The 71,541-nt window shown below is 53.0% G+C and overlaps 1 protein-coding gene across 1 annotated transcript; it reads left to right on the top strand.

Moving 5' to 3' along the window:
• The first annotated feature begins 20,371 nt into the window (after positions 1-20,371).
• LOC122381126 (transcription factor SOX-5-like) lies at positions 20,372-70,907 on the top strand. Its single transcript, XM_043364959.1, has 8 exons — positions 20,372-20,588; positions 47,305-47,599; positions 47,815-48,004; positions 65,569-65,781; positions 65,963-66,389; positions 66,664-66,906; positions 68,483-68,650; positions 68,826-70,907. Exons 2-8 carry the CDS (start codon positions 47,313-47,315, stop codon positions 69,242-69,244), a joined length of 1,947 nt encoding a protein of 648 aa, XP_043220894.1. The 5' UTR covers positions 20,372-20,588; positions 47,305-47,312; the 3' UTR covers positions 69,245-70,907.
• Positions 70,908-71,541: the final 634 nt, after the last annotated feature.

Here is a 71,541-nt window from a genome sequence, read left to right as displayed (position 1 = left end):
TCTCCCCTGATCGGGCCCGCGGTCCCTCCCACCCTCAGCGCCTGGCGCTACTGCCCTTTGACCGCGACCTGCCCCCTCAAACCTCACCGCCCGGTGAGATCTCTTGTGCCCTGACCGGGACCGCTCCATCCCATTCCGACCGCATTGATTGATCCCTGACCGCGCCCGCTCCGCCCCCTGACTTGTCCCCAGCCCGATCACGCTGTCAGCCCTCAGTACCGACCCAATCCATCCGACTTCCGGACTCCCCACGGCGCTAACTTATCCTGCCTGGGTCCGGACCTCCGTCCATTCACCCAGGTGTAACCACCTGAACTCGCCTTAGGTGCCATGCATAAGCATAGAGATCTTATATACATAGAGATGACACGCCTATGTTAAAGCACTTGATTTCGTGGCGATTCAGTGGGTCTTTTTAAGCAAGGTTTTCTGGGGTGCCATGGCCCGTGACTTGCATTTTGTAAGGATTCGGTCAAGGAGATTGTGTTCACATCCGCTTATTTTTAAGTACAGTTTTTCTTTTTTGTCTAGCTGTGACGCCTTCGAGCGTTATTATTGAAATGAAATTAGGCATGTTTAACCTTATGCTCGTATCAGGTACTGCATGTATCATTAACCCTCGCCGTCCGACGGGGGGGGGGGGCGGGTACCGCCTCCCTATAGGGTTTTTCACGATAGCTCCGAACACGCAGGCGATAGAGAGCTGAAACTTGGCATACCTTTGATCCAAGCCGCATCTTGTGACACCAACCGCATTTTCAGGTCAGGTCAGGTCACTGACCTATCACGTCATAAGTGAACCTCTGCAAGGTCCTCAGATGTCGCAACTTCGCAACGCCGTCAGTGCCAGAGGAACTTTCACAGGGAGATGAAACTTACAGGATGTAGTATCATGCAGAGGTCTCATAACTTGTACATATATCTTGGATTTTCCCTAAAAATCACATGAGGTCAGGTCGGCCACGTGACCTCACCATTAGGTATAAATCAATGGGGAAAAATGAAAACTGCTATGTTAGCGCCGAGAACTATCTCAAACTGTCTCCAGCACATGGAATCGTGATTTCTTGCACGTCTTGCAAGGTCCGATGCTTCACTTTTGCATTGTTGACATTGCGTGGCGTCATTTATGGTCACTTGGGTCATTGATTAACCCGCGCCCGGCTGGGGGTCCTGAAATTCCACGCCCTGCTGGGGGGGGGGGTGTTTGAACACCCCCCCCCCCTTGTAACTCGGCTCCTGGGCCACGTAGCGATACGCGGAAGGCGGCGTTCGAAAGAGCGTCAAAAATAATGACGAAATTACTTCGGTCAATTTTTTGGTCAGGTCAAAGGTTAGGTCACTAGAGGTCATTGAAGGCAAAATTTCGCCGATTTCCAGGTCGAATGTCGAAAATTTCCAAGAAGCCAACGCATAACTCGAGAACCAATAGAGCTACAGCGCCGCGGAAAAGCGCATTCGATAGCCCTATTAAAGCCCTTTCTGAGTAATTCTCTCAGATTTGACCTAACGTCAACGGTTTTGCCTGCAGGGGGCAAAAATTGCAAAAAAAAAACGATTTTTTTCGGAAACAGTTCTTCTGCAATAACTTTTGACCCAAGCCTTGTACGAGCTTATTTTTACCGGCATTGTGTTCCTCTCGTCAAGACGCATCGAATGAACTATAAGTTGACCTTGAAAGGTCAACTTGAAAATTTGACCTCAGGTCAAGGTCATGACCTGACCGGAAAGGGTCATGTTGCAATCAGTCGATCCGTATCGTCGAGCTGAACACATCTAAGGCGTTTTCATCGCTCTAGCATGCCTCTATCAAAAGTTATTTGCAAAAAACTGTTAGATACCATTCGTGACCTAAGATGACCTCAGGGCATAAACAAGGGTCACGGACACCATTTTCATGTTCAGTGTGTCTAAACCACTTGTAATTCGGTGTTTTGGAGTGTTTATAATGTCTTTTGTCCAAAAGAGGCGCATTTCAATTTTCTCCCATTGACTTATATGGGGAGGTCGCAAAATTGACCTGACCTTAGGTCATCGATATCAAAATTCTGAGATAAACATTTTGTACATGCTATTGCTCTTAGCAATCGCTGAAAGTTTCAAAGCGATCGGTCACTCGGTGTAGCTATGACAGACATTGAAACTTTTTATGAGGTGAGGTCACTTCAAGTGACCTGGTGACCTGACCTTGAATGACCTTGGTCTGAAATTTTCACAACATGTGTAGAATTGATGTATGATAAGGTGTACCAAAAACGGCGGCGCGGAGCGCCGCCGTTTTTGAGATATTCGCGAAAATCTACAAGGCCCCCCCCCCCAGCAGGGCGCGGGTTAAAGAAAGCGCGGTTTTGAGGCTCATGATTACATATATAACTGCAATGAAAACCGTAAGACGGTTTGACAAAAGTCAGTTTGTCAGTTTGGCCAACATGTCTTATTTTCTTGGCCCTATTTTGAATATAATTATTAGCATGAGGCTTACGGTTTTCATTGCAGTTATATACTTGGGTCATTAGAGTTTTTCATCAATAACTCTCCATCAAATGGAGTTAGCGAGTCGGGAAAGCCACCAATAAACTCCAGAAGACCTGCCGATTCGAGTAATATGTAACATGACCTCTTTCAACCAGCTTCGTGATCTGGGGGAGCTGACCTGCCCTTGACCCGAGGTCAACACCTCAAGTTGACCTCACCCGAACAAAAAGTATACCATTCGACGCGCCTGAGTGAGGCGAACACGATGATGCCAAAATCGCGGCTCTCCGACCGTTTTTTTTTTGCGAAGTTATGAAAAACTGAACCCTGGCCCTTGGTCAATTGACCTGACCTCATGAGACCTTAAAATCGGGTACCAGTCCCTGCGTCTTGTAACAGCGCACACGCTTGTTTTTTTCCGCGACGCTCTAGCTTCATCAGGGGCGAAACGGCGAGGGAAATCGTACCCCCCCCCCCCCCCCGGCCGGCGCGTATGTACAAAACCAATAGGTCCGGCGAGGGTTAACCCTCGCCGGCCGAGGGGGTTGCCGCCCCATAGGGTTTTTTTTCGCGATAGCTCCGAACACGCTGGCGATAGAGAGCTGAAACTTGGCATACCTGACCTTTGATCCAAGCCGGATCTTTTGACACCAACCGCGTTTTTGGGTCAGGTCAGGTCACTGACCTATGACGTCATAAGTGAACCTCTGCACGGTCTTCAGATGTCGCAACTTCGCAACGCCCTCACTGCCAGAGATGTCACAGGGAAATGAAACTTGCAGGATCTAGTATCCATTATAAGTCCCACAACTTGTATGTCTCGGATTTTTCCTAAAGGTCATATGGGGCGTTCCAAGACAAATCGACAAGTGCCCTGCACCAGACAAAATTGCAACTTTCAGTGGGGAAAATATCAAGGTCACTCTTCGAAAAATAGGACAAAAGGTCACGTGATCAAAATTTTCAAAAATTGAAAATCCGAGATAGCCAAAATGTTTGTTGGTTGATTGTGAGTTGAACCATATGAAGTTTTTATCGTAAAAACCAATAGTTTCTGAGTTATAGGCCGCCAAACATAGGGCTGCAGCGCGAACTCCAGGAATTGCCCGAGGCTATATCTCGGAAACCGTTGTTAGAAGAAAAAAAATCCTTGCCGCAGCTGGCTTCCCCGCCCATCACAACCCCTTACACCAGTTTTCAACGAAGAATAAAATATGAGGGTGCAAATTTAATTTTTTATTTGTCGGTTTGTCGTGGAACGCCCCATATGAGGTCAGGTCATTTTCGTGACCTGAAATGAAAATGGAGTTCCATTTTCGTCAATGAAATTGGAGTTCCGTCGACAAATTTGACAGGGCTATCGAACATCGTTTGAATGTTACGGATCCGTCCAGTAGTTTCGGAGATACGGGAGGGGGGCAAAAAAATGCCCCCTCCCCCACCGCGCGGAAGGTGGCCGGGAGGTCCACCGCCTGCCGGGTTGATGAGAGCCTGAATGAGAGAGAATGTTTTTAGGCGAGCTTTTAAGGAATTCAATAAAAACACAAAATGAAATCATGTTACAAATTTCATTGCTTAGGTACCTCAGGAATGAAATCAGCCAGGAAAGAACAGCAATATTTCTAACCAGTAAAACGCCTTTTGGGGCGACCAACGGAGCGAGCGAGAGGGTGGGCCTTGGACAAGCGAATTTGCAAGGGACACCTCCAACTAACTTGTGCACTGCACCCTACTAACCGGTCCCTAGCGATGTGCCAAATTTGAGCGCAATCGGCCTAGCCGTTCTCGAGATCTGGAAGCGGCACCCTGCACGTGCACACGTGCAAAATGGGTCCCAACTGACTTTTGCACGGCACCCTACTAACTGGTCCCTAACCATGTACCAAATTTCAGCACAATCGGTTCAGCCGTTCTCGAGATCTGGAATCGACCCCTGCACGTGCGCACGTGCAGCAGCACCCCAACTGTGGCACATGGATATGCAATGCCTAGTGGGTGCCTACATACATACCAACTTTCAGCGCAATCGGCCAATTAGTTACCAAGATATTGCAACAATTGCAAAACTGACACCTCTTCGTTTTGCACGTGGCACGTGCATAAGCGGTCACCCACATGCATCGAGAATATTTCAATACTTGGTAGAAGGAATGAAGCTGCCCTAGAAAAATCATCGAATGTAAATCGGTCAAGTGGTTGCTGAGATATAAGCCTCGCCAAAGCGTAACCACGGCCGGCCGGCCGCTCATACTCAGAAATTTCTGTTAATCTACGAAAGACTACGCTTGTTTCGCTCGCTACGTAATAATTTCTTCAGGCCAGCAATGCCTCAGCCATATTGGCACGCTACTGGCTGAAAATAAGTTGCTTAAAAAGACCCACTGAATCGCCACGATTTTAAGTGCATGTCATCTCTATGTATATAAGATCTCTATGTGCATAAGCACTCCCGTCCTGTAATATTTCTGCTCCCCACATTATAGTTAATAGTCTCTGCATGCAGTGAGCCGAGCCCCGAGTGCACCGCAGTCTTCTCCGGCCAGCCGGCCGCCATTTTTACACAATACCTGCTGTGACGCAGACGCGACCTATTGCAATAAATAAGCGTTAGTGCGGAGGCGGCGGGGTCTCCGGTCGACCACAATGGACTGATGTGTAAATCATCGTGAGCTGAATGGCGCTCAGCCGGCGCCGGGCCGTGCATTATGAGGGCCGGGTCCGTGCAGGAGCCGGGGCCGCTGTGAGAGGCCCCGCGCGTGACGGAGCCTCAGCGCTGAGACCGAGGTGACGACGGCAGCGGCGGCAAAAACTGAGCCGGCAGGAGTTTTTACCGGGACGAGGTGGCGAGGAGGGAAGGAGGGTGATGTCGACGGCGATGTCGGGAGATTGGGTGGAGTAGCCTGGCCGTCCGGCAGGCTGCCTCCCTGCACACCTGAGCTGACGCCGACCCTGTGCGTTCACCGGGGACAGGCCGACCTAATGGTGCGTGGCTGAGCTTCAGGCGGCTGCAGTCAGCAGTGAGAAGATCGCCGGCTCTCTAGTGACTGCACAGCAGCAACATCTCTTCCACGATTCACACCCACCGAATGGGACACGGAATCATCTTTCTGTGGCTGATTACTCGCCGAATCCCACGACTCGATACATGCAGTTATCCAGACCTATGGAGGGAGCTCAGGGCTCGCGCTTCGCCAGCTTCGCCAGCTCTGCCACCCAATAAGTCGAAAATTCCTTCTGTTTAGTTCTGCATTGTCTATAGTGTTTTTTTTTTTCTGACGCTCCTTCTCCGACAATGTCCTTGCAACCGTCACCAACTGATCTGTTTTGTGTTTTCCCGCGTCAATTATTCATTCGTTCTGTCAATTGTCTCGATGCCTACTCGTATGGCGAACCCTCTCATCTACGCTCATTCTTTTATCATCATGGTTTCCCCATCCTGTTCTCAGTTCTGTCCCTTGGCATATCAGTGTCCCTCTCTCTTCCCCACTCAACCCTCTCCACTCTGCCCGCTCGTCTACTCTGCCTGTCTAGGCGTGGCCAGTGAAGCGGCACTACCGGGCCATCAGTCCAGCCTTTTATCTTCCGCCATCGAGTTCGGTTTCGATCATTGTTTTTACCGCGACTTCTGCCAACGTTTCGGCCCATTCGGCTGATGTTCGGCGACAGAAACAACTGAAGACAGCGAGCTCTCGAAGTATGCATCGCTCCCTCACTTCGCTCGCTGCCGGTCCCCAGAGTTGCCGGCGCCGGTCCCCACAATTCCAAGGCGGCCGTCAGCAATCCGGTGGTGCTACAATCAAACGGCATTATTCAGCTGGACTCAACATTGTCTGAGCTCTCCAAACAGGGGAGGATCTCCGGGGAACATCACGTGGCGGCCGACGACAACGTGAGACGGACAACACACAAACACACACGCACACACAGGGGATGCCGGAACCCATCGGGAGGAGTTAATTCCGCACCCAGTCTGCGCTACCGGAAGTGGTTAAATCCAGAGACCGTCCGCTATGCGGACGTCTGAGGTCTGTAGAGACTATGATTCCAAACCGCTCCCAGCTGGGTAGATGTGAGAGACCGACACTTTTGAAAAAGTAAACAAACATGCCGGTCAGGTGCACATTCTCTGGCTCTGCTAGATGGGGTGGCAATAGTTAGCGGCCAGTCGGCATTCTCGCTTTATATTGCCTTTGATTGTTGGCTTTTGATGGCGACAATTGGTAAGGCGGCCTGCATTCGGAGGCGGGGGATTGATGTTTGATGAATAACCGCCCGGCTGTCCGGCTAATACGGCGTCATTGTGCCCGGCCCGGTCGTGCAGGCCGGGTCGGCCGGCCGGCTGCAGGTGCCGCGCGCGGAGGAGGCCGGCCGGCCGGCTCCATTGATCGGTCGGCAGCGCCGTGTGACCGTGTATTGAGCCGGTGGCCGGCCATTGAGTGGCCGCGCGCCGCCCACCGCTGGCCTTTGGCCTGCGCCGGACAGTGGCCATTCAGAGGGGGTCCACAATTACCGCCCGGTAATGAACTGTCGCCTGTGGCCGATCATTGTCGGAGCCGCCGCCGCGCCGACTCGCAAACCGGTCACTGCCGCGAACTGCCGACGGACCGAGTTGAATGCGGCGGTTAGTCGCGCCGGCAGCGAGGCGCCGCGCTGGATTGGCCGTAATCGACGCGGCTTTATCCGGCGCGCCGCGATCCATCGTCGGCGCCGACAATGCCGCGCCGGCGACAATACTGACGCGTCTGTCTGTCTGCAGTGCCGCCCCGAGCCGAGCATTGGGTCTGGGACGGCGCAATGTAGACAGTAATTCCACCGTGACACAGGACAATGCAGGTGCATTGAGTGTTTCGATATGTGCCGTGACGTGTGTGTCAAACATGGGTATAATTGATTGCGGTAATCAACTTATCCAAACCCATTTCTCCATATTCTACAGAAAACGAAGTTTTTTTTTTGTCCACAATTGTATGCAATAGGTACAAATATAAAGCAAGGTTTTGGTCATAAAGTGGGGAAATAATTTAGCGAACCATCTATAGGAAAGAAGAAAGGACACGTTGTTATCAAATGGGATCTACGATTAATTTCTACCGCCTGTTCACCTCTGCATGGGCGACATATTTTCATTTATTCGTGGTTTGGCTGAATTTTGAAGCAAGGACACTTGTATGCATACTTATTACCTAGAGAGCGGATCTTTCCCAACCTACCAGGGGCCCAGGCCCCAGGGCCGCGCTGTGCTGAGCTGTGTGAACTGGGGGATCCCGGGTCTCCTTGGGCTGACCCAGCTCGGCCCGGGGACCTCCCGATGAAAGCCTCCGCCGCCTGAATGGCTGCGCCGGCTATCAGCCGCACAAAACAACGCCGCCGGCTCGGCCGGGCTTCCTGGCGGAGGCGGTCCATTGTGGCCCCGACGCCGCTGACGTAATCCGTCGGATCGTCTCGGCTGCGCTCATTATCGGCCGGCATTGAGCTCGTATCGGGGCGACAGTCTCCATCTGGGGCCGGCCCGATACCCGCGCACACTGAGAGGCAGCGAGCCCATTGATTTTGTAATTAGGAGTGAAGCCCCGCTTTTTGCATTGTCGATTGTGTGTGGCGCTGAATGCGCTGCCGAGGTGCCGATGAGCTCGTCACCATTGGCGGCGGCACGCGTGCTGATGAAGTGAGGACGGGACACGGCCCGGGAGCCGATTATCTGACTCTGGGGAGATAGGTCCACTGTTGTCGACACACTACAACGCTGACTGACAGCAAATCGACGGAAAACCTGCGGCTCACGCAGAAAGGTCTGGCTAAGCTGGATTGATCCAGCAGATTCCGCAATGGGATAGAGTAAAGTGATGCTGTTGTTTTGGGCTTAAGAACAATGATCCAATGAATATCGGTTGATTTTTCCGGAATTGAAGGCAGATGACTACATGAATAAATCAGATAAGAGCCCCATATGCCACAAATTTAAGGAAATTTGTGCATCTGTCTGTCTTTGTCTTGTTTTTAACATTTTTTTACACGTTGGTTTGAAAACACCTCACCTCGTTCTAAGGGAGGTGCACCATCACATCCATACCGTGGTGTTAAACGTGCAAGTGCTTCCCAACTTCCTGTGCTTATGATGCTTTCTGATTTAGGCAAAATGTACGCATTTTCGTTCCAATTTGCGAGAGCATTAAAACGCCCAACACCCTATTCTTAGCAATAACGTTCTCGAATACGATCTCGAAACTGACTAGAGTACCTATTGATAATCAACAATACAACATCTATGAGGTTCTAGGGTCACAAACAATATTTCGCTGTTTAATTGTTGGTCTGTGAACGTTAACATTGCACTTAGAGAAGCTTTGATGTTTTTCTCTGTCCCTGGCCTCATAGTGATAGACAGCGCACATCGGGTCAAGGCCACGTATAACTTTAAAAAAATCATTTTGATAGCATGGGTGGAATGTTTAGATATCAATGCAGTAGTCTTGTCAATTGTTCCATTGGTAGAGCATCGGACCCCGGTGGCGAGAGCCAGAGTTCGAGCCGCTGCTGCACTCAATCTTTTGGTCGTACTCCAATTTGCGAGAGCACAAAAACGCCCAACACCCTATTTGTTCGTGTGATTCGTGGTCGTTTACCCTGATCCAGCACGGCAGACCAAAGTGTTCGTGTAATCGTCAAGTTCACTAATAATTGCGTGTCTGATCGAATCGTTTCATTAACCGGAGGACCAAAAGAGTTCTTTGATGAATGTCTATTTCTGGATTACTCGTCACACACTGCACGTCAATCGAATCGTACGACACCGGCGCCGTTGCGCCGGCGGAGCCGCGCCGTCGTCGTCGTTTCGTCGCGAACTGCCGAGCCGGCCGGCGGCGGCCGGCCCGGCGCGTTGGGGCCGGTCAGCACACATATGTGCTCCAGATGACCCCCCAGGCCCTGAAGAGGACCACGTGGACGGTGGGGCTCGGCCGTGCCCGCCGCGCGCTGCCGTCGCTGTGCGGCACGGTACGTTTTCTCTCGAACATGGCCGGCCCGAATTTTCGCGTCGCTCGCGGAAATTCTAAGCGTAAGAGAGAAAACATTAACGAAACAACAAACAGCTGCTCGCAGGCAGCGTCTCCGTCCGTATCGTACAGCAATAAACGAATGCTAAAGCTAAGGCTGTAAACTACATCGGTTGCGCCGCCCGTCGGTCCCAATCTAAGGCTGCTACACTCTAAGGCCCTAAACTGCTAATCGCACAGACCGACCGGCCGAATGACCCGGGAGGGGCACTATGACAGTATGAACGCGTAGCACTGTCGAACGGCTCACAGCTGTTAGCTAATGGCTAACCACCAGCAAATGACAATTGACACAAGCGACAGCGCACAGAATGAGCGACTCATTCTCACACACGCCCACGTCAACCTAACACGAATGACGGACGCAGTTAACACTCAATGTCCGGACTCCGACGCTGCTCGGCAGCGGCACACGGTGGTCGTAAAAGACTCACTAGTTGCCCCACTCGCGCACACATCATCCGTCTGAGTCCATTTACTGCCCGTCACCATCGCACTGGAGACGGCAGAGACGAGAGATCGGCCGCCTAGAGCGACCAGTGGCAGTGGCCATTTCGACCACCCGCCCTCGGCCGTCGGCGCCAGGGAACACTTTCACCACTCGCCCCACAGGCCAGTGCCCGCGAGGCAGATTGTCCTTTGTCACCGGCGCTAATTCGTCGAGCTGCACGTCTGCCGGGTCTGCGCGTCACTTCATCCGTGTGATAAGCGTCCGGAGGTGCGGCTCGGGGCCGGCTCGCCCACTTGGAAGCCTGTAGGTCACTCGTTAGCGGCGGCGCTGGCTGGGCTGACCGTTTCCGGCACGGCGTGCAGGTAGGTGTGTACCGCTCCACAGCGGCCCTGCCACTGATGACCCAGAATTGGTTCCGCAGGTGAGCCAGAACGTGCTCTGCGCCAGAATGGGCGAGCTTCTTGTGTCGGTCGGTGACGATCAGCCGAGTGATGTCTCCGCGTGCAGGTAGAATCACCCGGCGCTTGACCTCGAAGTCGAGCTGGGCGTGGCGCAGCTGGCCTCCGACTCTCAGAAGGCCGTTCGAGTCCAGGAATGGGTTAAGCCGGTGCAGCTGGCTGTTCGAGGGAAGCCGCCTTCCGTGCTGGAGAGCTTCGATTTCATCGCCGAACTGCTCGGCCTGTGTGCTGAGCAGCCAGTCACGCTCAGCTTCTCTCAGCTCTTCAGCAGTCAGCGGTCCCGTCCGCCGATCAGCTGCTGCCCGGCTGCGGGTGTTGTGAGCGAATCGGCGCGCCCACGCTGTCACACGCAGCAGCCTGAGCCACGATGAGAACCGGCTGGGGTTTATGGCCGGCTCCGCTCCCTTGATGACGCAGGCTGGTGCTCTCATTTCGGCCGTTTCCTCGTCCCTCGGGCGCTCTGTCGGGCGGGGCGGCGCGGCACGCCGGTCCTGAGGACGGCGCGACAGGACGGCGCGACTTTGGCCCCACTCTCCGCCCGGTGCCACCTCATCCCCCGAGCAGCCTCGGCTGCCTATGTTCGATGAGTTCAGTGACCCTGGCACGTGTTGCCATCGAGTCACTTCCGAAGCGTCCTGGGTTTCCTCGCTGACACGGATATGATGCACGTCCTTGTTGACTGGCAGGTTTCGATCCGGCGCGCGGCCGGTGACCGTCCAGCCGAGCAGTGTTCTCACGGCGCACGGCGCACCCGGTGGTCCGTCGATCACCTCACGTGCCACGATCAGTTCTATGACGTCAGCGCCCAGAAGTACTTCTACTGGACCTCGAGTCGCACTCGGCAGATCCAAGTCAGCGAGATGAGGCCATTTGCCCTTCTCCCGTGACCAGTCAATGGCGTGATTTGACACACTCAGCGTCGGCGTCGTTTGGGCGTTCCGTATTTCGTGACGCGTGCCACCGCTGCTGACAGGCTCGATCACGAAGGACACACGGCGTGATCTGAGTCTTTCACTTCCGTTTATGGTACTCAGGACCAAACTGTCAATGGGTCCAGAGATGCCGAGACGGTCGCTCAGGCCTTCGGTCACCAGCGTTACCTGGCTCCCGAGGTCGAGAAGCGCGTGGGTCGTGCAGCGCCCAGCAGGACCATGCACCGTTATCGGCAGTGTCTGCAGCAGCACCTTACAGGGTGGCGCGACCACCGCAGTGCCGACATGTTTCACTGGTGACGGCGCGCTGCCGGCAGCATCACGCCGTGGAAACACACGCTCTCCGTTGTGCAGAAGCGTGTGGTGACGTTTTCCACAGTTCTCGTGTCCACATTTTGTACTAGACGTGCACGCAGCGCTGATGTGGCCTCGCACGAGACAGTTGAAGCAGAGTCCGTTTCGACCGGCCACTTCAGCTCTCTCGCTCGCTGTCAGCTCCAGAAACCTGTCACAGCGCTCTACGTCATGTGCCCCCTGACAGACTACACATGCGTCCTCACTCGCGACCGGCGCTGCCTTTATTGCACTAATTTTCGGTTTTACGACCTCTCGGGGCGCGGCCGGCGCTAGCGCAGTCGCGTAAACACGCCGCTGCCGGCTCTCCCCACTGTTGACCTCGGCCTTGGATTGCTGGTGGCCCGTCAGGGTCAGGGACGCACGCCCAGCGGCCACGTAGCGGCGCAGCCAGCTGTCCAGGTCAGCGAGAGTGGGGCGGACGAGACCGCTGTGTACAGCATGCTCGCCCCACTTCAGCGCCAGCGCAGCGGGAAGCTTCGAGATCACGGCTGTTACATTGGTGGCAGCCGAGATGTCCGCGTCGTAGTGAAGGCACTGTAGCACACGGACCGCGGTGCGAAGGTCACGTGACAGCTCTGTCACAGCCGACATATCACCATCTTTCACCGGCCGCGAATCGAGCAGTTTTTTCATCGTCGCGTGAATGACCCGTGCAGGGTCACCGAACTCCTCCTCTAGCTCACGCAGAGCCTCACCGTACAGAGAAGAGTCGCACAACATACCGCGCACTGATTCCTTGGCCGGCCCGGTGAGATGAGCCTGGAGATAGGTCAGGCGCTCGACGTCAGTCAGGTCGTCTCGATCGTGCACTAGAGCCCTGAACAGCGCAATCCATCTCGGCCATTCCAGAGCGGAGCCGCTGAACTTATCCAGGGTCACTCGAGGCAGCTGTGGAGTCGTTTGCTGTCTCACGGGCTGTAGCGGGCGTCGCGCTTCCTGCTGGTGACGGTCGTCGTATGGCCGCGCGCTCACCAGTTGTCCGTACTGGGAGGACTGTTCCACCCAGTCCCGGGTGCGTGAGAACCTCTCACCCGGCAGCAGCGGCTCACGCAGCTGGGCGGCTGGCTCACTTGGAGCTGCGGCAGCAGGCCGAGCTAGAGCCTGACGGTCGACGGCAGATGACTGGTGGCCATACTCCTCCTCCTCGAGCAGCTCCAGCTCCAGCTGACGGCGTTCAGCTTCGTCGGCGAGCTGTTGAGCTTCGAGAGCTGCCCGCTGTCGTGCCAGTTCTGCCTCCTGCCGCGCCCGCTCCGCCTGCGTCTCCGCCTCCTGCCGCGCCCGCTCCGCCTCCTGCCGTGTCAGCTCCGCCTTTGCCGCGGCCGCGCGCTGGCCTTGCTCCGCTGCGAGCTTGCTTAGCGCGGCTCGGCGGCGGGCTGCGCTGATGGTGGACGAGGCTGCGCTGCCGAAGGTCTCGCTGCGGGTATGACATGCCTGCGAGCTGCGCGTAGATTTAGCGTCACACCGTGCGACCGCCTTTGCGGTCGATTTCGCGTCGGACTTCGCTTCCGACATCACTGCGTCGGACTTCGCTTCCGACATCACTCATTCACTGCACTCGCGTCGGACTGTACGTCCATTCACTCACTAGTTCACATACATCCGGCCCGGAGGACCAAAATGTTCGTGTGATTCGTGGTCGTTTACCCTGATCCAGCACGGCAGACCAAAGTGTTCGTGTAATCGTCAAGTTCACTAATAATTGCGTGTCTGATCGAATCGTTTCATTAACCGGAGGACCAAAAGAGTTCTTTGATGAATGTCTATTTCTGGATTACTCGTCACACACTGCACGTCAATCGAATCGTACGACACCGGCGCCGTTGCGCCGGCGGAGCCGCGCCGTCGTCGTCGTTTCGTCGCGAACTGCCGAGCCGGCCGGCGGCGGCCGGCCCGGCGCGTTGGGGCCGGTCAGCACACATATGTGCTCCAGATGACCCCCCAGGCCCTGAAGAGGACCACGTGGACGGTGGGGCTCGGCCGTGCCCGCCGCGCGCTGCCGTCGCTGTGCGGCACGGTACGTTTTCTCTCGAACACTATTCTTAGCAATAACGTTCTCGAATACGATCTCGAAACTGACTAGAGTACCTATTGATAATCAACAATACAACATCTATGAGGTTCCAGGGTCACAAACAATATTTCGCTGTTTAATTGTTGGTCTGTGAACGTTAACATTGCACTTAGAGAAGCTTTGATGTTTTTCTCTGTCCCTGGCCTCATAGTGATAGACAGCGCACATCGGGTCAAGGCCACGTATAACTTTAAAAAAATCATTTTGATAGCATGGTTGGAATGTTTAGATATCAATGCAGTAGTCTTGTCAATTGTTCCATTGGTAGAGCATCGGACCCCGGTGGCGAGAGCCAGAGCTCGAGCCGCTGCTGCACTCAATCTTTTGGTCGTACTGCTGACAGTTCGAGTACGAATAAAGTCCGCGGCTAGTGAAAGTTCCCGATACCAGCTTAAATCAGTGCCAGTGGGACAGACCGTGCTAAGTATCGTGAGTACCTACTGTGAAGTTTGACTTTTAAACTCTCTTGGCTGAGGGGATTCCCCATGATTGTGTGGTGTGGAAGAGTGCCTACGCAGGCAACTCTGCTTAGAGCGGCTGGTGTAGGTAAGTACTTCCGAATTCTCCAAATCAAACATTCGAACTATAGATCTTAAGGAGAATTACAAAAGCTCTTGTACAAGCTACTAGTCAAAGTTGAAATGTACCATATGTGCTGTAATGTCACGGTAAGAAATCAGCCGTTTCAGTCTAGGCTTCAAACAGGATCTTTGAGCACGGTATCAGAATCTGAATATGTGAGCTCAGGACAAAAGACACCTAAATTCGTTTCTGTACAATAACCCGATTGGTGTCAGTCATGAAGTTTCTTCTCCAACCCGTCCAGTATTCCGGCACGGGTTTTCTGGTCGCGTATTCCCGTCTCCTCAGTCCCCACACACCTTATCCCGCCGCCTTGTCTGTGGCGTCTCGTCCCGTCTCCCGTCTCCCGTCTCCCCACGGCACCTTGTCTCTGCCGGCCAGGGGTGACGGCGCCGACCCCACCGATCTGTCCTCAGAGGTGACATCCGGCGCTGCGCCACCTTTGTCCGCGCCGCGCCGCCGACGCCGCGCCCCGCCCAGCGGCGCCCAGATCGTCGCACCGACGCGCGCGCATCTTTGCATGCAGCCATTCATTAGCGACTAGATAAACCCATTCAAAGGCAATTATTGTCGGTGATAGGAAGGGCCCGGCTTTCTTCCCAGCCTGTCACAGAGTGATATATGAGGAATCCATACCGGTCCAGTGAGCCAAAGCGGCCGGAGATACAGCGGCAGAGAGAGAGAGAGAGAGAGAGAGAGAGAGAGAGAGAGAGAGAGAGAGAGAGAGAGAGAGAGAGAGAGAGAGAGAGAGAGAGAGAGAGAGAGAGAGAGAGAGAGAGAGAGAGAGAGAGAGAGAGAGAGAGAGAGAGAGAGAGAGAGAGAGAGAGAGAGAGAGAGAGAGAGAGAGAGAGAGAGAGAGAGAGAGAGAGAGAGAGAGAGAGAGAGAGAGAGAGAGAGAGAGAGAGAGAGAGAGAGGAGAGAGAGAGAGAGAGAGAGAGAGAGAGAGAGAGAGAGAGAGAGAGAGAGAGAGAGAGAGAGAGAGAGAGAGAGAGAGAGAGAGAGAGAGAGAGAGAGAGAGAGAGAGAGAGAGAGAGAGAGAGAGAGAGAGAGAGAGAGAGAGAGAGAGAGAGAGAGAGAGAGAGAGAGAGAGAGAGAGAGAGAGAGAGAGAGAGAGAGAGAGAGAGAGAGAGAGAGAGAGAGAGAGAGAGAGAGAGAGAGAGAGAGAGAGAGAGAGAGAGAGAGAGAGAGAGAGAGAGAGAGAGAGAGAGAGAGAGAGAGAGAGAGAGAGAGAGAGAGAGAGAGAGAGAGAGAGAGAGAGAGAGAGAGAGAGACGACGCTTCGTCTCCTGACTCAGGTCGGTATCGGGTGCTTTCTCTCGACTAGATCCCGATGTTAGAAACATCTCTGTTCAAACAAGGCCGTTACTCGCATAGCGTGCAAGCTTAGAAATGAACAGTAGGTATAATGGGTTGGAAGGATTTCTTATCAAAATCGAAACAGTAGCCTTTACGTCGAGCTTCCGGCCAATATGATGCATTAGTATAACAAGAATGTTTGCGCACTAAACATTGGTACCTCAAGTATCCATAATCAAATTCGTCCAGGCTGGTCCATGAGACTGAAATGCAACGCCTTGTTTTTCGCCTCCAATCATACGCAATTAAATGTGAGTGCTCAGTACTTTGCAAGGAAAATGTTGCATTCGTAGAGAAGCTGTGATAATTCATATCCCCCTTGTAGTTCTTCATGCTTGTTGGCCCTCCGCCTCTCCATCCGGCTGATGAAGGCCCTTCATCCAACTGATCGGTGCAGGATCCAGGTTGTCGTTACTGCATGGCTCTCCCACACTTTCTTCCACACTTTCTCCCACAGTCTTTGCTCGCTCTCCGCCTCCCCCATGCTGACCTGCCCAGCCCTTCTCCTTTCCCAGCAGAATTACTCTAAGTCTACCACCTTCCGATTGTGTACCACCAGCCCCCGTCTCTCTCCGTCGAAGCCGGCGACATCGTGAGACGACGATCGCTCGGTCGGTCGCCATCGAACGCCGCCGATCGACGCAGCGCACCGCGACCATTGTGGCGCACAAAGCTCACTCCAAAAATAATGGCTATTGAGGCGGCGGCCCGATGTCTCATTAGAGCCGAATTTGTATACGGCCCGGGACGAGTGTTGATTTTCGGCGGGCGGGACATTGTGCGGCGCTGGTTCGGCGGAGAGCGGGACATTGTGCGTCGCTGGTTCGGCGGCCGACCGCACGAGTGGGTGCACGTGTCTCCGCCGGGCTGCTCGACATTTTCGGACGGCTCCGGTTCGAGGAGAAGGACTGAACGGACTGGCAGTTCGATTTAAGTGCTATGCGGTTGTCCGAGCCAGCATTGTATTCATGTAGATATTTCGGCCTAGGAAACGCAGCTTTGGGAGCATTCTCTTTTGCTATATAGTTCAAACCCTTTTTACGACGAAGCATTGGGCATATATCTTATCCATTATGACGATTTGAATAGTTGTTGAGTAAAAGTACGCAATACACATGGGTTATGTATTGAAGGAGTTAGATGTTTGAGGCATTCTATACCTAATGTTTTTTTCTTTTACCATTGCTCCCGTCTCTCCATTTATATTGGCAAATCATAATATAAATTCGCAATAGCTGCTATATCGCAGTCTGAAATAAAATAAAATGAATTGAAAGCTCCAGACCCAATTTAATACTGCGGCGAGTGCCGTGCGCCACTGCGCGCCTCGCTGAAGTCAGATTGAACCGTCACAGAAAATTACAATCTTCGTCGCTGCGTTTACAATGACCTCTGCTCGGCTAGTCAAAGGAAAACGCGCGCCCCTGGGCAATTCCGAATCATAGCCACCGCATACGATTAATAGAAAATCAGCAGCCGTCCCGACAAATCGGTGCAAAATTGTTGAGCATGGTGCCTTTGCGTGTGCAGACAACCATACAGACTGGCGGGAACGAACGCTGGGTAAAAGTCGACTGTCGAGCCGTCGGCCGGCCCTGTTCCCCACAGTTTAGCTTTGATCTCCCAACTGCCAATTAGGGTTAGACAAACTATGTTTAATTATGTCTGTTTAATATTGTCTTTCATTAAAGTGCATCAAGTCGGTGCTCGTTGATTTCACTGAACGTTTTGCTCTCTCGTTTGATTTATGCTCATTTGCATAAGTCTGCTGAGAGTGTTTCCCTGGGGAGGGGGGAGGGGAGGGCGCTGTGCTGACGGGCCGGCCGCGCTGGTGACGGTGAGTGACGGGTGGTGACGCTACTGGCGGGTGTCCAGCGGTGAGTGGTGACCGCCTGGTGCCGCTGTGACGTCTGCCATCACACATCCAGGTGAAGAGGGGTCGCGGGGAGGCAGGAGACTGTCGGAGGTCATCTGAGAGCAATCACTTTTACCAGCCGTTTTGTCCGACCAACAGAGGAACGATCATCAAACATATTATATTTACTGTGAAGGACCGGGACCTTTAATTCCTCAAGTTTCCTTCTATCTTTAGAGACAAATCCATGGAAGCGAACGTTTCTTTTTTTTTGGAAACGGCAAAGACAAAGTCCTTATTTTGTTAGACAAACTCAAAACAGCAAACATTTTTAAAATCAATCAGGAACCTATGTGTTGAGCTTCTTGCAAAATAAGTGGTTGAAATCGCTGGAAAAGTTTTGCTTATAAACTTTACCCCTCTGATGCATCTAAGTTTTGCTGTTTCCGAAGAAATCAACTTGTGTTACAGCTTGCAAGCAAGCTCAAATGCGATGGAATTCTGCATTTTTGCTAGTTCTAAAAACCATTGACAACTTTGGTATTCAGAATGCACTTTGAAAACTGGCAACCTTTCATCATGTGAGCCTGCTCACATTGTAAGTGGACTGCGATTGACTGCACTTTGATTCTGTGTGCCGCTAATCGGCGAGTTCCTCTGTGGCGTTTACGTATTGATCTCTGGCGTTCGGTGCGCGGCATACCAACCATGCTGCCCGGACGGCGGCACCGCGATAGGGCCGTGTTTTTCTCTCACAGTACAAATGCCGTATTTGATTGAACTCAACAGCTTCCAGTAGGATCAGGCACCGCAAGCTGTGGCGAGTTATAGGAGATGTGTTGTCGCTCTATTATAAGCATTTGTGACAAGGATCAGCGTCTTTATCTTACGACGACAGATAACTACATATATAGCTCACATAAAAAGTGACGTGCTCCATTTAGGGCATGGAAGGAAAATGCAGATTGTCGCTCTTTTCTGTGTCTATCACTCTTATCTTTTGATATACGAATACCATTCCTTATACCTGGGCTGATACCTATACATACATAGAAAGGTAGCGATGATGTTTTAGGGAGATATTATCCATAAAAGTTCCAATATTTAAAGAAAAACTCGTATTTTGCTTCCTTATGAGTTGCTGTGCAATTCAACGCAAACTAGCTCTTCCGAAATGGTTCAGTTTTCATCCATGTGAGAAAAAAAGCTTCTCAGTTTTGGACGAAACCCAAAGGAGCAAATGCATCCGATGCCCCTTGGATACCCTCCAAAGCCAGAGCACACATTAAAGCAATAAAACATTGTAGCATCTACTTATGCCACACTTGCGGTCACGAAATAATTTTAGTGCTTGCAGGTTCAATAAAAAAAAAAACGGTTACGAGCAGTTAGAAAGAGTATCTTGAATTGGTACCAATATACACATTTCAAACACGGTCCGAAACTTATGATGAAAAAGCAAATATTCTGGTGTTAGGCATGAAAGGTACATAAAAAATGGTTAACCTTATTAAGCGCTTTTTTATTAGGTATACTACAAGGCTGTTGACTAGCCCATGACCAATCTGAACCAGATAAACGTGCAATATTAGCTATTTTATCACGAATAAAAGTGCAAAAAAATGACGCACAACACGATTAAATATGACTAACATTGTCATTTGTCAAAGTGGAGACGATGTTAATCCTGTAAAAATTGTCCTGTCAATTCACAAAAAGGAAAAAAAACAGTTGCTCCTTGTCTCGCTGAACGGGAAGCCAGTATCAAGCAAGGGATGTGTTTTTTCGTTTGTGCGATTCATATTCAAGATACCTTAAAATGGTATTCAGACTCAAAACCTTTGCAGTTTATCTCCAGGGGGGGGGGGGGCACGTGCCTCTGCGGTTTATCTCCAGTAACGATTTTCTTCCTCAAGTGTCCGTTTCTGTTTGCTGTTACCTATAAAGCTGTTGCATTCAACATGCTATCGGTTGTCGGTAATGGAGGACCTCAATTCATCACCTGGCTGATACACTACTCGTATGCCTCATCTAAATACCTGTAAGATTCTTGGCCTCATCAACGCTGGGGTTATGACTTATGACAAGCAAATGCGACAGGAAATTCTTCAATTCTCTCGCGTTACACGCAAAAACAGTTTTGACAATGGATTTTACTGCTTAGTCACCGCCCACCGGAGCATTTCATTTGTGCTAAAAAAACATGATTTCTTGAGTGTCCATCACCTAACAAAATAGTTTCATTTTGGCTATAATTGAGGATATCCTTATCTCATAAGCACCAGGGTCAGCGGCGGTGAGGGTCTACGGTTAGGCACCGGATTCCAAAAACGCAACGCTGCCTGGAATTGGCCCTGGGGGAATACGTCTCCCCAGTCCCGGTTGGCGAATCGAGGTGGTGGTGGTATGAAGGACTGGGACCCCAACCGACCCCCCACGGCACACCTGAGACGGTGAGCCGGCCCTCCCGTCGAGCGCCACCGCTCGGCCGGCCGGCCGGCGAGCGGGCGGTGGGAGGGGCACCGACGCTAGCCCATCCCATTGTTACCTGGGCCCGCCCGTATAGGCCGCTGCCAGCTCGCCGCCCGCGCCGCCCGACGAGCCGAGCCGCCTCCGACCGGCCACAATAGACGCGCACTTGTTGTTCCCATTGGACGGCGTTAAAACCATTGTCTTGAAGACACCTTTGTGATTGGCTGCGGCCGGCGCGGCGCGGCCGCCCATTGGCCAACAATGGCATGACGTCAGCGGACGTCTTGCGCGGAGCGGCGGCGGCGCGGCGCGGCGGCCGGGGCGGCTCGGCGGGCCGACAATAGCCGACCGGCGGGACTCGGCGGGCGGGCGGCGGCCAGTCGCGGGGAGCGCACGGCGGAGCCGGCTGGATCTGTGCGGACGGACGGAGAGCGCCGGCTGTGACCGCCGAGCCAGTGTGCAGGAGGGGAGCTGTCCACTGTTCAGTCTGCGGTGACGAATCGGCGGTCAGCAGCGACCTTCAGACAGGTAAGGGCGGACTGCTGGCGGTGTTTGACGGTTCATGGGATGGGCCGGCCGCCGCGGGCCGGGACGGCCGAACAGGTGGCCACCATACGGCCAGGGACCCGCGACGGGGGACGCACGTGTGGCCACGGCACGGGGACCGGTCTGAGGGACGGACGAACGGACGGGCGGCTTGGACACGCCTATGTGAAGGATCTCGGTACCGATGGGTTGTCGTGCCCGGCCGGTCAGCGATGACCGGTCGCTGACCGGTTTATATTTGGGGACTCACGGGAAGAGGCACAGATGGACGGGCGGACGCACGGCTGGGACAACCCAATGTGTAGGAATTTGGGATCGAAGGGGGTATGTTGTTGTAGTATGTGCCAGTATGTTGTAAAGCAACGAACCGCTCAATGTAGTTCATGAACAATAAACCCAAACTCTGACCCAGGATCCACAGTGTGCCGGGGCAAGTGACTGGGCTGGTGTCGCCAACTGGCCAGTGGCCATGCTGACCGCCGACCCGAGGCCACTGACCACTGGATACTAATGCTGACCACTCACTACTGATTCTGACCACTGACTTTTAACGACTGACCAATGACCAGTGACCACTGACCACTGCCCACTGCCCACTGCCTTCTGCCCTGCACTACTGCGAGTGGACAGAGGAGCCTCAGCTCCGAAGGACTATCATTGCACACACAGTGACGCTTATGAGGGCGTCGGATTTTATGACAACCGTAAACCAACGCGATAGCTGTTGACGCAAAGCAGCATGGTTCAGAGAAGTCTCAAAAGGCCTAATTTGGAATTGACTGCAATGCCTAGTTCACTTTTACTTCCATTTTCGAAGGCTTACCACTGCCTCAATTGCACTTTTCCAGTATGGGATGCGCGGCAGGCCATGTCCTAGCATACGCAACAAACAAACCGCAATTAACTGTGTGCGTTGATAAGGCATGGAAAATGTGTACAATCTGAAGAGCAATATTGCCCTATTGCTATTGCAGTATTATATCCCTTTCGTATGATACGAAATATAATCGTCTGTTTTTTTATCAATGGATTCCCATTTAAAGTCTATGCACTTGTCTAACTTTCCACCATGCATTTCAGTTTTCACCTCTAAGGAAATCCGATCGTTGAATTCGATGGTCACAATGTGTGCTAGCCCTCATTGTTGGGAATGGAAGATCATTCTTGAGGTGTTACGACAATCATGCATGCCTATATATGCTTATATATGTTTTGCGGATTTGACATTCGAGCTGGCACGTCTGAAGTTAAATTGGTAAGCTGTTGTGGGATACTTATTATTTCATTTGAATAACAGTTCGAGATAAGAGATAGGTACCTACTTGAATATATGCTATGCATATCTATAGGCGCGGGAGCCGGGGGGCAGTGGGGGCAGCTTGCCCCCCCCCAACTCTGGGGCCGTGGGGGCGGTGCCCCCACAGCTTTGAGACGGAATACCACACTTTTTTGCAAATGTTTTCTTTTTTGTTGAAAAAGCCGAGGGGTGAAAAATAAGTGGCCTAAAACCGGTGAGAAAACTAGATTTGGGGGTACCCTAGGTTGATCTCGATTATGGTGTGCCCCCCCAGTCGGAAAGTAGTTCCCGCGCCCCTGTGCATATCCCCGTCCCCGGGCCTTCAAACATATCATCAAGTGAAGTTTTACACAATATGTCATTAACTACCTTCATTTAAATACCAAAAATATTAACTTAATCATCGTTTTTTATACAAATTTATGTTGAAGGCTCTGGAAAATCAGATGTGACAAATGTCCAATGATTTGTCCCTCTAATGTAAGACCAAATTAATAACGCAACTTTGTAGACCACACAAACGCACTGGCCAAAGATCATTGCTCGCTCGCCCTCCCCCCTGTGAAAGATAGTTTTACGGGAACAACGCACGGTTGCACTGAATTTTCTGCTCTTGAGAGTGCATGATAGGTACCTATTTTTATTCAATAGTCATACAAATGACTTTAAACCCACCTCGCATATTTTCATCTACATTTGAAAATAAAGCAATACTTTCCAAAGGTGCGACGTGAACTATTATATACCTAACTATTAAGCTTTTTAAATCAAGCAAGGATGCAATGGAAAATGCAAAATAATATGGAATTAAGTTTGTAGCATTGTTTGGAATTTAAATGTCAGCGAGGTGGGGTAGGTATGGGGAAAATGGCTTGCCAGGACAGTGTCTAACATTTTCTTAACGAGGCAACTGTGCGTAAAAACCTCTTCAAATATTATGCAAAACGAGCCGCAAATAATTGGTAGACATTTCACTTATAGGTCAAACACAACATCTTTAAGATCACAATAACTAACAAATCCGTTGGGATGTTTGTTTTTATGAAGAACAGGTGTTTGTTGCATAACGAACACGATGGCAGTGTGCCCCTTCCTTCAGATTGCGAATGCCCATTCAATTAGCAACTGTACACATGTCTAAAAGATAATAACACTCCAATAAATGCACATAAAGGAATTACAATTTCCAAATTCTATTGCCTAAACAGGTGACATAAATTGAAGAGCTTTTCAATAACGTAAGATTAAAAAACAGACAAGAAAAAAATTCAATAAGCTTCATGCACTGAGATCATTCAGCTGTAATACGTGTAATATAGCTGTCGTGCTGCTACGGCTGCTGCATCAATGCTCATTACCAATCCACTTCACGCTTGCAGCGAATTATTAGATCATCATTGAACATTGTGTGGAACTTGCAGGGTCCGGCATACGTTTTGTCCTATAAAGAATGTGCCCTGTAAGTTGCTTTATAAAAGATATCGACTCTTTTTAACGTTCAGTATATTCCCCACGAACAGGGATTTACGCGCAATTGTAATATGGCATGCTGGCAGCCAGGCTGTGCAGCGCAGACGGCTTGATTTTCGACCACGCCCGTTTGAGCTGTATATAGCTGCGGGGCGTCGAGGCTGGCCACCAACTTCTGTTTGTCCAGGTCCTGCTGGACGATAGACCAAAGTTCCTCAATCAATATTTGGTCCGGATTGTAGTCGTTTACATCCCCTTCCTTCAGAAGTCCGGCATGCTCGATTCGCACCCCGCATGGGCCTTGGCAAAGCGTTGAGCTGGTGCGCCGTCCTACATGAAAATGCACGTCGACCTGTCATCTACCATGCGTCGACTCAGAACTGAGCCACTGAAGGCTCTGAGCCTCAGAGAGCTCTTCTAAGAGCGTCTCACGGTCCTGTCTGGAGATGGGATAGCCCTTGCGCGTGAGCTGCTTGGCCAATTTTATCGCCAACTGGCCCTTCTCCCCAGCCGCCTTTTCTAATGCAATTTCTGTCGCGATCAAAATGGTGGGCGAACGCTCGATCTGGAACGATCAGCAACGCTACCAGCAGCCGTATGCTTATCCCACCAGCGGCGGACTGTGCAGGCAGATGTCCCAACTGATCAGCAATGGTCAACGCTCTATCATTGTGGCATAGAGCTTGCCGACTGACTGGTTCAGCTCCCGGGATAGAAATTTCGGACCTTTATTTTGCGACGCGGCCGTTCGGGTGGACAATCTGTCAGAGGCGGCGGAACGTGAGAGTCACCGGGGCACCGTGCCCCCCTTTGATTTTGCCATTTTAACATCAGCCCTATGGGCGTTGCATGGAAAGAATGGGACCAAAAGTCGGCAGTGCCCCCCCCCCCCCTTAATTGAAGGTGTTCCGCCGCTACTGCAATCTGTGTGAAACTTGCCGTAGCTCGGTGAGCCAAGACCCGGGGTCCGTTCTCGACCTAATATGTCTCGCGGCCAAAGACTGTGCGATGCAAGGGTCTTCTGAAGGAAGGAGATGTAGCCGACGCAAACTACCTGTCTTGTAGTTTGCGGGCGTGTGGATAAATATCACGATTTGTAGTGCTCCTGAACATCGATTAGTTATCGAGGCCGGGTTTGTGATAGGAGACTGACCAATGACAATTGATCAATGGATCACGGTTCATGTATTGGCCACTAGTCAATCTGGTAGGACTTATAGCAGCGACTGACGCATCTGTAATCGGTAGTTGGTACAAAGCCTCGCAAACAGATGTAGCACGCGCTCTGCAAATAGAGAATCGGCGTGTCCCACCTCACTTCCCTATCAGTGCACACTGTGACATATGGCTGAACAAACACTCTGCTACGCACAATGGTGTTTCCATTTCTAATGAGCGTTTGATGTCAATGTTTTGTTTCTACAGCCATGTGCCGACGCATGTGTGATTGTGAGTGCGTGATACGCATTACGCACTCGTGTATGGCGTATGGGAGTCATACTCGTATGCTAAAGCCTATCGCTATATCTTCAAATTCATTTGACATATGTGGTACTTACCTACCCGACTTAATATAAGATGAGCACAGAAGACATTAGAGACACTATACATCAAATGACGGGCCTGGCAACTCTGTAAACTTTACAACTGTTTCTATTGAAATCACATCCGACTTCATTTGTTATTTCCAGGCGCTTTAGCTTCTGGTACCCGAAGGAACGGTGCTCGGTATCAGCGGTCGCCTTTTAACTTACACAACACACGAAGTTAGTGAGTGGGGCAGGCCGTGCCTAGCTCGTGAACTCTTCTGACCCCTTCCCTTCAGTTCTCAATACTGCCATCCACCCGGAGTTTACCGATGTGGTTATGTCAATCGCTGGCTGAGACTCAAGCCACAAGCCTCGCTCGGATCGCTTTCGTGTTTTGACCTCAGGGAAAGAATACCAATCCAGTATTCACCAGTAACAGAGAGGTGATTCAGCCTCGTCGGTAGACTGTGTATAGAATCCATATGATATGTTACTGCAATTGTTTCGAACTGCAATACTGGCTGCAGCCGCAGTGTGATTTTGCCGCAGCGATGGCCGGAATGTCCCAAAATGTCACTCCCGCTGTCGGAAGTGGAGCTGTGACAGTGGCTACAGTCGAGGGGGATATTGGTTAAGTTACAGCCGAGAGTAAGGTGCCACAGCCGGGGAGCCAAGGTTTGCCGGCTGGTCAGCCTGTGCTCATGCTGACCTCAGCTCCACGGCGCTGGGACGACTATCGTCCATGCCTCTCCTGACCACGGCGTGTCCCTCCTAGCAGCGCGGTGTGCTCCTCCTGCGCCGCGTTGTGCCTCTCCCGGTCATGGGGTGCCCTCCTGACCGCGATGTGCCTCTCCTGGTCGCAGTGTGCCCCTCCTGCCGTGATGTGCCCCTCCTGGCCGGGTTCTGTCCCTCCTGACCGTGATGTTTCCCTCCTGGTCACGGCGCGCCCGTCCTGGCCGCGGTGTGACTCTCCTATCCATGGCCTGTCCCTACTGATGTGTCCGGGCGGTGTGTCCGACCTGGCCGCGATGTGCCCCTCCTGGCCACGTCCTGTCCCTCCTGGCCACGGCGCGCCCTCCTGACCGCGAAGTGTCCTTCCTGACCACGGTGTGCCCCTTCTGGTCGGGCTCTGTCCCGCCTGTCGGCGGTGTGCCCCGTCACATACCGTGACATCCGACGGCCGTGTCATGCCGTCCCAGCTGCCTCGCTCGCTCGCAGCGACCGCACAATGGCTTCCGGCGCCGGGGCGGCTGGCAGCGGCGCGGCAATTTGAGCGGCTGAGCGGCCAATTTGAGCGGCTGAGCGGCCAATTTGAGCGGCTGAGCGGCCAGTTTGAGCGGCTGAGCGGCCAGTTTCGGCGGCGGCCACCGTATCCGGCACGCGGCCCGTCCAGCCCGGAGCGACCCGGAGAGGCCCGGAGCCAGCGGCCCGGGGCCGGAGCCGCGGACGGAGCCAGACGCAGCGGCGCCGGCGTCTCCCGGTGACGTCCGCCCATTCAGACCATCCGGCCCGGGGACGGGGACTGGGAGGGACGGGACGGGGCACGGCACTACATAGACTGGAGGAGAGAAGGGGAGCTCGGTCAGGGTCAGAGGGTGGTCCGCCCAGCTCCTTGATACCTCGGGTGGATTAAGAAGTGACTCAGGGCTAGGTCAGCTCTCAGAGAGCCGAAGGAGCCTCTCAGCCTAAGCTGCTGGGATGCCTTGCATTCTCACTGGCTCACTCACGCCGATCGTGCTCGATCGTATCGTGCCGTGGCCGGGGCGAGCCTGCGCCGCCCCGGGGCCGTGTTTTTTCTCCCCGGCGCGGCGGCGGAAGACGGCTGCCGTGCGGCCAACGTAAATACGCCGCCGTCCGCCAACCGAAAACAAAGCGGGATGAAAAGCCACCGGCGCCGTTGATGCGTCGTGGTCGGCGGCAGCGCGTCGTGTCGGGCCGGAAACGCGGCCCGTGCAACGGAGGGGGGGGGGGGGGGTGACGGGGCTGTGGAGGACGGGACGAGGCTACAGCAGAGCAGATGAGGCCAGAGAGGTGGCTAGAGAAGGTAGGTACCATGGCCTACAGCCGCCACCAGAGACGGCCGCCGTGTTCTCGTATTTGGGAAGGGGTAACTGAGAGGGTTTGTGACAAAGAGAATTGTAACAGAACGGGCTACAGATCACCATGGAGCATTCGAACGTTGGCTGCTTCAGGTGTGTTAGATTCAATGATGCAAAGATCGGGCACTGAACTAGGAATGTGAGATGGTGCAGCCGACTGCTACCGGATATCTATCCATTGAGCTTCTATCTAGATATTGGGTACACGTTACCCAGCATTTCATGTTCATTCGCGGGGATAGGCACTTTTTTGGAAAAGCCCACGCAAAGCAGAGAACTGGTACCTACTGAATAGCTACAAGTGCACAGGAGAACTAATCATAGATCCATCCAATACACATCATTTTTCTTTTGCTGTTTCCGCCGTTGCCAATGGTTTCGAAGCAGGCAGTACGTCTCGCTCTTGTCCATTTAACCTGATGTGGCTGCTTCTGAAAACCGCACTGATGCGATGTCGCCGCTCACATTATCTGTGTAACCCATCCTAATGGTGCACGGCGGCCTCCAATGGACAACGGCTGTCAGCTGTGACGTCAGCTGCGCCTGTCTGTGTGCCTGTGTGTGACGGTACCGACACGCAGAACCACCGGGTCGGTGCGCTCGATTCAGCGGTGACGCAGGTCGACTGAAAGCCCCTGCCGACGGGCGCGCCGCCACTGATACCGGTGTGTCAGTCCTGTGGTCCGAGCACAAAGGGGCGCCCGGCTCGGCCGGCCGACCGGCCCGATTCACAGATATCCGATGGCCGTCTCTGTGAGCTATCACAATAATGGAGGATGCTCCCGAGCGGGATCAGCTCCGTGGAGGGGAGGCACAGCCGAGCGACCCTCGACCGGAATGGTCCGAGTTTCGATCCGACTCTAATCGACACCTGCCGCGCACCCTCCCCGGGCCCGGAGCCGTGTGTCCGGAAAAATGCAGCGCCTGGCACGCGGAACGGAACAATGCGCGGTGCTTTCAGAGTAACAAATGTTCTGGCATTTCGTGACCAATGCCATTCTCCATTCACAATCGGGATTTAAGCTCATCGTGGCGTTTCCCAGCTTAGAGTGTAGTAATGAGTGTGGATTGTGAAAAACGCCAGGGCTTTATCTGTTTGGCTATCCGGATTGATGTGAAACTGCTATTAGCTGGGAAGGACCCTCTGATAATTTCTATCGGCGACTATTGTCTAATGTATGGTAACTGGGGGACTGGGAACTGAGGACTGATGCTGATGACTGGGGTTGGTGACTGAGAGTGGATGAGTGATGGTGGTAATGTGGTATGTGTGAATGACTGGTTACGTGTGACTGATACGAGATTCCTGGTGACTGGTGACTATCCTCAGGGCCAGAACTCACCCACAGGAACCGCCCCGGTTCAAACGCGCTCCGATCCCGCTGCGGTGGATCTCGGCCGCTAATTTTAGCGGCCGGTCGCCGGCGCCGTCCGGGGAGCCGCGGTCAATTTATGACATGCTGATCGGTCGGCGGCCGGGCTGCGATTGACAGCCGCGCTGACAGGCGACCGGTCATTATTGAGCCGTATAAATCCGGGCCGGCGGCCGGCGCTCACAGCCACTCATTACTCGCACCATTGAAAAGTCAACACGGGCCGTCATTAATTGTCGACCGACGGCGGCAGGAGCGATGCCGTGACGCGCGTGCGGCGCCGGCGGCGCGCCGGCCCCCTCGCCGGGCGGGGAACACACATACCTTGACTGGGACACGTCCCGATCAAAGCGACCACCCAGTGGCGGCGCAGTGATCTCACCCGTGGGTTGGGGCTGATTAGGTACAGGCGCGCGCTGTACTACCAAGCACTTTATTTATCCAGCCCTCCAATGACACGTCTCTGACTCTAAATGGAACGGTTGGACATGCAGATCCGACTGCCGCTGTAAAGGCGGCCAGAAGCCCCGGATATCAGTCATCCTCGCTCCCTGAGAAAACACTGACACCGGGCCGGCGCTGAACGCTGACGGCACTGACCTCGAGCTCTGTTTCTCTCTATCTTGCACGGACACTCAGAACAGCATAGCATACTGACTTCCATGGGCTCTGTTGCATGTTATTGCCAGTGCTGTTAGTAAGGGCGACGACATATACAGTCAGACATCATTCAACGGCCCGTGGTTAGGCTGCGTCTTCCGCGTTCGTTAGCCAGCCCTCCGTTTCGTAGCAGGAATAAGCTTGAAGATTATGGAGCGAACATCATGGGAAAGGAATAGAGATCGGGAGACTCAATCCCTCGGGTTCGTCTCCTGATCAGGTGATCTCCTTGATGATCACTCAGATCAGGCACACTCTCAAGCAGATCCGGAGTTTATATCTGACTCGCGTTACCATCAGTTGTGTCGCGACGTTCGATATCCCACTTTCTAAAAGCTGCTCACAATTAACCAGTTACCAGTCGCCTGTCGCCTGGTCGCTACCTTCTTACACTGGCAGCAGAGACCATATATTTATGATTTCAAAGCTGAGGTATACTTTCTAAAGCACCCTTCATAGCCCTCGTCACTGTTTCTGGACCTCTACACGAGCAGTGGAGGCTGTGAAATTCCTCCTCCCCTGGCTGGTCGTCGGTCAGTGACACAACTGCTGCAATTGGCGAACAATAGGCGTCACCAGCGCCATTGGTGACACTGCCTGAAGCACCACTTCACTACTCAGTATGACCCTGGTGCGAACAGAGACAGCCGAATAGTGGATATTTTTCTTCAGCCGACAGAACATGTGCGGCGCATGGGTGAGCACTGTAACGCATAAGTGCACTGTACATGTATATTGTGTAATGTATTACGCATATGCAATCATGTATGAAGCCGAAGATAAAACAGACATGGAGACACACTTAAAAAAAGCCTTAACAATCACATTATAGCTCATTTGCTTTGAGCATTACAACATTCTAGTTTGTACTACTACTACTGTATGTAGACGTAACCAGTTGGCCTTACAATCAGCGACGCATACTTCTGAGCGACAGCGGCATTTATGCCGTGTCGCGCTGAGCGTGGCTTTGTAAACCGCGGCGCTTCTGACCCCCTGTCAACTGAGTAAATAGGAAACGCCGCCCCGGAGTCGGCCGCTTGTTGACTCGGCATCCGCTCAAAGAGAAACTTTTGGCCTCTTGTTCAAGTTGTGCATTGTTACAAAGCGGCAAGGAAAAAGAGTGATACTCCTCTCGAGAGTTGTAGTATCCAAAGAACGATTTAACAGACGATTTAATTTCTGCCAAACGGTTCAGGCTCCAGTTGCCAATACAAACGATTTGCTTCATCATCCACCTAGGAAAGGAGCGCGATACAAGGCGCCATTCAGTGGCCGCTAGCAGGGGACAAAAGACTCCGCTCTCGCCGGAAAAATGCCGCCGATGCAGCGGCGGCGGCGGCGGCGGCTCGGCGCCTCTACCAACTGTGTCATCTGCGCGTCATCCAGCGTCATTTGGCGACATTCTTGGCTGCTCTAGCTTCACCGGGTGGAATTCTATTTGTGTAACCAAATATTTCACAATTCCCACACCTGCCTCTAGAAAGGCTAGAACTGGAGCGCTGTACCTATCCGTTGGATTCAACTGATCCGGTCATGATAGCATGTTCGCTGGGCGCACTTGGCTGATCAAGCTGGTGTCTGTCTGGCAAGGGGCAACCGCGCCAGTGCAGTGCCTGCCTACTCCACTCCGTACGATGGCCACACCCATTCGATGGGACAGAGCGTTGGGAGTATCTCTGAGCCACAGTCCACCGTTTGTGGAGGCCTGTGCCGATTACCAAGTAACCTGTCCCGTTTCGTGTGTGTCTGTGTGTGTGTGTCTGCAACGGTCTGTTATTGGTCCGCCGGGACTCTGTCCGTCTGTCGGTAAAATATCACCCCACGGTAAAACACGGCAGGCGGCGTAGTTTCACCCTCTCTCCTGCCTCGCGTCTCTGCCCTCCACCGTCTCCCACCTAGTCCGGCAGCATATCGGCATGGAGTCCACGACCGCGCCGCTCGGCCGCCTGCACCGCTCCGAATACTAATCCATTCGCCACGCAGCCATTGTCTTCGGGACAAAATGCCGGCCGAGCCGCCGGCCAGCCAAGGAATGCGCCGCCGGCCCACTGCGCCATGACCGCCGCCGAGCCGCCGGCCGCCGCGCCGCATTTGCATCAGAATGCCCTCCCAGATCTTAGCGATAAACAAAAAGAATGGTCGGCTGAATGGCACGATCACCGTGCGCCGGCGAATAAAGAAGCCCTCAGAATGGTGTACGTGACGATAATTGTGAATTAAGGCATTGAGCTAAACCGGTTCCCGGCGCGGCCGGGGCGAAAGTAAACAGAGTTCTCTTTATTTGGCGCCGCCCAGGCGGGCGACAATCGTGCCGCGCATATCAGCCGCAGCCGACAACACATCCTGTCGGATGTCTGCCGGCTTACTTATGAGCGGGCCGCTCTGCAGGCTGTTCCCTTTCCCAGGCCGCTCCCCTCCCCCCTCTCTCTTTCTCTCTCTCTCTCTCTCTCTCTCTCTCTCTCTCTCTCTCTCTCTCTCTCTTTTCATCTCCTCACGAAGAAACCAATGTTTCACCAAAATACTCCCCAATCCTGTGGCCACCATTTTCAGCAGACTGCAGCTCTTTACCACAAATCGCTCTATACCGACCAGCTCCCGTCCAATGCCTTCCTTCTCTTCAACTCTCCTCCACTTGTCCCTGCCTCTTTTCGCTCACACTACCGCACTGCTCGACCGGCTGCACTAGCACCGATACAGGTGTCTCATTGGTGGTGCTCGACAAACCAGGACGCTCGCTGCAGTCATGGCGATACGGTAGTTGAGTCGGCAACGAATATTCATGTCAACGTCTAGAGGATGTTCCTTACTCAAGAAGTTGTGCTATTAATTCACTTGATTCTGATTCTGATTAGGCGATTAGCTGACCAAAGGTAGGAGTAGGTAAGACGCTTTGAGTCTCTTCTTGGTTGAAGTCTCTTGGTTGGACGTTGTCTCCTCCTCGCTATCGTTGAAAGCTCACAGGGCTGCCATTGGCGTCCGCTGTCACCGTGCAAAAGAGGTCGTTCGACAGCGCCATCCGCCTATTTAGAGAGCTCGTTCGCCGGCACCACCCTCGCCGCCCGCTCCGACAATGTCGCCGTAAATCGCCGCCGAGGACACAAGTGCGCCATTTGTCGCCGCCCTCTTCACCGGTGCGCCGTTTCGGGCGACATGGGCGCGAGTATCGCGGCGCGCGCTGACACAACGCAGTCGACGCGCCGGCACCAAACAGCATATTTTACAGTGACGCGCCCCGGCCGGAACAGTTGTCACCTGCATTTAGCACGTCTTTTTACAAATTTCCACTCTGTCGGCGTCGCTGCTAAAAACTGTGTTTGTTTGGGGGCGCACTGTGCGCGGGCCAGAGTGATGCCACCATTGTCGGTGACGCGTCCCGTGCGGCACATGTGGGCCTCGTCTGAGGGCCGGCGCTCCTCTCAGGACACGGCGCATTGTTCTGTATCGGAGCGCGCCGCTCGTTAGTTCGTGACGTTCTCACGCCCGAAGGAAGAGGACGGAGGGAGGGACCGTCCGCTCGGGAGGCTGGCCTGTCGAGGAGCGGAATATCGTGGGCCCTGCGACTGCCAGCAGCCGTCCCGTGGCACCGCTGCCGGTGTCGGTCCGCCAGTTTGCGGTCCGTTTATTCGATTGGCCGTGGTCCATTTGATGACCCGTGGTTCTTCGACCCGGGTGACCGTTCCCCTGTCGTTTTGTTTCGGCTGCCGTCGTAGGGAGCTGAGGAAGACACAGTCCACACTTCATAGGGCCAAGCCCTCAGTAGCGCCCTCCGTCCCCGCGCTTCTCGCACCATTCGCACCACACGGAGTCGCTCCAAGACGCCCTCGAGAGCGCCGTCGCTCGTAGCCACAATGGACACAGCCCTGCTGTTGAATTCGCGCACTGGGCTGTTCTAAATGCCGGCGCTAACCAGCCAAAAGTTTGTGCCTTTGTTCCGGTGAAGGTGGGTGAATTCTTTCTTTGCGCTCTGTGGAATCACAATTAAAACAGAGGAAAAGTGCAGTCGCACAACTGTTGAGTTGTCGCCCGATATAAAATATATTTTGATGGGCTTGAACGCCTGACTCACCGTGAGTTATTCTTCAAGCTCAAGCCAAGACAGGGACCCTCTAAAGACGCCGTCTCACCTACGCAGTAGGTATGTCGTCGGTACCGACACTCTGCTCCCTCTCCCTCCCCGTCGTCAGCCCGGACCTGCCGGCGACACGGGCAGAAACAATGGCCGTGTGTCGTGCTGGTGCGACAACAAAGCCCGGCGACAAAGCCGGTAACGAGACCTCTCCGGTGTCACCCTCCCCTGCCGTCCCGTCCCCCTCCGGCGGCCCTGAAGGCATCTGTGCAAACAGCCCGACCCAGTCCGGCCTGATAGACGAGCATTGTTCCCACGGGGAGTGGGGCGCGCACATGGTGAGACAACGGCCGTGGGAGGGGAGGGGGGAGGGGAGGGACGGACCGACGGACTGACGGGCCGACGGACTGACGGGCCGACGCGAAGGACTGACAGGCGACGGGTCGTCACCGTCGCGGAGCGGCCCAGTCGGTCTGTGCGACTGTGTGGCGGCCCGTCGGTCCTCCCATGCGGAGTGGTGGTTCAGGGTCAGTCTGCGTCGAGTAGTGTCTAGTGGAGGTGGCGGCCCCGGTATAACGCCAGTGCAGTGGTGAAGACTGATCACTGAGACATGGGCTAGCGTGGGCTGGTGTGGACCAAAATAGGAATACTGTGACGCACAGTTGCAGCTCAGAACGGGGTCACTGTTGCGGATGGTAAGTTGCTTATCAGCCGACCGACCGACAGGAACACCGTCTGTGTTCTGCCCGTTTATCTGTGATCTGTGATTCACCTGAGCGGGCCAGCGGCAGTGCAAACGACTGCTACCGGGCAAGGATGGATCAAAGGTGCCATGCTGCACCGGCGTCTTGTTTAGGGTGCTGTTCAGCTCTGGGGAGGTGGTGGTCTAATCGGGGCGCAGCCTTCTTCAATGCTTCTTCAATTCACTTTGCTCTCTGTGACCTAGTTGAACTGGTTCGCCGCTGCCTCTGTTGAGCGTCCGCCTTTCGCCGACCTCTCCGATTCTGACCTGGGTCACACATGTAAGTTGTAACAATGCTGCATAACGCCTGCCGGCCTGTCACTGGTGGCAGACCATAAGGCATAGATTCGTGCTAAGTCTTAGACCTTTTTGATGCACTGTATTTCTTTCTAATCTTTTTTCTTTTTGTTACAATGTACGGAGACAAAACACATCCCTCCGTCAAAGTTATCGTTCGTGCATGGGAAAATGAAATTGGACTTGTGCACCATTTCGTTTAATGTGCTGGTTACAAAATGGACGGAAGGTTCGTGAAAGCTATAGAGCCTGCTTATACTCAAGCCCGATATAAACAAAGTTATACTTTCAGCTCTAAGGGGATTCTTTTCATTTTCTATAAGGTGCACAGAAGGTGATAGACGTCAAAGATAATTGAAACATACGTTGCAATAAAGAGCACTGATCTTTGCTTTGCAGTACGTTATGCACAATCTAAATCACGGGATTGGCAATTCAGTCAAACTGATGTCCTCATTTAGAGGTGCGTTTTTCATCATGCCGAGCTAATTGAGCCCGGGCTCGCGCGATGCAGCTGACATCTATCGGCAATAAAGTGGACTAGCCCCGCCCGTTCCACCCGGTGCACAATACAAATATTATTCCGAGCTGGGCGTTACTGCGCCTCTGCCGACGGTGGTGGCGGGAGCGACGGTGGATTTTTCACGCAGTGGCGGCGCGGCAGATCGGCGGCTTTCACGGGCGTCGTCGTCGGCGCATTGGGCACACCTGACGTGCACAGCCTCGTGATAAATGGTCACCGTCGACTGGTAATCCTGATAAATCGGCCAGACTCAGTCAAAAGATTTGTCGGCGCTTTGTCGGTCGACGCAGCTTCGTGATCGTCACTATTTTCCTTAGCTGCCGGCGGCGGCTGCGGCTCAGACGCCATTTGTAATGTCGCCCAGTCAGATTGTTTCCGCTGTCCAACCTGGCGGGGCTGGGGCTGTCCCAGGCAGGTCTCGTCTGGCACACGGCGGGCGCAGGACGGACGGAACGGAGCATCACCGTTAGCTGCCTGGGCCCTGGGAACCGAACCGCTGCCGGTGACACGTGTTCCGTTCAGTATGAATTTTCATACCGTCAAAATCCTATGTATATTTCATATGTATAGCTGTTTAATTCAGCATATGCGCATATTTTTTGCTTATTTTGCAGTAACTTTTCGAAGAAATATACCAGTAATTTGCCACCGGCTACGTGTTTCACTTCTATCTAGCATGACATTGACCGTACTCCTGTAACACAAGAAGACAGAGACCAGCACGCCCGCCTGTGAGGCCGTGTTCAGTGCGCTCAATCACCGCCCACGGGCTGTTCTCGGCTCAGTTCCCATCCACAGACTGCTCCAATTTGTGTTCGATGCGCCGCTATTGTCCCGCTGCACCGCAAAACGGGGAGCCTCTCTCACCCCACCCGTCCAATAATTCGTTTAAAGCGGCGGCCGTTTGAGGCGGCCTTTTTACCGCCGTGGGAGCTGGGTCTGTCTCCGATGGGAGCTGTGTGATGGCCCCACTCTCTCCGGTGCCCGGCCTTCACAGTGCGCCACAATAAATCCACCATTAATTGTTGATGCGCCGGCTATAAACCGTCCCGATCGGGAGGCCAAACCCTGTGTCCCTGTCTACCGGGCTGAGCGGGAGGGACGAGGGGAATTCGTAACCAGAACGTCCCCGGTTCGCGGTGCAGACAGTTTCGGCTTCCGATTGATAAGGCCATCAAATGACCCGGTACAGATCGAGTCCGACTGGCTTCTGTGATCTATGCGAACGCGACCGCATCGGTGACAGCCTGAATATCATCTCCATGACTTGCAATTGGCAAGGAGCGATATTAAAGACAGAGTTCTCGCATGGCTGAACCTTCATGCTATCAGAATTAGCATATGTAGCAGTTATTATTCATCGCTGGCGAGGCAGAGGCCTTTGAGCTGAAATCGTGTCGTACTGTCGCGTGTCAGAGGCTGGTTCACCGGTATGCTACGTTCATAGGTCGTGGGGACCGGCGGTTGTGGTTCGCGCTGACAGGCGGCTGCTGACGGCGCTAAGTGGCGGCGCTCTGGATGGATTAGCATCCAGAGCGCCGCCACTTATGGATGGGCCGATTGCGTACACTGCCTGTTGCCCGATGGTGTGTTGCTGATATTGGACTCGCACTGACGACGTGCGACTTCAAGAACAAATACTTGAAGTCGCACGCCCGCCCGCACGCACGCACGAACAAATATGTACAAGTTGAAGACGACGAGTACAAAAATACGACGAGCCAACGCCCCGAACCGCATTTTTTTTCTTCAAGGTTTGGAGCCATCCTATAAAAAATAGCTACCAAGCAAAGCATGAGCAAAACGGTCATGCTTTGGGGCCACTGAACCAGCTGAGTGGATTATAAACTGTGCTCCAGTTCTTTGGCCGCCAGCTGTTATCAAATTGTTTCTTTTTCACATGGCTCTTCTGTCCTGCCGTCTTTCCCATTCTCTTTTGTCGTGCACTCTCATCCCCGGAAATCCCCATTCCCAGATCCTTTGTGCATCTTTCCGCTCTTTAGGCTGTCCTAGCGCTTTTATCTTCGATTGTCCTACTGTCATCTGATTGCCCCTCTCTCGTCCTTTCCTTCTCCTTTTGTCTGCTCTGTCTTCTTTTCCTCCATTTCTCTTCCAAGCTCTCTCCCTCTCTCTCTCTTTCTCTGTCTCTCTCTCTCTCTTTCTCTCTCTCTCTCTCTCTCTCTCTCTCTCTCTCTCTCTCTCTCTCATCTATCCCTCGCGTTTGTTAAGCACATTCCCTTCCCTTCTCCCTGATCATTTCTTTCCATGCCACCGTCTCTTAATTTGTTTACTTAGGTACTCTGTCTCCCTTATGTTTCCCAACTTATTATGCTTTCCTCTGCTCCAACCACGTCTCTCTCCCCCTCTCTCTCTCCCGCAGTGACCATACCGTGCCGCTCTCCCTCTCCGTCGCTGTTCTCTCACTCTCAGCTCCCCTGGGCCTGGTCGCTCGCTCGTTCCCCCTCTCCGGGGCCTGCCACCGTCATCAACACATCTGTATTGTCATGTACTACCATAATAATCAGCATAAATCAGCGACTCGACTGGCTAGTCCCGGAGGACCAAACAATACGCGCCCCCGCCCCCGCCCCCCGTCGGGAGCGGTCAGAAGCCGACCGCAAGGCACAGTGACCGAAGCTATGGAGTCGACTGATGGTGCAGGGAGTGCTGGAGTGTTTGTTAGAGGGACTGATGATGGCTTCTGGAGATGGTGGGAAGTGTGATGTAGGCGGGATAGGCGGTGATATGGGCGGGATGGCTGGGATTGGGGTAAATGAGGTAAAATGAGGTAGGCGCTGCTGCGAAGTGACATCACGAGAAAAACACATGGAAAAAGAGAGAGAGAGAGAGAGAGAGAGAGAGAGAGAGAGAGAGAGAGAGAGTAGAGAGAGTAGAGAGAGAGAGAGAGAGAGAGAGAGAGAGAGAGAGAGAGAGAGAGAGAGAGAGAGAGAGAGAGAGAGAGAGAGAGAGAGAGAGAGAGAGAGAGAGAGAGAGAGAGAGAGAGAGAGAGAGAGAGAGAGAGAGTAGACGAGGGAACCTAGAGGGAGGGGATGGAGGGGAACATGATTGATGCAGCATAACATATTTATTACCTCCAGAGCTACAGAACCTCGGCTATGGACACGGATAATCATGATTGTACAGAGCATGTAAAGAATTGTCTGTTATATCCATCCGTTGTTCCATGCCCCACTGTGGCCAGTGCTGCAGTGTCTGTGTTTCCATTACGTCCTGGGCCGGGCGCGTGGTTCCATTGGCGGGTATTAGTCTGATTGTGGCCGCCGGACAGACGCCGTCAGTGTTATTGTGCGCCGACAAAGTGGGTGTCAGTGCGGTGATCTATGGACGGGGCGGACCCAGTGACGTCATCAGTGTGTCCGCGGCCGGCGGTGTGGTGAGAGGGCCGGACTGACCCCTCCCCTCCCCCTCCCTCCTCGGCTGAGAGTGCGGCAGGGTCCGACGGCACCCCCGGGGCGACACACTAATTTGTCATGCAGCATTGTGTGCGGACGGAGCGCACCGCCAGAATACCCCATTGGCACAATAATAGAGCAGCCGATCTGGGCCTGAATATTTATTGTTGACCGGACGTATTCAGTGTGTGTGGAGAGAGATACAGGGAGGCGGGGAGAGGGGAGGATGGGGAGGACCGGACACAGAGACCACGAGCACCATGTGCAGGGGAACAGAGAATAAATCATCGAGGTCCGCTGAGATGGCCAGAGCGAGACAGGACGTCGGAAACCAAAGGACGAGCCTGGCACACATTACATAGTACATATTTCAGTCATTAAAAACTATGACAAGAAAAGGTCATAGAGGAGAAAGCTGTGAACGGAGAGGCGTCACCTTATTTACTTTCTGCTAAAACATATGATTATTCCCTCTTTCTATAAGAAACCTGCTTTCCAAAAGCAGATACGATGCCCGATGGCCTCGCGGCACATTTCATCACCACGGGGCGACCAGCTTCTCGCAGCACGTCGTGCGGCACAGCCTACCTTCAGGCGTTGACCACCAGTGCCACCTAGCGATTGAAATATAAGCTGGCAGGTGAACTGCCCTTGAATGCGATTCACCATTTTTTTTTTTTTTTTGATGAAGCTGACCATTGATGACTCAAGTACGAAATGGCGAGGTCCAAAGGCTGGGACTTCGATCGGTCCGACCTGACGAGATGTTGGAGAGGCGCTGTTATTTAGAACAGCTCGTGACCCCTCCCATCCCTATCTACTGGAGTGCATCACTCTCGCATAGGAACGGCCTTCGGTAACGACCGTGACCGACCGAGCGACGGCCTCACCTGGTAACGACCTGACTGACGTGCTCATCGGTGCAACAAGCTGATGAAATGCGCAACATTCGGGAAATAAGCTTTTGAAACTCGAGCGCGCGCAGTGAGTGGTCAATGCATCTTCGTTCAAAACCTGTCAGGCCAAGGGGTCGCTTTCAGCTGGGGATTCTCTGTTTATTGAATCCATCATTGACTGAGAGCTTAGTAAAGTGGGACTAGAGTTGGTTTGGTGTTACCAAGCTCTCAGTGCCAAAGATCACAGATGGTTGGTTTGTTGCCGCCGGTCCTGTGGCCACAGGAGCTCAAAGTAACTGGTCTCGATCGGACAACACTGCTGAAATGATTCTACCCCGTCGTCCATCCGGTGACCGCTTCCTGAGGCCCCACCTCAGCAGCTCAGAAAACATGTCGACCGGCCGGCGGACGGTGTAGCTGAGCTGCCCGCTGACGTCGTCTGTGTGTCGGCAGCTCGGACCGTACAGCCCTCTGTGCTTCCTCCCATGTCGCGCCTTGTTCCCCGCGGGTCAGCTCGCTGAATAGAGGAGGTGGTACGTCCGATCGCAGCCCGTCTGTTGCCCCTCTAAACAGCCGGCGGCCAAAAGGGGCGTGTTTTCGCTGTTGGAGCCAACTTTGTGGTCTCCACCAAGGAAAGCAATTTGTACTGAACTGATGGCTGGCTCTGTTTTCGTGGCGCCGCTCCGCACGGGGAAAACACAGGCCGCTGACGTGGGGTTTCGAACTAGCCTGTCTGTTGAGAGAGAGCAGGTGCGGTTTCGGTGAGCCGGCATGTCAGAGCCTGTGTCCGAACTGGCTCACGGGAACGATACAAACAACTCATGATGGAAAGATGGAATGAAAAAAATCAAGTGTTTTAGTTACATATACATCTTTAGATAAACAAAGTAAGTAAAGCAGATTTATAATTGTTTCATAATGTTTCTTCAAAATTTCTTCTAATTTCCGATGCTTAGGCACGCATAATAATTCGAGTATGCGCAATGCACGTTGGGGATAGGCGTCAGATTGCACCGGTGTCTCGCGGAGAAGTCCGGCAGGGACTGTGCAGGGGTGATGACTCACTCGCCACTGCACTGAGGACCAGGGTGATTATTTAACGAGCAATGTCCTCCTGCGGTGACCAGGCTGCAGCACTGTTGTTATTTTACCGTGGTCACTTTGTGTCTCCCTGCTCAGTAACGACTAACGAGCCGCTTGTGTGGACGTTGCACAGAACAAAAATCTCGCTAAGGGACATAGGACATTGAACAGGGTCAGGTGAATTGGATGCCAGTAAATGGAATACAGTACTGTGACTTGTCGTTCTGTGATGCACATTTGAAGATGAAATTATGTAAACAAGTGCAATGGAATCACTAGTGTTGAGTTACTCGAAACACTTCATTACTGCACTGATATTCATGTCACAAGTCCTTGTCGAGAGTTGCCCGACCGGAAAATTATCCCGGCCTCGTCACTATTATCTCTGAATGCTTCCTTGAGGCTATACCGGATGACTGCTGTCTGCGTACAGTGTCTGATGTCTGCGCTGTAGCAACCGACATGATCTCACTTCCGGGCGGGGTGGGTGCCCAAATTCCTCAGGCAGGAGCTGCGCGCAGTTTGTGTTTATAGGCGCTCCCTAGACCCCTGGAGCTGCACCGGTGACAATGCTCTCCATTCTACCCTGGCTATGCGCTGGCCGGCCGGCCTGTCGCCGCCCCGGTGCACCGACAGTTGACCCCCCCCCCCCCCCCTGTGAGATGCCTATGCACTGTGCAGCGGTCTCGGCGCCACCAAACGAGCTGCCCGCCGGCCGATTACATTGTTTGGTTAGCCGCTGGCGGCGGCGGTGCGGCTCATTACGGGCGCGGTTGTTACTGCGCCGGCGTGCCGGCGGCCTGGACAGTCCAGCTCAGACAATGTCTGGACAGCGTCATGCGGTCAGAGCGGTCCCATTGCATGTTATTGGCTGTGCAGGACGCCCTGCAGATAAGATAATGTATAATTAACAGAGACGGAGCAGGCAGGCACAGCTGCACAAAATCCAAACAAATAGCCGCCGCTTTGATTTCCCCGGCGGCACTATGTGCGGGTCAGTTGTGCGGCCGGCGCGACCTGCGCTCGTGTTTGGATCGCGCTCTGTTTTGTCTCGGTGACGCCTCTGCTTACGGTGCGCAGACAATGGCACGTTTAGCGGTGTTTAATATCGGGTCAGAGAGACACCGGGCCTCTGTTGGAGGGACAGCGGGCGGCCATCGCCCCGTGGAGCTCCACTGCTGGGTCCAGCCACCCGACCGAGGGGCTGAGCGCGCGTCACTGGCCTTGTTGGATAATCACCGTGACTGCCAACGAAACCAGCTCCTGGTCCGGCCGGCCGAGCAGTGGAGAACCTAGCCATTTTTAAAAGACCATTCATAGAAGAAAAAAAACAGAATAAATAAATTTGGTCTTTATCAATTTGTTATTAAATGCGAACTATAATCAATGGCATAAACTGTCGTGCATTATATGCTCAGCATTGTGGTTCTCAAGGTGAATTGTGGTGCCATGTACCCGTGCACCCTCCCCCCAAAACACCCTAAGCATCGCAGCTTCTCATTTTTGCTCATTTTTTAACGCATGCCAACCCTCTCATGATTTTCAAGACCTTGAAAACAACGCAAAAATGTAACAGCGCTGTCAACCTTCCCGAGATAGCCTAAGATAAACCTCTCACTCTAGCTCTCTAACTGGTGTAGGGCTGTTAATGATCCCGCACGGCGTTAGTTTTGTGCTGCGGCGAATGGAGCTCTCTCACGCCTCCGGCAGTTGTCATGTTAGGCCGGCCTCCGAGCCCCGGCGGTCTGAGACTGTGAGACGGGACGGAACAGCCCTTCTGCGGCCGCAGGACCCTGCCGGCCGGGGCAGGCAGACGAGGGACGGACAGACGTCGTCCTCGCCCCGGAGGGCCAGTCGTCCTCGCCCCGGAGGGCCCGGCCGGGCTTTACGAGCCACTGAAAATGTCGGCCACTGGCAATTGTGCCTGGTTTCCTCAGTCCCGGCGAAACAATTTATGGAACGTGAAACTGCCCGGCGGCCAGTTGGCCTGTGAAAGTGCTGGCAGATGGCCCCAAATTATAGCGCCATTAGTATACAGAGTGTTCACGGCACCTTAGTGCCGACCAGAATAGCCCTTCCACTGCCGCCGCCACCGCCACCGACAGCGACTCTGAAACAGTCACCAGCACATCAGCGGTGACGCACGGGAGCTCGTAGCTGAATTTGTAATGGAGCTGCTTGGCATATTCACAGGAACGGTTTCCATTTACTACTATTTTGCATTGAAATTTGATTATCGATGAATTCACAATCGTTGCATGTATTTCAGTAATGGAATGCAGTACGAGTACAGCGATGTCATGCAATATGATGTTGGAGCGCACACTGGGCCGGGGGTCCGGAAAAGTGCTAGAAATTATTTGTGATTGAGTTGTTGATCTCAGAGACAAGCAAACATGCTAAAAACGAAGTGGGGCTGCTTAACCCTCGCCGGACCTATTGTCGGACCCCCCACCCCCTCGGCCGGCCGGCCGAGGGGGGAGGGTTGGTACGACCCCTTTTTGCCGTTTCGCCCCTAATGGAGCTAGAGCCTCGCGGAAAAAAACAAGCGTGTGCGCCGTTTCAAGGCGGAACGATTGATACCCGATTTTAAGGTCCCAGGTCAACCGGTAACCTCTGAGGTGAAGTCAAAAAGCCCAAGGTAGGGCTTGGTTTTTGGCAAATAATTTCGCAAAAAATGGCCGCAGAGCAGCGATTTTGGCACCATCGTGTTCGCCTGGCTCAGGCGCGTCGAATGGTATACTTTTTGTTCGGGTGAGGTCAACTTCAGGTATTGACCTCGAGTCAAGGTCAGTTCAGAGCCCATCAGGCCACGAACTTAATCGAAGGAGGTCGTATCGCATATCATTCGATTCGGGAGGTCTTCCCGAGTCCATTGGTGGCTTTCCCGAGTCGCTGGCTCAATTTGATCATGAGTTATTGACGAGAAACTCCTATGACCGGTGTGACGTCATAAATGACGTCACGGAAGGTCAAAAATGCAAAAGTAAAGCATCGGATCTTGCAAGGAGTGCACGAAATCACGATTCCGTGTGCTTGAGATAGTTTGAAATCATTCCATGCGCAAAAACAACAGTTTCCTTATTTCCCCATTCACTTTTAATGGTGAGGTCACGTGACCTCGAAGAGTAGCAGGCATTAGCAAAAATTGCGAGTAGGGCATGACAGAAAGATGATTGGTGGTTTGTATGGCATAGCCATTTTTAACGGCTCGAAATAACATTTCTCAAAAAGTCTAACTAAAGAGCAAGTTGTTGTTGATTATCACTGACTTGTGTTTAGGGGTTAATAATGACTGAATTTTTGAGTTTGGCCCAGAAATGTTGACAGCATTGTGTGCGGTGATCAATTCTGAGCTCAGGGACATATATTTCATTTAGATTATAAGCGTTTGTTTTTCACAACTTCCAGCGTTTTAAAGAGCGCCGGGCCTTCAGTAGAGCGGCGAGGTGACAATTGCCCCTACATCATGTGGTTTACTGGCGCATATCTCGAAAAGTAGCAGGGAAAAGCAGCAAAGCACCTATATGGAACAAAAGATGAGTAATCAGAGGCTAGTATGAAATGTTCATTTTTAGCCGCTCGAAATAACGTTTTTATAAAAGTCTAATTAAAAAATTGGATATGATTTTAAATTACGTCTTGCAGCTGCTTGCAAACAGCTAGCTTATCTTGCAGAAAAGCGATGCAATATGTCAGAATGATGTTGGCACAGTGAACAACAGTGCCCTGAACTAGTCTGACAGGAAATTTCGTTCAAAACGACGATTGGTCAACTAATAAATTACCACTAAAGTTCATCATTAAAATCGGTAAATGTGGTGGCCTATAGAGAGTCTAAATTGTCTTGTGTTTGGTGACAACTGACGACCTCAATTTTGACCTTAGGGAAAACTAGCATCGGAATCGTATTCTTCGATCAATTTGGGATTAAATGATACCTATTTTGTTCATATTGCGGACAGTCAGTTTGGGGGAATTTCTAGCGCTTTTTCAGGCTGCCGGCCTACAGTGGAGCGGTGACTGTATGCGTGTATACTCACTACACGTCTGGACTTGGTCTAAGACAGCCTCCGAAGTTCTTTGGGTCCCTGGTGGCTGATGCTGACCTCTGGAACGCCTGTGTAGTCTCGAACCTGTGCAGAATGCAAGGAAGAGCCATGTTCACTGATTTTCAAGCCTGCGCCGAGCGGCGCCGATCGGCACCGCCCCCGCCCTGGCACCGTCGCCGCCGGCGCCACTCGCCGTGCTTCCGGCCGCGCCAGGTCATCACGGCTCGTAAGACAACAATGCGGCGCCTTTACCGCTCGCACGGCCACATGTGGGCGCGGCCGGCCGTGCGCCGCCCCGCCGGCCTGATTTGCGAGTGGAGCCCGCCGCCGCGTCGCCGCCCTGCCCAGCTCCTAATGAAACATGTGTCGGCCGCCGGCTAATTTCTCGCGCCGGCTCTCTCCGGCGCGCCGCTAAATCAGATTTGTCACCCTTGCCGGCGGGCCGCGGCTGCCGCCGGCTTTTTGTCACGCTTTTTAGCGCGCATTGTTTCTGATATATCATGTTGTATATGACAACGGCGAAGCCGACAGGCCGCTGGCTTCCGGCCGAGGCATTAGGAGGCCGTCGCCGCAGCCCGGCGCTGTGGAAAGACGGGCAGCAGGGCGGGCAACATCAGCTCCAACAACACCGTTAGTGCGGAGAGGACCGAGGGCGGCCATTCCGCGGACGAAACGGAGCGCGAGTTACTACCTCGCTGGATTGTGTTTATCATATTTGAAGATGACTTGCTTGCAAGCCTTGCCGGGCCGCCAGTTTTTTAAAGTATGTGGACGTTAAGTGCATTGTAATATGCGGCCGGCAACAACTGTTCGCTTGTTTTGTCATCTAAAGAATGGTTGGTAGAGCTCTTAGTGACGGCTTGGTATGCCATCTGCCCAGCTTCCCTGGGGCGTCGGTGATGTTTTGAATGAAGTTGGCCTGGAGAATGAAAACAATTTTGCCTTTTGTTGCTATTTTTGTGCGGGCGCCTCAAAAACTAATTTGAACAATGCGAATTTGTCATTATTTATCTAGTTCCAAACATAGCTCGCCATTTTGATGTATTTTATATAAAAAGTAGGCAATGGGCCAGATTCAGCACCTCTACAACAATGACTCTATTTGAGACAGTTGCTGCAATAGGCTATGACTCCATTCTGAGACAGTTGCTGCAGTACAATGGCTCCGTCTGAGACAGCAAATGCAGGACAATGGCTGCCGTCTGAGACACCCGCCGGGTCCTCGAGGCCCCTCCGGTCACCGGGGGCAGCGTTGTCCACTATCGGTCAGGCCGTTATATTTACAGCAGACGTCCAATGAAGCGTCGGATCAGCGCAGACGTCCATAGCGGCTGTGCAGGTCGCAGCCGGCCCCCGACCACCGCGACCACGTCATTGTTTACCGCGCTGAGAATGTTTTCAGAATGCCGTCCAGATTATTCAAGTTTTATTTCAGCGAAGGCATTTTGAATTCGCCATTGACGTCAATTCCTGATAATTAGTGAGCTGTTGACACATACTTCCTGTCTGTATTGATAGATCTTCGTATTGGAGAACTTAATAGCCCCTGGTGTCATAAATACGTGTTTAGAGAACATTTTTATGAACTCATCTATTAGGCTGGCAAATTGATAACTGTTTAATTATATGGCGTGAAGCGTTGGATTAATATCTAATGTATACGTAATGTAATATTGCAATCCTCACGCCCTGGGGAGTGTTACTGAGGTGCCTCTGACTTCCTGGCTGGGCCGAGCCGGGTCTCAGTGGGTGCCTCGGACGACACAGTGGCTCTGTTTGGCACAGTGCGCGGCGCACTCCGCCGCCACTGCGCCACTGTTTGTCGCCTGTCGACGGGACACACACGGCGCACATTTGTGCGCCGCGCGCCACACAGGCTGCGCCACTGTCGCCCAATAATCAGCCGAAATTAATTACATGATTCTCAATGAGTCTGTTTGATTCTGTTTGCTTACGCTGGCCCCGGGGGGCCGAAACAAAGCCGGCCAGGTGGCGGCGGCAGTGGCGGCGCGCTGGGCCGTTTCCGGCGCACTGGCGCACCGTAATCGCCGCCGCCGTATTTTTACTCCGCCGCCGCCGCACCTGAACAGCATTGTTTGTCGCTCGTGATTTGGCTGCGATGAAAATATACAGCCCCCTACTACAATATACCAGCAAAATGGCCAAATAAATAGGCCGCAGGACCACGGAGAACTGGCGGCTGTCGGGCAGAACTGATGAGAACGGGTTGCCAGGCACCGACGGAGGGGAGGCAGCTGGGTGGAAGGGTCTGCCGGCCACAGGGGCGGCTCACATCGCTCTCCGGGCAGACCAAAGGTCCGACGTGAGATAAATGTCTCACAAATCGTAAAAGAATCGCACCTATTCAGGAGAACCTAAATGCAGTCAAGCCTCAGCATAAGTTATCTTTCCAGCACCAGACTGCAACTGAAGTACAAACGGCCAGCTTATGCCGCTTGCTACCATTCAGCGCTAATGCAGTCCAACCTAACCTATCCCCAACTGAATAATCATATCAAATACAGCCGCGTTACACCTTTCTCATATCGGACCTCTTAGCAAATTAATGTCACTTGCGGTGTTGTATCGCATCGCATCAACACGACTCAGCATGCAGTAGAGACCCAACGGAAACATAATTTCTCGGAGCGGGTTGGGGTACCACATCATTCAATGACTACTGCTCAACCCTAGCCCACGGACACTCGACACTGCCTCCCGGGACTCGGGAGGGGAGGGACAGGAGGGAGTGTGGGGGAGGAGAGGAGGACAGGGCAGGGCACGAGCCTCTCCAACCGACCACCCAGGGCAGCGGCGCCCGACAGTGACGGCGGTCCCATTCCTCCGGCGTGTTCACTGCATTCTCGCCAGTTGTTGGCCGGATTCGGGCCATTGCAAATGGTGGCACGTGCAGCGTCCCTGCTTGGGGGGGGGGGGGGGGCCGCTTTTTACGCCGGCGGAAGGCAACAATTCATCATTTGTGCACGCGGCCAGCACCTGTGTGAAATCTGTTTGGGTTCCTGTTTTTGTTAGAAATTCGATTGGGCTGGGGTCACGTTCGGCTCAATGTCTCTCGAGGACCCTTCTCTCTCAACTTTCGACGAGCGACAACACCAAGCCAAACGACCCACAGATCGTAATCAACATTCCGTGACGCCGTATTTACCCACCTCCCCTTCCGTCCATGTGTTACAGCGGGCGCCATGTCGGCCAAGCGCAAGTCGCCACCGTCGAAGCTGTCGGACGCGGAGGGAGACGTAGACCTGGCGATGTCGGAGAGCGTTGGAGCGCTGAGCGGCGACGGTCGAGAGTCACCTGCCGGTCAGGGCGGGGGCGGCGGGGGCGGCGGCGATGGCGGCGGCCTCAGCCCGCGGCACGAGCCGCCTAGCGCCGGAGAGGAGCTGCTGGCGCAGCGGCGCAGCATGGAGAGCGTGCTGCGGCGGCTCTCCTCGCGGCTCCTGGACGAGGCCGGCCCGCCCGTCAGCTCGGCGTGAGTACACAGGGCACATTTGGCGGAATGCAGACTTCGAATTATGACGAAGTATTATCTCAGCGCTTTTCTTTGTTCTCCAACGAAGCCAGGCTTGAATTGACATACCTTCTAACCTGTTTCATAGAGGTGTGCTATAGGAATAAAATCTCGCTCATGCCCTGAGCTGCTGATAGGATCTGACCTGACTTGACCTGACCTGACCGTGTCCCCAGAGATGCCTCTATGCCGGACGTGTCCCGCTCCCACCCGGATCTGCTGCCAATGCTGGTGGACAAACATCAGATGGATCCGCATAAGATCCAGGAGATGATCGAACAGCTGAGGCTGGTGCAGCACAGCATCCAGCTGCGGCAGCAGCAGGAGCAGCTTCGACAGCAGCAACAGCAGCAGCAGCAGCTAAAGGTAAGCAGTAGGAGCATCAAAAACAGCTCAAGGTAAGCAGTGGAAGCGGCGGCAAGTCAAGATGAAATTACTAGAAGAAGCGCAGTGTGAACAGAAAAATGGCACCAGTGAACAATTAAATATCCTCTTGCGTCAATTTTTGAAGATTACCGATGTAGGTATTTAAACGTCACCTTCCCTCTGAACGCTGCCGGATCAAGTACAGCGCCACTTCGCTCCTAAAAACAGCTCTACATTCGTGTTTCGCAAAGCGATACAAAATAATAGAACTCCCCACGTAACAGGATTGTCAGGCGATTTTAAGTCTGCGAACACATATACAATTTATTACCCTTCTGTTGCACGGAAAAAGTGACATGATCAAGCATCTCTCTTTGAACGAGCAAACACGCCACATTGATAATCCTCGGATGATCATTTCGGCTGGAGATTACTCACGGTGTAGTCGCTGCTAATGTTTAAATCACTGGCGGACGGCAGGAGATGGATGCCCTCGGTGACTCACAGTCGGTCGGATTAATGCCCCGGCCCTGCCCCGTCCAACTGCGGGCTCTCGGCGGCTCGCGGCTCGCCGATGCAGACCGGTTGATCGCACTGGCTCGCGAGCGGCTCTGTGGCGCGGAACTGAGCCGGCGACAATGTGTTCCCGGCACCGCGGTCGACTGCACCTCAGTAACGACATTCAGCCGGCCTCTCCAGGTCGGTGTGGGCCCTCGGAACGGCGTCCGACCTCCGCCATTGTGACGATAAACAACACATTTCGTGGCGCGGGCGGCGCCCCGAGCGGTGGTCGCCAACTTCCCTTGTTAGCAAGCTCGAGTGGCCGGGGACGGTGGCGAGAAGGGCTGCAGCTGTTGGGGAGATGGCAGTTTCCTCGGGAAGCTGCCGGGGAAATCAGCTGCTGGATGAGCTAGTAACAGCCGGGAAGTCGGAGCAGTCCAAAAGAGGGGCAGCTTCCGGCGGCTTGCAATTTTCTGGGAGTTAGAGAAAAATGAGCTGCTCTCGAACACAGCTGGATAGCAAAGTATTGCTGTACCTAGAAACTGCTTGGCATGTTTTGTGACCCTGTAGGGAATTTTATTGGCATTCCAGTGCTGACATTTGTGTTTGGTCAGTCAGCCAGTAGGATAAATTTACGACACCATCTTTTGTTCCCAACTGCCTCGCTTCATCTAGAAATGAACCATCGGCTCCCGCCTGCTCAGTTTATATACCCTCTGCCACTTTCCCCTCCTTGTCAATGGAGCTCTATTCTCCCACTCAATAAATCTTCGACCATTATCCACCCGTATACAAACCTCACACCCTCCCCTGTATATGAACTCACAGGCTCACCCCGTATATGGACTCCTCCCCACCCACCTCATTTATGAATGATCCCGTGAAGTCTCGAGTGGAAACCATCTGCGGTGGCGGTCTAAACGCTACCGTCACCGCAACCGTCAATGTCACCATCCCCGCGCCGTCTCTGTCGCCGTCTCCGTCACCATCATCAGTCAGCACTCCGCCCACGCTCTCCCTCTCTCCCCTCTCTCCCCTCTCTCCTCAGTAACCGCCGCGGCTGGCCGGTGTGACGCAGGCCGTATTAATTTCTCGCCGAAGGTGCCCAAACAAAGAATGATTAAAGACGGCGGCGGCGGCGGCGGCGGCTGGCCGGCTGTGGTCCGACTCGCCACGCGCAGTCTGTTGACTTTATGGCGATGGTTTCGGCGCGGAGGAGAGGGGCGGAGAGGCAGCTGTCAGCGGCAGAGGGACGGAGGGGAGCCGGAGAGAGCAGTGGCGCACCTGACCCGGCTCTGAGCCGCGACTGTCACACACCCCTGTCCGCCGCCACCCCGACAACATCGCTTTCCATAGCGAGCGGCGGGCCGCCCCTTCACACCGAAAACGGCGCGATATTTATTGCTGTTTACGCGGTGCCGTTTTAAGGACGCACATATATCATGCCCAGTCATTCATAAGGGCCATTTATTAGCGGGTAAAAATCACAATCGGATGGCTTGGGGACCGGCGACGATGGATGTCGGCCGTTTTTGGGCGCCGCCCGTGCCGCCATCTGTTGTTTGTAATGGCGTCGGCTTGTTGATCGTGCCGGTAATGGAATTAGCGCATCCGGCTGAAGGCCGATGAAGCGTGCCGCGCTGAGGTGTTGACTATTGTCAGTCTGAAAGTGTCGGGAGCGGACTGTTGGACAGACTGTCGGGACGGCGCCCGTCACTAGCCTCCCGAGGGAGAGGAACAGAGCAGACACGCGTCAATCGACGAGACGAGAAACGTCGGACGAGGCGAGAGAGACGACGAAGAAGAAACGGCAGCGTCTAGAAAGGTAGCATCTCTGGCGAGAAATCGCCTGGCTTTGAACTCAGCTTATTGTAGTAATGAAATAAGGTTTGTTGTTGAACTATTCATCACCGAAACTGCGGACAGTTTTCACTCGACTACACAGTTTATCTTGAGCGCTATTATTTCTCCTCAGCTTGTTTTTCTCTTTCCAAATGACACGTTGAATTCATTTCACGCGATTCAATCACTGACCAAACACATTGGTTTCGCTGGCTGCGCGCTCATTAGACGCTGTTTTCGGACCGGTACCGCCTCCATCACGTGCTGTCGATGTCAGATGATCGCCAGGGGAGCGGGGGGGGGGGGGGCGGTCCGGGCCGCCGTGTGAGTCCTCCATCCCTGACCTCCGACCTGGCTATGCCGCGGCCGGGACCGACCGACACCCCCGGGTCGGCGGCCGCGCTGACAGCCGAACGGCGCCGTTTGGCGCGGCCTCAAAACGGCCGCCGGCAGCTCTACCGCCGTCCGTCGACAGGTATACGGCGCCGGCCGACGGACGGCCGCCCAACAATGACCCTGCAGACCGCACGGGCGGCGGCAGTAACGGCGGCAGTGGCTTCATGGCAGCACCTTGGGCTCTGTCGTCAGTGGAACCGGTTAAAAAGGGCGGAAGTCGTGAAAGCGTTTTCAAATTAAAGCAGCCTTATCTTTGATGATTTATCCATACAAATCCATGAGTGGTGTATGCGGAATATTTCTCATGCTTTCCCATAAGACATCACGAAAGTTGGCTAAATGCTACGTTCCCATGCTTTCACCCCACAGCAACTCATGTCGTGCGCTTTATCGTGCTCGCCTGAACCAAGCCGCCGCTCAAAGCCCGGATCTTGGTCAGTTTTTGCCGCAACCGCGTCGCCTCCACCGCCTCTGCCGCCTCCGCCGCCGCCCATAGTTGGCCGGTCGGCCTGCTCGCTCACCAGAATGTTGTCAGGTCGCTTATATTTAGGACAATGAGGCGGCGCCATAGAGAATGTGCTGACGGATAGAGCGGGGGCTGAGGACGGAGCTACGTCGGACGGCACCGACGCAGTTCGGGGCCTCTGCGCCGGCTGTCATGACGGTTCGCTATGCTATCACAACTTTCACGGATAAAATCTTTTGCATAACATTTTCTTGGTGGTTCTGTGGAATCATGTAAGACCTGCTCCGTACAAAATTTTCATAATTTTCTGTAAATACCGTCAATATCCTCTCATTACTTTTCCCGAATCCCATTTCAATCCCGGTAACAGTGTAGGAAATAACCCCTAGCCTTTCCGCCTCATCTGCAAAACCTTTCTGCCGTTCCAAGTTCATGGCTCGTCTGCTAACCTCACCCATCCCTGTCCAATCCCTTCTTCTCCCTCCCGTCTCTTTCTCTCCCCTTCTCCCCTTCCCGGCTTCTGTCGCGTGTCGCGCGGCCGCACCGGAAGGGGTGGACGCCGCTTATGTGACCGAGTATGCGAGGTTATCGGTCGCGGCTCTTGTCGCCGACTCCGGTTGCTCATTGCGGCATATTTGGCGCGATGAAATATGACGGTGACGAGGAGCGGCGCGTCAGCACGAGATGCGACGCGCCGCAACTGTCCCCAGCGCAGAACCATGACAGACGGGACGGGGATTGGCACCTGCCTTTCTCGAAGTCAAAAGATAGCAATAGATTCCGGCGTAGCATTCTAAAAGTTGTCAATTACACTTCTTGCTTTTATAAAGAACAAACTGGACGCAGATTAACTCGGCCATCACTCGTAAGGCTTTGTAACCTACCAGTAATTTCCCCAACATCACTCGTCCCCGTCGCCGCTGCCGCCTGTCGAACCACGCGTAGACTGTGCCGCCGTACACCTGGCGCTCCGCCTGCCGCGCGGCGGTCAGCTGCGCCGGCGAGCTCAGGTGTGCGCCGGCGCAGTAGGTCGCGCCGCTGCAGGCGGAGCCTCGCCCGACACAATGGCCGCCGCCCGGCGGTCAGCCGGCATTGTGTGACGTCAGAGCCCCGACCGACCGCCGAGCGGTGCCGGCTCGGTCGGCGGCGCGCTCCATTGAGTCACGAGACGGAGCGCAGCGCCGCGTCGCTCACTGTCTCTCGGCCGACGCCAATGAGTCGTGGCGAACGGGCGCCGCGCGGCGGCGGCGACACGGGCGCGCTCCGGCGGCGGTGGCGGCCCCTCCGCCGGCCTTTGAAGTCGCTGCGGCCGCCCGATTGACAGTCGTCCGCCGGTGCCGACTATTTGTTGCCGTTTCCGCCGGCAGCACGCTGAGCGATGGTGGCGTGCGCGGCGCGGTATTTGCGTTATGTTGGCCGCTAAATGACGTCCATTTGTTAGGCTGACACGGCTGGGCGGCTTTGCACGGTGTGTCGCAATAAAGCGCGTGCGCTGGCGGCGAGCCGCGCGGCAGGCATTGATTGCACAAAATGGAGGGTATCGGTGGTTGGCTGACTCCTCCCGCCCCGCTCGGCGGCGGTGGAGCGTCTCCTATTGTTGCCGGCCGGGTGGTGGGCGGCGCACGTCGGCTCCGTCAGTCGTCGTCGGCAGCGGAGGCGGCGGCGTCCGCGCAGCTTCGAATGTTACCGTCGGCAGTCCATACCACACCCTGGCAATCTGTGGTGCCATGAACTCCGCGCTTCGTGTGGGTGCCTCAAACAACGCCCACGAATGCCAGATGTCGTTTCCATGTAGCGAGATGCGAAGTTCATCCATCGCTATCATGCATGATGCAGCGCAGCTTCACTCATGCATTCGTTGATCACATACCCTGTGGTCAAACAGTCGATCATGCGTTCTGTGAAACAGAAGTTCCTCCGTGGTTCCGCCGATGTGTGGCCTTTCCAAACACCATGTTCTGGGAAGCTCTGTGACCGGCCAGCGTCAGTGCCTGTTTCCCCTCCGGCTGCGGTAGCTGCGGCCGTCTTCTCCCCACACAGCGCGGCCGTCCGAGTTGAATCACCTCCCAGCTATTTCGGGCTCCATCAGCTCAACACCCCGAACCCCCATGACACCTCAAAAATATTGTGACAGCAGGAGAGGCCTAATTAAATTATATCATTACTGCTGTCGGCGGCGTCCCGTCTCTGACGGCCTCTGTCACGGCACGCAGCGCAAAAACCTAATCCGCCGCTGCTGGCGGTGGAACCTCAGACCTGCGGTGGGCGCGGCCCGGTCGGCTGGGGCGACAGCGGCGGCGCGGCGGCGGCAGAGGCGGCGCGGCAGCCGTAATGAGCGCGCCGTGCGCCGTACGAGGAATGCTGTTTGTCGCGCTGCCGCCGGAGGTGGGAAGAATGCCGTTATGACGCTTTAATGCGGCGCAGATGAGACGGATGGCCGTGCGGTGTCGCCGATAGTGCGCCGGTTTCGTCTCGTTTGCCGGCTGGGCGCGTGGCCACGGATGCCGGCGGTGCGTCGGGCCGCGCCGAGCTGTGGGCGCTGCGCTCGACTGGCGACACCCGCGGCACGGACCGACCCGGCCGCAGAGGGGGCGACCCTGGCTGGAGGCGTGGGCAGTAGTGAAGCGATTCTGCAGGCTGCAGGGGCGGAGGGCTGTGGAAACTATAGTTGACCTGGTGGCAACGTAGGCGACCCTGGCAGAGAGCTGAGGACAGAAGGGGCGACCCTGGCGGGGGCTGAGCAGAAGACCCTAGCTAGATGACCTAAGGGCACAAAAGATCATGCAGCAGCTGCCGACTGGAGGCAGCCCTGACAGGGGATGAGCTTTGTGCCTGCTCGGTGACATAACAAATTAACAATATAATTCTGAATCATACAAGTCGGCCAATGGATCGCTTCTAAACAATGTTTAGTTGAGTTGCTTGATGCTAAGTGAGGAGTAAACTAAGCTCGCAATGTCAAACTCAAATTACCTTTCTTTAAGTGCTTACGCCTCCATTAATAGTTCAAATTATTTAATTTAAGTATGTTGGTATACCACAATAAAATTTATTGTTTCATACTGTCTGAGGAACCTCAAGTGCACAATGCAAAAGCAGCTTCTGTTGCCCGCATTGTTCGGTGTGCCATTTTGAACCACTCCCGGGTCAGCGGTTCAGTCTGGGGACTAAACACCACGGCTGTATAGCGCCGACCGTATCTAAATGGGCTCCAGTGGCGCCCTTTATGCGCCGACACCCGGTTAAGGAGCTCGCTTATCCGACGGCGAGTGACGCACCAGCCAGCTCATTTACCGACCCCGCACCGGTGCTTTTTGTTCCCTCGATATGGTCAGAAAGAACGTCCTCCTAAAAGCAGATTCAACGTAAACTTCCGCACACCCACGTCACGTGGAGGGGAGCCGAGGCAAAAATGCCAATAAGTCATGGAAAGTGAAAAAGGATCCTCAAGAGGGACGAGGACGGTGGCGCAGTCGGACAGGTACAAATATAACTGTCTCCGATGAGCCGGCGGGAACGGATTCCTCGGCCGTGTGTTATTGCCGGAGAGGGGAGAAATGGAAGGGAGAGAGTGAGCGGAAGAGAGGAATGCACACAGCCGGTACCCACATGATTAGTTATGTGGTACTGGTTGCCAGAAAATATTTTTATTCTTGCTCATCGTCATTATTTTGTCGATTTTCTTCGGAAGCGCAGGAGGGAGAATGCCCGACCCGGCCGACCCGAAACGTCTCGAAAAGACTCCGGCATGGAAGGGGCCACCCGCCGCGGCAGGCGGTCACACGCCGCGGGACGGGGGGTCTGTCCCCGTGCATTGTTGGATCACTTTCGGGGACGGCCGGTGATCCACGTACTAGGGGAGAGTGGGGTAATTTGGCCGTTTTTTTTACAAAACGATGTAACTAAAAATCGACAGCACATTTCTGCATTTTCTCAACGCTGACAGGTGTGGCATACAGTTTACTTTCTTGGACAGTAAACTTGAAATAATAGAGTAACTACTTATATTGAAATTGTGGCATATTATAAAGGTCTGCAAAGCGGCCAAATTGCCCCACTAGCAGGGTTATTTGGCCGGGGGTGTGGGGCAATTTGGCCGGTGTTAGTTTGAGGCCATGATTTTTGTTATAGGCGAGTCAGCTTCACATTCAGCAATGACGCGTGTCCTACGACGCATTTGAAGCATTTTGGAGGTTGACTCAGCCGTCACAGGGGTCGAAAATAGTCAATATAGCGGCTCTAGATGCGATGACAGTTTTTTACGAATAGCTTTTGAAGTAATCAAGCTAGGCCAAAACTAAAAGTACCATCGTAATTCTCTCGTCATTCCGCATCGAAACATGTATGTGTTTACCTCGAGAGGTCAAGGTCAAAGGTTGACTTCAGGTCACGTTACCTCAGGTCGCTTGACCTCAAGGTTACGTGAGTTCAAGGTCATCATGTATATCATTCGATGCGCCTTGACGAGCTGAACACAATGACACCATTTGCGTGGCTGTATCTTTTTTCTGTAAGTATTTACTAGCAAAAAAGCGTTAGGTAACCTTTGATGACGTCACATGCCCTTACAGCTGTCCAATAGGAAATATGGCATCAAGGTAGTCAAAGTTGGTCATGAATTATGTCCTTTATGGTATAATTGACCATGACAACTCAGCCGTCCCAGCATAGTGACTCTGAGCCTTGCTCTGAGCGCACCGGCCAAGTTGCCCCGCTAGTCCCGGCCAAATAACCCCACATTGCCATTCTGAAAATTTTTGTCTTTAAAGTCGTCATGGCTGTACAGAACTAGATGAAATTGTTCTTGGAACCGCTGAACACCCTCAAAAATGGCGCTATAATGTTGGAATTCGTTTACAGCCCAAATACTACATGTTATACAAATTTTTAAACGGAAGTAAAAGTTGCACTTTTCTAACGAAATTCACCTTTTATTAATTTTGAATAAAACTAAGAGGGGGAAAGTTTTGACATTTGTTCTCGAGTTAGTTCTGCCGATGACAAATGAATAGAGACTAAAAATATTTCATTCACTTTTATCAGCTTTCGTACAGGTGGGGGCGGCCAATTTACACCACCGGCCAAATTACCCCACTCTCCCCTATATATCTGTTTTTCCATAAAAGGACTTTTGTGCGTGGCCCCTCTTGTCCCGTGCCCACGCCTCTTCCGGTGGGGAGGGTCAGCCTGGCTGGAGGCTGTGGATCTATGAAGCCCTGGCATGTCTGTGAGTTCGTTGCTATGCAGTATGCACCATATCACAATGTTGTCTTCGCTGCTCTCGAATGATTTAACCCTCGCCCTGGCAGGGCATTTTTCATAACACGGCCTGGCAGGGGCGTGTGGGGCGTGTCGCGATTGGCTCCTATGGCACCTAGAAACACCAAATTTGGTAGGTAGGTGGGCCCCCTGGAGTTCTCGCTCCTGTGCAAATTTAGTTGCTCTAGGTCAATATTTAGGGGGGGTTTTGGGGGTATAAATGTAAAAGTTTCGCTAAAAACAGATCAATTTTTTTTCGCTTATAACTTAGATCTAATTAAGATAGAGCAAAAAGAAAAGCACCAGTGACCTCAGCACGTCAAGACGCGTCGAATGATATACTTTTTGGCTTGCTTAAGTGTACCCAAAGTATTTCTTAAATTTTAAGTAAACATGAATTAATAAATTAAGTTCAAGTTAACCAAATTGCATCATATTGCATATCATTCGATTCGGCTGATCACCAGGAACACAATGATACCATTTTTTAAGCTCTAGCATCATTATGTGCCAAGTTATTGGCAAACACGTCATTTGACCTCAGTTGACCTCATTTGACCTGACCCATGGATAAGTACACCAAAAAAAGAAGCACCAAGTGACCTGCTGTTAAGTACTGTGGTTTCAAAGCACAAAAGTGATAGAACGAAGCGGATATCTCCAGTATTTTCCGAATTTAGTATTTCCCATATGCTTAACATTACGACGTAATGACCTCTAACTGACCTCAGGTCAGTGACCTCAAAAACCCGAACTATATGTTATACAACTCGGTGAACTTAGCACATCCTGAAAGTTTGAAGGAAATCAGTCCAAAACTGTGAGTTGAACAATTGCAAAAAGAAAATTGAAATTTGACCATGACCTTGTACAGGTTTTTCTGACCTGGTGACCTGACCCAAGGTTACTCGGACCTGAAATTTTCAGGTCATATGTAAAAAGGTTGCCCCATAGGCTGTGCCAAATTTGGCGGCGCTACGCGCCGCCGTTTTTACGCTATCTTCGAAAAACCTTAGGGGGGGGGGGGGTCGCATCGACCCCCCCCCCTGCCAGGGCGAGGGTTAAGAAATGTAGCTCGTTTCAATTGATTCGACTATTTAAAAAAAAATTGTTCTTGGCAGCGCCACTTAACAGTTAACAATGACCAATACCTTCCTTGTTTTACGAGTAGCGCTAGGCCTCCTTGCTACTTTGCAGCAGTGTCCCTCACTTTACTGTCCCCTGTCCAGTGACAGCGGCTGGCTCCTCAATTCCTTGTAGGAGCCTTTACTGTCCGGTGGCGGCGGCGGCTGCCCACTACTCTGCAGCAGCAGCGCTCAGTTTACTGTGCGGCGGCGCCGGCCGGCCGATTGGATCGGTCTGTAAATCTGCCGGCCGCCGTCGGGCCGCCATTGGCATGCGGCTCGCTGCGGCCGGCGCCCACTCTCCGTCTCCGTTAGCGGCGCTAATCCAATGTGGGGCCACCTGAGCCGACCGCGGCGCCGCGCCGCTGTGCCTCCGCTGCCGCGGCCGCCGCCGCCGACCGGCCGCCACATAAAGGGCTATCGGTCAGCGGCTGTCGGCCGGACGGTGCTCCGTCACTGGGCCGTCGCGCCGCGCGCCACATTATTCTATATCCGAATGAGAATTGGGCCTAATTCGGCGCGCCGCTGTCGAGCCGGCGGCGGCGGCGTTTGTGGCGGCGGCGCGGCGGTAGCGCAGGGGACACGGGGACCCGGGGAGACGCCCCGGGCGCTGGGGTTATTAGCCGCGACGAGGAGATGGCCCAATCGGATGGGCATAATGGTATGATGTAGTGGCGGCGGGGGGAGCACGCCAGAAAGAAACGGAAACTGATGCAGCACGATCCGATCTGAAATGGAGATGGGGTAATCGCTGGTGGTTGGACAGAGAGGAATTAGTCGAAACCGCGGGCCAGGAAATTGACACCCAGTGGAGTGATATATAGTGAATGATACCTAATTGAAATCAATCGATGATATCAATCCGTATGACTTTCAGAACGCCCACTTTGATGAATGGGAATAATGCTTACAGTATTAAATAATTAAATCGCTCCGATTTATCGCGTTTATTTATCCGATAAATCGCATCCGTTCTAAACATGCATCATCCAAAACATACATTTTCGCAGATATATTTGCTTTAGAACATTTATTTGTATGGTTATCTTTTGCTTCGACGACGGCTACTTTTTATAATCGATTAGGAAAACTAATGTATCATACGGGATAAAGAGACGTTTTAATTGTGTTATGGAATGGCGAGCTTATACACCATGCATAGATCAGACAGGGAGAACCTCAGTGCTTCATTGTCGTCAGCGAAGTCAGTGTTTTACGGAGCAGCCGCGGTTCCCCGTAGCTCGCAGAGGATACTGTTGATTTTTTTCTCAGTCGTTCTTCACAGCTCGCAAGTCGTTCTCCACAGCTCGCAGATCCACTGTTGCCTGTTTCTCAGTCCGACGTCGCCACAGTACGCAGACGCCACAGTTTCTCAGTCGTTCCACACAGCTCGCAGAGGCCTCTGCTGCATGTTTCTCAGTCGTTCTCCACAGCTCGCAGATCCACTGTTGCTTGTTTCTCAGTCCGGCGCCGGGTCGACAGTGTATCTCTGGGGGCCGGACGATAATGCCGCCGGTCCGAGGCGCTGAGCCGAGCGGACTGCCTCGAGGGACGGCGGTCGGTGCTCGCCGCTGAGCCTCCAGCCTAATGTGATCACTCTCTGAGCTGGACATCAGACAAACGTCCGACGCCGGCAATATGTCCGCCCCCGGGTTCCGAACGGCAGGCCTTCTCTCAGCTACTGCAATATGCAACATAGCGTTAAATAGTGACGATCAGTTGTGTAGTGTGCGGAGAGCGAAATGGCTAGGAGCGGTCGCACGGCAAGACCTTCGGTGTGTAGAAAATCGATACATCTAAAGTTGGCTTTGACGTCATTTGCCGCTACACATTTTGCACCATGCTGCTATCGTGGACGGTACAGTTTATCCGCTCTTTTGTTTTGCATTTGAGCGTTGTATCAAAAGCCTTCCACACGTGTTTGTCCCCTCGTGACACCATCTGTCGCGTGTCGCCGCGCCGTCTACAGTCATCTGCGGCTGGCAGTGGTCTCGGTGCCCCTTCCCTATCGACCTCGGGTGACGAAGGGTCTCAGGTGACCCACCCCGCGGAGGTCACCCGGCGGCTCCCTCTGTACCCTCTCCCCGTCCGTCTCACTCTCTCACCTTTCACGCTCTCACCCTCACCCCTTCCAGTCTCGTCTCTCAGCAGCCGACGCGGGCCGGCCAATTTCCGCCTGCCCCGTGTGTTTGGGTCCTCGGTAGACCGGCTCCTCAGTCACCGCACCAGAGTATCGCCGCCTGACGTGTCAGATCACCCGCCCCCGCGGCACGGGGAGAAATGGCCGATCAGTTTACACCCTCACACTTGGACAGGGAGTGTCGGACTGACGTGAGGTTGCGCCCTGGCTTGGTCACATGATATTGCAATGTATGTCATGCATGATTGCTGAATACTAATAGGCGCTTCATTCGCTGTAAAGTAAAACTCACCTGAAACGAATAATGTCACGCTCACGAGCGCTGTTTTCATGTTTGTGAGGCCACGTGACAGGTGTTTGTAATGCTATTTACGTCCGAGATATGGAAGTGAACATTCGCCAGGAAAACAGAAATGAACATGATGATGATTTTGCAAACGTTTGTTATGAAATGAATATAAACATTTTGTCAAATTCAGTTGACCGATACCTAACTGTTTTACGGTTTGTCTTTGCGGTTCGATAGATTCATCTGTTTTATTTCAAACTGTAATGTCATCAGATCGTGTAACATGTGACGGACTATGACTACGGAATTCAGCTGCCTCAATAATTCTAGCTGCACCGAACTCGACACACCAGTCACAAGTTTAACCCGCGCCCCGTAGGGCTACCGGCGGACCCTACCACCCGTAGGGGGGGCCGTTTCGGCCCCCCCCTCAGATCTCGGAAAGTTACCGACCGATTTTCAAAATTCAAACGGCGTTCGATAGCCCCACCCGGGAACTACCTTGTGACCAAATTTCATTGACCTAGGTCAAACTGATGACGTCACAGGTCAGGTCAAAGGTCAGATTTTCACCGTTCACAGGCATTTCAAGAAATGTGTTGTGAAATCGAGTAAATTGGTAATTTATTGAAAACCATCGATGGTACATTGTTCGTCAAACACATACTTTGCTATCTGAGGTCACTGATACCAGGTCAGGTCACAGCGAGGTCAGGTCACCGGGGGTCACAATATGAAAGTGTCGTGTGATACATGTTTTATGGTCCATTTTACATGACAAATGCGATTATGTGGGTTAGGCAGCCTTTGGGGCCAGCCTAGGTCACGTTTTGGTGAAGGTCAGGTCAAGGTCAGGTCAAATTAGGTCAAATTTCAAAGTTGATATTTTTGCATAAAATGGGTATCGATTCGATGCAGCTCGTCACGGGGAGTCTAATGGTGGTCTTTGTTTTGCTCTACGAGGTCTAGAATTGCCAAAAATTGAGTTTGAAAATTTGACGTCATCATTTTTGAACAGTTTTTTCGCTATAACTTGGCCAAAAAACGAGTTATCGATCTGAAATTTGGTATGTAGATAGAAGACGGTAGGTACTATCACATATATTCCGTTTTTTTTCGAAACTCAAAAAACTTTTTGGATTTTTTGGCTAATATATCCAAAAAAGTACTTTTTTGAATTTTGGGGGTCAAAACTCAAAAATTTAAAAAATCCAAGATAGCAGTTTTGTAGCCCTGTCAATTCTACACCTTTTATGTCTTGATCATTTTTCTGTATCTTCAAAGCTGTAGGCCTGACAGGTCTTCTCGCGAAGGTCTTTTTTCGGTCGAAAATGACAGAACATGACGTCACTCTGACGTCATTTGTGGCCAACCTATCATAGCCTCTGGGAAAATTTTTGGTCACAATGTGTAAAATTGATGCCCGGAGAGGTCCTGAAAGTTTGGTGGCGATATCTCCAGCCGTTTAGGAGATATTGACCGAAAAGGACAGGGGGGGCCGTTTCGGCCCCCCCCCCTACGGGGCGCGGGTTAACATTCCGTCATCTCCAAATCCGTAGATGTCCCGTTGGTCGGATTTGGGTGCCTCTCCGCCCGGGGCTACTCTCCGACGCCCTGGCTCGTTGTCATTCGCAGCCGGCGGCGGCGGCCTTGTCACATTGACTCCGCCGTCATTGTTCGGGGCGGGGGCGGCGGGGGCGGGGGCGGCGGTGCCCGGCGGCCGGCAGCGCACCAGATGGGATTATCATCATCCGTCAGAGCCGGTTTACACGAGTGACCGTCCCCCGGGAGGGAGGCGGCCGATGGCCGTCCCGTCCCGTCTCGTCCGGACGCTGTCCGGTCCCTTCCATCCCCGTCCGGTCCCGATATGCCGAGGACAGAGCCGCCTCCCGACGGCCCGACGGCTCAGGAGTCGGCCCGACGGACTGTCAGACAGACTAGACGACTTGCTGACGGCGTGGCAGATGGCTCAGATGGCTGAACAAGCTGCTTGGAGAAAGACTTGGGAGATGGAGCCGGCAGACGGTTTGATGACTGAACCAACAGCTCGGAAGAGAACTTGGGAGACGGATCCAGCAGAACACAACAGAAGCGAATCTTGCAAAAAGGCTCGAGATGCGAGGTTCGAGATATGAGACGATTTTTAGACAAATCTAAAGAAGACTCAAGAAAAGACTCAAGAGTTGCTTGCTTTACAGCTTGACCACTGACGCACTGCTCGAAGGACTGCTTACGGTACGGGTCCCTCCGCGTCAAAGTCGCGCGACCGAAAGGAAAAACATCGGTATCGTTGAGGTCAACGGAGGCAAACGTTTTGGACATTGGGCTCAAACGCTGACTGAACCAAGCTGTTTTTCATTCTGCATCCGCTGGCACGTGGCTGTGTGCGGCATGGCTTGTCCAGTGTCCTCATGAGACCGGTCCAGTTCCTGATGCCGCCCCTCACTGGTTACGCTCCAATACAAAACCCGCGTGCAGACTAGCACTGCGAGACGGTGCTTGGCAGTCATGTGCAGCAGGCGATGCAGGTCGCTGGAAGAAGGCCGCCCACCGGAACTGCGAGCACGCCGATTCGGAAACGGTCTACATCCGGTTCCATGTGCAACGAGGAGCACAAAAGTGTGTCCATAGCTACATAAACGTTTTTTTCTCGTAAGCGTGCTGATCATTATCGTTTACTGGAAATAAATCTACTTATGGAGCCGTATACGTTCCACAGGGCAGGTGCGTTATCCATTGTGCGATATGGCTGAGCTGGGGTTTTCCATCCTACCGCGGCCTGATAAAGTCATCAAACACTGCGCCTGCCCAGCTGCCGATATTGACTTCCGCACTCTGCCGGCCACCGCTGATCGCCGGTTCCTATCCCTCCCCCCTCCCCCGGCAGCGACCCGTTGTGACCGACGGAGGGTGCGACTGCGGTTCGTTCGATGAAGTTCCTCTTCCTCCCCCGCGGGCGGCCGCCCGGTCGACGGCCTCATACCGTATCTTGCACCAGTTGCAGAGCACAGTGCAGGACCAGAGGCGGCGGTGGGGGCGGGGGCGGGGGCTGGCCGATCGCCGCCCGTCCTCAACACCCCGAGGGAGCCGTGTTTATTTTCTCGACTGGCGCTCGTGTGCCCCGGTGGCGTGTTTTGCCGGCGAGACGGAGCGCGCCGCGGACGGCCCCCGCAAATGACTCGCCGACGCGATGTTTCCACTGGCGGTGTGCGCCCGTCATCGGCCGGCGGACCTTTTGTTTTCTCTCGCGGCGGCCGAGGGCGGAGAAGGTGCGTCTGTCAGGAGGGAGGGCCGTCCGTCAACGGCGGCGGCTGCGGCTGAAACGAGCCGCCGGTATCTGGGGAAACTGTTCAGTGCTCACTGTTCATTATTCAGTGACTGATGAGCTCAGTCCTAAGCCTTGAAAAAAAAACAGCAATGGCGCTTCATTAATACTATAAGGTCTATTAACAAAATTAAATCTGGTATCAATTACACCAAATCAATCTGATTCACGCTAAGGCTGGAAGGTCGACGATGAACAACCTGCATCATAATTACATATTGGTGTGATAAACTCTGAGTCTGTTGCTACTCGTCCCGCATATCCATTGAACGATCCCGAATGTACAGGTGCTCTCGTACCGATCAGAAAAGGAGACGAGAGAGGCGTCCAGTTCCAAGGGCCTGCCCCGGCGGTCCCGGCTCCCCGGGACCTTCCGGACGGACCCGTCGGCCGACCGTCGCTCGGCCTCCTCCGGACAGGGCTGGGCTCGGTATAGGTGGCGCTGCCGGCCGGGTAGCTGCGGTCACCCGTCCGGTACCTCGCCGATCAGTGTCCGATCGTGTGTCACTGAGTTCGTCAGGTCCGTGGGTGGACAAAGAAAATGGCGCGGCAGATGCTGGAATGGCGCCGAATGAGAAAGCATCGAACTTCAAAAATGTCAAAGTCATTGATATCGCTGAGAGCTGACACTTTTCTTCTTTATCACCCAAACACCGGCTAGTCCTTGCTGACTAATGCCTATATCGTTTAACCGTCAAACAAAGATGTTGATTGCAGAACAGTCATGTGCCCACTCGGGACACCAAATCAGTATGTAGCGTCCTGTTTCCCTGGCCGCAGAAATGATTTGGAAGGTCCTCAATAAAATAATAAAATGTTACATGAAATCCCGAAACTATCTTAACTATCTTATAATTTTCGTTTGAAGTTATTTGTGTCGACATCTGCTCCTAACAGTAGCTCAGTAAGCATATGAAGGTAGTCCAGTTCTGAGAAATGTTTGTAATATCCAATTTATCCATAGGAGATAGGTAGGTACTAGGTACCTTCATGTATTCATATTTATTTTTTAATTTTAGAAGTGATCAAGGGAATTTAATACAAACTAGTTAGAACGCTACAAATGTAGTTATATAAAATTAACTTTAAAATGTGGTTATATAGATAGAAGTAGTTTTGGAAACCATCATAAGTCGGAAGTTATCTTCACTTATCTCCATTTGAGTCAACCACTAGGCTAACAAAGAAAGATTCCTGAAAATAAAATTCTGCAGAAAATAAGACTTAAGATTCGCTGGCGTACGGATGGTCTTTAATAACTTCCAACTAAAGGTAACGCGCCCTTACGCCCAATTAATGTCCATTACTTACTGCAACAATCGTGAAATGTGTTACGCTTAGCTTGGGACAGAGCTTATGTGCGATAGTAACGCGACATCTCATAGGTCCTGAAGTTGAGTGTCCGGTTTAAGTCCAATGGTTGACTCCTACGATCTTTGATTTATTTATTTTAGATACAATACGGCCGGCTTTCCATTTATTATGCCTTGTTCGTAAATAGCATAAGTTGACTGAGACTTGCCGTATCAACCCTTATCAACGTAATTGCCATTTCTGACGCATGTTTTGAAGAGAACTGATCAAACACTGCCTACTTTGCTACTTTGACCAAACTTTTGGTAAGAAACTTCTTTCCGAATGCCTTTGATCCTTCGTTATTTCCCATCTGAGCGTCGTCCAAGTTAGGCTCGCAGCCATAATGGACAAACTTGGTGGCCGGGCGGCGGCGGCGCCCTTTAAACGCCGATGCATTCTACATCGCCGGCGATCCCAGCGACCCAGTATCGCCGACGGTGGCACCCGTCACCTTCCGGTGGAGGGACGTATGTTATTACGGTGCGGGGTAATCAGTCAAAGCTAATACGGTACAATTCACTAATGGGTGTGAAGGTAATTAGCGTGCGACTGCTGGTTATGCACTGATTCAGCGGAGCAAAGACAATGCAATAAACATATAGATGAAGAGACAGCTATTTTTTTTGCCTTGCAACTTTAAGCTCTTTGGCGGTAAGATTTATTTTCCTAAACTTAAATACGTTATGACGGCAGACTTATCTTTCTATAGAAACAGTAACCAATGCGGTGTCAATCATTATTTGCTTATAACTTATTACAGCTAATATCTTTGTGTCTATGCCTGCCTGACATTCTGCAGTTCGTTATGCAAAAACATTTGTGCAACATTTGTCTAACACCTTCTGGGTGCTTCACTGTGTCGGCAGTTTCTGCAACAGCGTCACCAGGACAGTCTGGAGCGTGCGGCGGCCGCCGGACTCCGGCCCCCGGAGATGCTCGGCGTGCCGCACCCCCTGCTGCTCTACCCGTTCCTGGGGCCGCCCTTCCGTGGACTGGCACCGCCCTCCGCCCAGCCACCGACTCCGACTCCGACTCCGACTCTGGCGCCGGGATCGACTCTCTCGCCGCCCACACATCCGGTCAGTGTCGCCCAGTCGACTGATGTAGCTTCGTGTGGTGTGAAGTCGACCATTCACTCAACACCCTTTATAAAAAGTTTGTCTTAGAAAATTAGCTGGCTCCGTTGATGGGATAAAACTACCGCAGGCGATACATAGGTATGCCTGTCGTCCCGTCATTCTCACAATTCACACTCCACAGGTATACTCGTGGGCTTCAGCGGCGCAGGCTCAGATGAATCATCAGCAACAGCAGCTCCAGCAGCAGCAGCAGGAGCAGCAACAGCACCAGCAGCAGCAGCAGCAGCAGCAACAGCAGCAGCAGCAGCAGCAGCAGCAGCAGCAGCAGCAGCAGCAGCAGCAGCAGCAGCAGCAGCAGGCGTCCATCCCGCCGCCGCCGCCGCTGCTGCCCTCAGATGACGGTCCTCTGAACCTGACCAAGAGCCGCGACTCTCCGTCGCCGGCCGGAGTAGGCTCTCAGAGGCAGCAGCAGCAGGCGCATCAGCGGCCTGAGCCGGCGGCGGCGCCGTTCTCCGTGTTCCCGCCGCAGCCCCTGATGCCGTCTCCTTTCATGCCGTACGGTCTGCCGCCGGGCATGGCGGGTCTTCCGCCGTCCTCCGTCGACCAATGTGAGCAAAATGTCCTACTGTCTGCAATATATTCATTAATGTTATCATAATCATTTATGATAATACTGGAACACGGAGGTTAAGGATAAGGAATAGGACTTAAACGCAGATATATCTTTTTATTTTGTATGTAGAACGCACTGACTTGTAGTTAACACTAACACCGTCTTTCAGAAACACTTTTGCTACGTTTGCAATACGTTTGTTATATCGGTTCTTGCTGAATGCTACACTCTGATAGAATGCTGAAGGTGCGTGTGTTGCCGTGTTGCAGTTAAGCTGGATCTGCCAACATCGGTCGCCGGCGGCCCGTCCCCGGTCGGCGGACTGCCGCTCTCGCTGGCCGGAGGTGTACCCACCTCCGTCAGAGACGGCCCGCTGCCGCTGCACATGCTGTACCCGACTGGGAGGCTAGGTAACGGCCTCTCCGGCCTCACCATGGTGTCACCGCCCGGGAGGGCTGGAGAGGAGGCAGGGAAGGCAGACTCGGAGCTCGGAACCGCGGCCACCTGCACCAGTGAGTACTAGCGGTGGCGGTAGGGTGGTCTTGCTTACACGAGTACAGCGGCTGTGGATGTCTGTCGTTAATTTCATTCCTCACCAGGGAGTGATGATGCTTGTAAACAGGGTCTAAATCTACACCAGTAAATCAACAGGTAGACGCATGTAACATAAGCATGGCTAGGGACAACATTATATTTTGCTTGTTTTGTAGTTAGCGAATATTAGGATATATTTCCAAAATTGTTTTCTTATTTGAATTAGTCAAGTAACATTACACGAAGTGTTCGATCGCCGCTTGCGCGTGTTATGCACACAGTCGCTTTGGGGTTATCTGTTTGATAGGCGTGACCGAACGCCCAAAATATCCCGGTGATTCGACCCGGGAAGTGAAGTCGAGTCATCAGAGTCAGGCGAGTCAGCCAGTGACGGAATTGTTTATGACTCTGGTATGGTGCGACACGTCAGAGTCTGCCTTCCCGAGTCGGAGTGGGAGTCCACGTCCGGCTGAGTCCAGGGAGTCAGTCATCGAGCTCGGCTGATGTCACATGCTATAAACCATGACGTGGCGGAAATACGAAACACAAACCAGACCCAGGACTGAGGGCAAATCGGGGCTCTAATGGGAGGCAACAATGCTCCGCACCATTTAATAATTTTTTTAGGGCATAGAGAGACAGTACGAAACACAAACCAGACCCAGGACTGGGGGCAAATGAGGGTCTAATGGGAGGCAACGATGCTTCTCACCATTTCTTTTTTTTAGAGCATGGAGAAACAGTATCCCTGGACTCGTGCAGTTTTTCCTGAATCATCGGAATTTTCCGCTCTGTGTGACTTACAATTTGCATGCCGGAACATCACGGCTATTCGGTCACGGCCAGTCACCTCGAAACGTTACAACTGTAACGTGTCCAATGAAGCTCGGATGCCCCGTGCACGGTATGCGTGCAGAAGTTGAGAACTGTATATCTACTTTACCTAAAACACCGTGTGGTGTTCTTATTTCCACCCAGCACTGGCCTCCAGATGGCCTCAGCACTGGGCGCCTGAAAGATGCTGCACCGCAGGACTTGAGTGGTTGTTCCGATTCCAGCCAGTAGATGTCGCTGGTGTTTGACGCCTGAAGTATACTGCACCGCAATACAATTCGTTTCCATTATAGTCAATAGAGGTCTCTGGTAGTCGACGCCTGAAGTATGCTGTGCCGCAAAACTCGTCTGGGGTTATTCGGAAACGCGAAATTTGTGGGTTCGGTAGATCTCGTTTAGTTTAGAGGTGGCTGTGAACATTTTGGCGAACCTCTCTATTGGAATGAATGAAAACGTGTAGGTTCTTTATTTATTCCCACCGAGCTAAATAAATATAATGATTGATATTTACCTATAATATCTTCTGTCAATGTCATAGGGCCTCCCGTAGTCCTGACCAGAATAAACGTGAAAAAGCTATCGTGTGTCACTTAAAACAAGAACTTGGTATTAACTGTGCATTGGCTAACACCATCGTTGTCCTCGAATGAAGGCTTACAGGAGTACCTATCCGTTTTTATAGGTGGCAATTCTAACGACCGATTTTCCCGTTTATTTCAGCTAAGCTATTTGGAGCTAAGATAATACGCCAGCAGCGAAAGGACAGCAGCGGCAAGCCCCATATCAAGCGGCCAATGAACGCATTCATGGTCTGGGCCAAGGACGAGCGCAGGAAAATACTCAAGGCCTGCCCTGATATGCACAACTCCAACATTAGCAAAATACTCGGTAAGTGAAATACTGATTGGTGTAAATCTAAGTTTCAATTTTAACACACGTGTGATATGGGCAAAGCCAATGCATGGACAAGTTGGGATCCATTTGGTCTCGGTTTCGACTCCAGACTGTATGCGCTCTCCTGGTGTGATCCCGATGAAGCTCAGTTTCCCCGTCTGGCCACCAGGTGCTCGGTGGAAGGCGATGACCAACGAACAAAAACAGCCCTACTACGAGGAGCAGTCCCGTCTGAGCAAACAGCACATGGAGGAGCACCCCGAGTACCGGTACCGGCCGCGGCCCAAACGTACCTGCATCGTCGACGGCAAGAAGCTGCGGATCTCCGAGTACAAGGCCCTGATGCGGCGGCGCCGGCAGGAGATGCGCAGCCTCTGGTGTCGGGAGGGTATGACCGACCTGCCCGGTCTGCTGAGCCCGGCAGCGCTGGCTGAACAGGGCGCGTCGGCCGCCGCCGGAGCGGCCGGAGCCTCAGCGCTCTCGCCACAGCCCAGCCCCACCACCTCGCGTGACTCGGCGTCTCCGTACTCCCCACTGGGGGCGGCAGCGGCGGTTAGTGCCGCTGAGCCCACCGCCGGTCTGGTGTAAACGGCAGGTGATCGGTGGACACGGGATACCGTCTGAGGACCGACCGGCTGCCGCGGGAACGATGAGGATTAGCAGGTACTTATAGGCAGCTTAGGCCGGGGAGGACGGAAACGGTAAGCTGCTGAAGCAGCGGACCGATCGGTGACTATAATATGGGCAACTAAAGCTGAGGGCTGGTCGGTGACTGGAGCAGACAACTGTTGCCAAGGAACCGCATGGCACAGGGAGCTGTATGAAGGGCCAGACTTGGCTGCATCCATGAAGCATCGGGTGACTTCGTCGTAGGGACATAGGGAATCCTCAGCTGCTGCGGAGCCCACGGGACCTCACCCTTTCGTGGAAGCGCTGGCTGTCTCGGAAAGAGCCCTCGCATCTGTCGCCTAGTACGTACTTATGTCTGTCGAGCCTGGCGTTGTGAAAGAGCGCTGACAGCACACCTGGAAGCCCGCCTCCCCTGACAATGGTCCATGTTGTTAGCTAGATTACGTGATCTCTCACACGACGCCTGCGAGTCAGGACGATAATGCCAAGAGCGGAGCTGACTTCGTGTCAGAGAAGCCGACTCTGGGTGTTGAGATGAGCTGATGACTCTACATAGCCAATTCTGAGTGCGTCTAAGAGTTGAAGGCCGAGTACAGTTCAGTGTCGGTCTTTGCCATTGTCGGGAAGCACAGTACCGTGATTGTGACTGCGAATGCGGAAAATACTCAATGTTTGCTTCGTATGTGTTGCTGGCTGAGGATCATAACGATCGCTCACCCAGTAGCCAGATTGACGGGCTAAGAGATCTTTTTGTGTCAAACGACTGTTTCGGGGTCGGAGGCAGGTTTCAGCACTGATGGCTAAATATTTTGGAATTATTTATTCACGTTCACCAGGAAACCTCGTCCCAGCAGTCCCATGGTCTCGTGTTCAAACATCTAAGCCTTCTTACTTTTTCAGTGTGCTGCATTGTCGGACTCTAAACCTGTTCCTCTCTTGTAGTATGTGAATCTTTCCTCGCGTGTCTTTGATTGCTTTGCGCTGAGTTTTATACTGGGACCACGCGCCGCCCTCGTTGGATCTAGAACATAGCGTTTCCACGGGTGATTGCAATGTTGTGGACGGCGCGGAGTCATGTGGTAATGTTGTCGTTGGAGGGGACGAGAAATGTACATATAACATATCCAGTCAGCGACGGCGGGCTCTGGTGGTGAGCGGACACCACCTGTTATTTATTTCCCTCTGCCGGGGCACTCTGCGCCGGCGCGAGGCCTGGTTGTGTCCGGTGTGACGACAGAGCCGTGCAGAGCTGTTGTGTCGGTAGGTGTGCCGCGTCGCTGTCCCCAGCAGACGCGGACGTATGTGTTTGTATGTGTGTCGATCCCCACCCCGCCTGACCTGTTCCCAAACAGTCGGCCCTCCCGCTCTACCCAACCGCTCTCGGTCCTGCTCACGAGCGCTCTCTCTCTGCATCGGACACTGGGGCAGACCGACTGACCGTGTCCCTGTCTCGCTGTTGGCAGTCGAGGAGACACGGCAGACCGCTCGCCAGGCGCCGTGAATCCCCCGTTTGGACACAAACGCCGTCTTGTAATGTCCCACCCCCTCGGCAGCAGTGTTGATTTTACTATTGTTGTGCCAAATGTTTAGATGGAGATCACTTAATATATTGAAACTGTAATGACGTCAAGGTTTTTATGAAGACGTTGCTTTTCGTTTCAGAAGCACTACCATTACACGCCAGACATTGGATTTATTATGCGGTACCGTATGGTAAGGATACGTTTTGTCTCGATTTATCTTCCCTAGTGTTCTATCAGGGCGGCCGCATATTGTCCCAGTTGGTACCGGCGTCTGTCGTGACAGAAGTGATTCACCCGAATATGAAGCATAGCTTTGAAGGACGATTCAGCAACAAGGTTGTTTCGCCCCTGACATGAGAGCCTACTGTGATCGGCAATGCTTGCTAAGATCGGAAAGTCAACAGAGTGCGGACGACCCGACTCACTCCACCTAGAGCGTTTGAACGGTTCATACTGGACCAGTGGCGCGGGAACTTCTTCCAGACTGGGGGGGGCTGAACCATCATAGAGATCAACCTAGGGTACCCCCAAATCTAGTTTTCTCATCGGTTTTAGGCCACTTATTTTTCAGACTTTGGCCTTTTCAACGAAAAAAATAAGAAAATATTTGCAAAAAAAGTGAGGTATTCCGTCTCAGCTGAGTGAAGAAACTACCGTTTTGGCAACCTGGAATAAAGGTTTTAACCCGCGCCCGGCTGGGGGTCCTGGATTTCCACGCCCTGCTGGGGGGGG

This window comes from Amphibalanus amphitrite, unplaced genomic scaffold (assembly GCF_019059575.1).
Source record: "Amphibalanus amphitrite isolate SeventyFive unplaced genomic scaffold, NRLGWU_Aamphi_draft 000114F_arrow, whole genome shotgun sequence".
Lineage (NCBI taxonomy): Eukaryota > Metazoa > Arthropoda > Thecostraca > Balanomorpha > Balanidae > Amphibalanus > Amphibalanus amphitrite.
The sequence above is the reverse complement of the archived record's forward strand: the minus strand, read 5'-3'. Positions and strand labels throughout refer to the sequence as shown.

Excerpts from the sequence above, each read along its gene's own strand:
- LOC122381126 (XM_043364959.1), top strand. The coding sequence starts at position 47,313 with ATGTCGGCCAAGCGCAAGTCGCCACCGTCGAAGCTGTCGGACGCGGAG. Across the intron at positions 47,600-47,814 it reads GGCCCGCCCGTCAGCTCGGC|AGATGCCTCTATGCCGGACG; the intron begins GTGAGTACACAG and ends CCGTGTCCCCAG. Across the intron at positions 66,390-66,663 it reads GCCGTCCTCCGTCGACCAAT|TTAAGCTGGATCTGCCAACA; the intron begins GTGAGCAAAATG and ends GCCGTGTTGCAG.